This window comes from Schistocerca gregaria, chromosome 1 (genome assembly GCF_023897955.1).
Source record: "Schistocerca gregaria isolate iqSchGreg1 chromosome 1, iqSchGreg1.2, whole genome shotgun sequence".
Classification (NCBI taxonomy): Eukaryota; Metazoa; Arthropoda; class Insecta; order Orthoptera; family Acrididae; genus Schistocerca; species Schistocerca gregaria.
In genome coordinates, this window is record NC_064920.1 from 1,176,212,592 (window position 1) to 1,176,284,680 (window position 72,089).

The window sequence follows — 72,089 nt, forward strand, 5'->3', positions numbered from 1 at the left end:
TTAACAATTCATGAAAGCTCTACATTTAATAAACATACAGTTTTTCCTTCTTTGTTTTGGGTGATTTCATTTCCACATAATGCTACGCTCCACACATTCTGTTTCAGATACTGCTTCCTTATTTCTGTATCAATAATTTAAACCACTTGTTGCTGTCTCGTTCTAGCGGGCAAAGGCAGTCCGACAAGTGGGCCGCCAATTACGAAATTCCAGAAGCCGATCAGGTACTCCAGTACCGCTGCCTCAACATCTAGCAATCCGCATGCTGCCCTCCATCGGGCTGGGCTGCTACACACCTATCCTGGGACAGCGCTTTCTAGGTATTTGTGTGGGCAAGTGGGGCCTTTGGTGTCAACAACTCCGATATATCTGGACCTTAAGTCCAGCGGAATATCACTTGCCTCGAGCCAGGTACTGTCATGAAGTCACACAGGGCTGGAAAAGTTTCCACCATCGGCGCTGAGCTGCGCTTCAGCGTCGGTCCTGACTTGGGCTCCACCCTCAGCACGGACGCAGTGTCCGCGCCAGCCGTCAGTCTCCAGATGCCACACCTGCTACTGCACGCCGTCAAGGTCCTGCTAATGTAAGCTACCCTGACGCTCCCTGACATCGACCTAGGACCACATCGGTGGGGCCGTTCAGTGAGTGCCAGTGCCTATTACTCCATCGTCTCCCGAAACCCACGTGCGACCTTGGCCGCTTCGAGTGCGGGAAGCACTCCAAAGCACTCATTAATGGTCGGTTGTCTTCTGCGATACTGTGTTGGCACATCCTACCTCAACAAGGCGGCCCGGCCGGCTGCTGCCAATATTGACTTCGCTATAAAGAATGTCCTGTCAATAAAAGCTGTTTAAGTTCTGGCTTCGTCATGGTTACGGACCCAACACTACCCAGCACCTGAGATCGCCCATGCTCGACGTCCCGATCAGATGGTCACCCTGACACCTTTGTTTGACTACGTAGCGGTCAACAACCTAGATGTATTTTACGAAAGATGCTTTTCCTCGCCTGTAACAATCTACTAACGTCATCCTTGTTTCCGCTATCCTCTTCAAGTTTCTCCCTATATAAAACGATTCTGCATTTCTTCTGATTCTCTCTTTCTTTATTGGTTTTAAGCAAGTTGTAAGTTCAGCCACTCCACGAATGTAACATGTGCTGCTTCACTATTGGTATTTCTGCAACTGCATCTAAAATATGGATTTCCAATAGTAAAATGATAAGTGATTAGTCATTCGCATTGAAATGAGAACTATACTATCTCATCCAAGGCATCCAGACACCGCCATCTGTTGCGGAATTGACTAATAGATATCAGAGGCCGATAAGTCATTATAAAATGATTCCGGAAATGTTGCGTAGGCAGTAGAGAAGCAGGAACAGCATAAAGGATCAGTCAGGAAATCTCAGTGACTTCGAATTTAGTTTGTGAAATACACAGTTTTCGATGATTGTCATACATTAACATCCTCCGATACCTGCACAGGTTTTAATACCTGACCCTTGGTAATGGACTACCAAAATTTCAATTGTGATAATAAAAGTTTCTGCACTCACTGGTGAATACAGCGTCTTTCAAAAAGTTCTGCATGATGTGTGTGCCCCAGCCATGACAAGGCTCAAACGGCTCTGAGCACTATGGGACTTAACATCTGTGGTCATCAGTTCCCTAGAACTTAGAACTACTTAAACCTAACTAACCTAAGGACATGACACACTTCCATGCCCGAGGCAGGATTCGAACCTGCGAACGCAGCAGACACGCGGTTCCGGACTGAGCGCCTAGAACCGCGAGACCACCGCGGCCGGCATGAGAAGGTAAACGATAAAATTAGTTGTAGTAAAGGTGAGTGACAGCCTGATAACAATCGATGGAAGAGTCCTGAGGAAATATAATTCATGCGTGAAAGTTATCCAGAAATCATTACTCGCTCAATTCGTCTAGAAAGTTTGCTAGGTATGATTAATATGAAAGAAAGAGAAGATCCGAACAAGAGCTGTCGGTGTCGTTTAGTAAGATTCAGAGCCTTTTGAAGATGATCATACAAGTGCTACGATATTGATAAAATTTCGGACTCATAGGTAGACAGCAAACTTAATGTATTCATTCCTTTGACTTGCCAAATTACCATGCCATAAAAAGTTAGGGTCACACTGACAGTAGCTTTAGAAGCTCGGAATACGGAACATAAAAGAAGAATGGTAGTTGTTCCTAAAGAACCTCTCATCACACATGGTGTAATGAGTTTGGGAGTTTATAAACGTAGATAACTACCAGGTAACGCACAACAAAAAACTAAATAAAGTTATTTCATAATGACAATAAATATTTACAAGCGTATATGTCCCGAAACATTCGAAGTACATCATATGTTACTACAACCTTTTTATTTTATATATGTTTGTGTCATATCCTTAAAACTAACACCTCCTCTACGGATCTGCTGTATAGCATTTTGTGATAGATCGAAGTTTGTCCCAATAAACGATTTCATATTCCTTCAAGATGAGGCACCGACCAAAGATTTTATTTTAAATGTAAAAAGGCATTCTGAAATACCTCGAGATATCACTGCATTGCAGACTGCTAATGGCTACATCTAAGTGTTGTCGCTGATACAATTTACTTCCACTTTCACTTTTACATTACAGTGAGACAGAGCTCCACAGTCTCCCTAGGTACAGTTTCACATACATCTGTTACGCCGCGACTTACCACATCTGATTTGGAAATTATTATTGTTAAAAAATACTTTAATAAGAGCTCAGGTCTAAGGGAAACAGACTGTGTCTTTAGACTTACGGTGTTTGTTACGGACATTTGTCTTTGATCTCATTTTAAACATATTGGCAAACATTAAAATAAGGAATTAATTAGAGATTGGTGTTTACATTAACCTGCGATCACTCCCGAATATTCGTGCAGGACGGTCGTAAATAGTGAGATTGCTTCCTGTGACAGGCGTCCGTTTTCGGACCGAAAAAACGTCCAGTTTTGCACAAGTGGTGTGGCATATTATATAGAGAGACAGGCAGTGTGTGACCCCAGCAGCAGCAGCAGCAGGGCAGACAGAGGCGCGACTGCGAGGAAGGGCGTGTCGGCGTGCGATAATACAGACACGCTGCCGGAAATTTAATTTCCGCCCCAGGTCTGAATCACCTCGCTTCTCCTGTCGTTCTCAGCAAATCGGGGCGCAGGAAATACCGTGCCTCACAGAATACTGCTCTTCATGTCAAGAGGCAAGCACGATCTGAAAGGAGAAGCGACGAGGGGAAAAATAAGCTGCAGGGAAGCGGCTACCGATACCCACCTCAACAGGTTACCCGAACAACCACGCGTACTGCCGAACAGGATCAACGTATGTTTTTGACAGCAGAATTTTTCTTATGCGTTTAAATGAAAATAACAATACAGTACATACGGAGTGACCCAGTAACCCCTCCCCCCCCCCCCCCCCCCGCCCCGGTCACTTAACGACCTTAATGACAGTGAAAAATTAAACCGCGTGTACCTACTGGAAATTTGGGAAAATCAATCGTCACCGAAGTTAATCTGTCGGTAAAGAGGGAGTAAAGGTTACATCTAAACGAAAGGAAAAATGCAAATGAAATTGGTGGAAATTAATTTTGAAAAAAGGGTACAGTTAATAAAGAAAGTAAATGTGCGGTCGTTACGTTAACAATTAACTGGCGTTAATTAGATATTTGAGATTTCGGGAAAATTACGGTCGCCAGTCCTAGGGACAACTACTATAACAACTGAAAAAGAAAGGTTAATCCACATATAATTAGCACTAAAAGCGTAGCAGCTGGAGGTTGACACGTGTTGTGTGACAACTGAATGTTGGTCACAAGTAATACATTTCGCTACACTCAGCAAAGGAATTAATAAAACTTGAAAATTGAAAGTTAATTTAGTGATTGAAATTAATAGTGAATTTTGTTTCTGAAGCACTACGAAATTAAATAAAGTAAGGTTAGTCTTGGGCTACCTCAACAATCATCTCAAAAGCTACTCGAATCTATGCAATTTAGAAATAAGAGATTTAACTTTGAACTTGAATTAAATGATTTTGAACAATTAACAATAGTATAATTTAGTACGTACCAAGCTGAGCTGCAGTCACAGGTAAGCTAAAATATGGTAACAAAAGTCGCACTCTTAATTTGTGCTTGTGTAATCTAAATATTGTAGCCAGGTATAAATACTTTAACTAAACTTTGAAATAGTTGTTGTTGTGGTTTTTAGTCCTGAGACTGGTTTGATGCAGCTCTCCATGCTACTCTATCCCGTGCAAGCTTTTTCATCTCCCAGTACCTACTGCAATCTACAGCCTTCTGAATCTGCTTAATGTATTCATCTCTTGGTCTTCCTCTAAGATTTTTACCCTCCACGCTGCCCTCCAATATTAAACTGGTGATCCCTTGATGCCTCAGAACATGTCCTACCAACCGAGTCAAGTTGTGCCACAAACTTCTCTTCTCCCCAATCCTATTCAATACTTCCTCATTAGTTATGTGATCTACCCATCTAATCTTCAGCATTCTTCTGTAGCACCACATTTCGAAAGCTTCTATTCTCTTCTTGTCGAAACTATTTCTCGTCCATGTTTCACTTCCATACATGGCTACACTCCATACAAATACTTTCAGAAACTTCTTCCTGACACTTAACCCTATACTCGATGTTAACAAATTTCTCTTCTTCAGAAATGCTTTCCTTGTCATTGCCAGTCTACATTTTACTTTGAAATTAAAGCTGTGAAATGGAACGATATTACTTTAATGCTGGCGTTTGAATTTCAACGACACCTGCGTTCGTTTCGGAAAAGAAAGGGACCATGCTTGGTAATGCAATTGGGACAATGAGCAACAAAGGTTCAACCTAAGTTGCTGTATTTCAATGGTGCAAATGGAAAAGTTGAGGTCTGCCGTACAGTTCTATAACTTTACGTGCTTTCAGTTTTCCTTGTTGGTTGATTGAAGGTTTGAAGTCGTCGATCGAGGAGGTGGCGACAATCACTTATTGTCGGCCGTCGCTGTTGCAGAAGCTGGATGTTGGCGCGCCTCCTTCTCGACACAATCACCAGGCGAAAGGGGCTCTTGATGTGTGCCAGCTAATGTTTCCCGTCCGCGATACCGTACCAGAAACTATCATAGCAAGTCAAGCAAAGTTACATGCTGCCAAACTCCGAAAGCGCGTCAACTCGCAGGAACGTCAATCAACACACCTGCTCCACAGCCCTACTCCAGCCAGACTCCGCTCTGCCCGCGCTCCATGGGGCAGAGTTAACACTACCAAAGATAGTAAACATTTTGGTTCTCCTCACGACATATAGATGTAATCGATAGCATAGTTTTCCCTAGGCAAGACCCAGCGTAAAAATACAAATAATATTTACAAAACAAACCGATTATACATATTTATAAAGACACATAAACGTCATATCTTCAGGTAACAAAATAAGAAAAAAATTCATAGTACAATAGATGGAAATAGGAGGATATGCATATCATGGAAAAATGTAGGTTGAGAGGTGTAAAGTGACACACAAGCCCGAATTGATGTGGAGTTTTATTTAAACCAAAAATGAGTGCAAATACTGGTTGACATATTGCGTTGGGCATCAACACATCAGTGACACCGCTTGAGAACCGTGTATAAAATGAGGTGTAATGAGCTGTTAGGAGCCATCGATTTTGTGACTCTGAGAGCATTTGCGGTGTTTGCACTTCCAAAAATGTGGGAAGACGACGGTTGATTGTCTAACGTGTTGTGAACCGACCAGCAGATTCAGTGTTCTTCTGGATGAAAGCACACGTTACAACCGAAGTATAGGTGAATTGGTGATGTAAACATCATGTTATCATTATCGGTAAAGCTGTTGTTTAGCGAAACAATAAACACATTGAGCTTGCCAAAAGCGTAGAAGTGATTATTCTTAGTGTTGCAACTCTCTGGGCTGCTCTCGGACAAACGTGGGTGACTCAGTACCTACGCGCGGCCCGACTGCGCCCAGCACAGATCTGTAATGACGTCTGCCTCTCCGTAGTGGTTATTGCACTACTCGGAGCCGTTACTGCCTTCACGCTGATCAACAATATTGATCTGACGTCGGACTTAATGAAAATAAACAGCACATCTGTCAAATAAACTTCCCAAATCCCCGCCCTTACTCTTCGTACATTCATAGTTGAAATGCAGGACAGTGGGACGTCAGCTGGTATAAATTTATATTAAAAAATGAAAAAATTCCTCCAGCTGTATTTAAGATGTCATTTTATTTCGGCAACTAGTTTCAACGTTGTGACAGTGTCATCTTCAGGCCCTATAAAATATACCATACACACAATAACCAATGCGACCTCAGTAATCTATGACTTATTATGTAAACAAATGTATTACAAACATATTACGTAATGGACGGATGCAGTAAAATGAATGACATTTTAGCCGTTTTCTTTAAATGCAATCATTCTGGAAATGAACAATTTACTTGATACTAATAAGTACAAATGAAATTATATATACACGATCGTTTTATTACAGATCAATGTCAAGCGTTAAATGAAATGGGAGCATATTTAAAAAACTTACATGACAAGTTGTTACGCTTACAGATAATAATCAGTGCTAAAGAGAATATGCATTGCTAATCAGACATACGTAGGGTAAGATCCATTATTAAAGAATAGTAAATGGAGGGAAAGGTAGAAATAGAGTTATATTTGCATAACAATGCATTGTCATCATACTAAAGTAACAGTGAAGCAACTTACTTAAACAACATCAATCATAACGTAGCGAAACGAATACTAAGAAACCGGAAAACTAACAAGAAACCTAGTTAATAAAATGTAGCCTGTGGTGTAAAATACATACTGATCAATCTAAAACCTATTCATTCGAATAAAAGTGTAAGTTAACCTGTCGCTGAAAAACCCTACTTCAACATCTTTGTCTCATCGACGGCAGCAACCTTGGTCAGACGTAGTGTAATCCTGGTATGCTTACATGGTTAATAGAACGATCAAGTTCATAGCAATACTCCAAGAGAAGTAATTAGGTATTGACAGTCGAAACAAATCGTCACACCTGTAAAATATTTGCTGTTCCTCTAATAAACACTTATCAGAACGAAGACACACAGTAAAGTATACAGCGTATAACACTCGTATTGTAAATGTGACCTAGTCAAAGGTTGATTGGGTTAATTACACTCAATGGCATGGTTAATCACTACAACCAATATCACCATTACACCATGAGTACTATTCGTTTCACTTATCCATATACATCAGTTCTTGTGTAAAATTAATAGATAAAATATAAGCTATCCACTGATTACGAGAACAAACATGACAGTGGGAAGTAAAATTATTCTGAACACAAGGCCTCTTAACTGATTAAAATGAAACTTATTGGTCCTTGTGAGTCTGTAAGATGTAAATGTTCTTTACAACTGTAGAATCTGCGCTTCCGAAAAGCCTTGATCTGTCCCGGAAATCATTGTATGACGAGTAAGTAACGGTTTGGTGTGGATTTACCATATCAGTCGTTATCGGACTCTTCTACTTCCAGGAAATGAGGGGAGCTGCTTTTCAAACTGTCAGCCAATATATTACAAAATCGCATCGTCCCAAGCGGGTGCTCTAATCCATACAGATGTGAAAGATCTCTTCCACACTTCATTTGATGACGATCGCGAACAAAGCCGCCAATTACGTCATATTTGGCCTCCCATGTCCCCAGACCTCAGTGCGTGTGACTGTTGGTTGAGGGTTAAATCAAGTCGCAAGTCTACCGCGATCATTCGATCTAATTAGGGACCTTAAAATACATCCGACGGCAATATCTCACCGTACCTACTGATATGCTGTACTGTGCTGTTCACAGCATTTTCCCACGACTACACGTATTGTTGATGCATATCGCTTGATGTATTGAGCGTTTGTCATTAAGAATATAGTCTTTTTCTAAAACTCAGTTTCTATGCTAATTATTGCTTTTGTATCGTACAAAGCGCCATCTGTAGGTCATTCTGTGCACTTGTTCTGGTGCAGGTGCAACCCAAAGTCATTGCAAGAAAATGTATCAATTTTTACCTTTTTACCTACAGTATTTCTTGAAATATTGAACTTCAAAGTGTTAATGTACTGTTGTGGCCACCCTCTGTTTTGTCGTACCGCAGAGGCTATTCTTGGTAAAACCGAAACAGAGCAATGAATGAAGAGCTTAATAATAAACTATGTCCGTTGTCTTTTCATAGCGTTGTTATTTTGACAATGTCCATTTGTAAGTCACAGCTTCATCATCGTAGAATTAGAAACTTATAGTGTCTTCACCCAACACTGTGCAAACCACATGTGAAACTTACTTCACTTGATGTCATATTTTGCAGTTGTGATGTGATAACAGCAACAATATATACAGTGCGTCTTTTACAAAATATGCCACATATTCCTGAGGCAGGTAGTACTGGACATAACTAGAAGAAAACCACTATTGCAACAGCAAAGGACTAGCAACTCTATTTATTGTCTATTTAGTTTTCCTTCACAGTTATATGCAACTGTGACGGAAAACGAAATAAATCATAGTAGAAAGGTTTCTATTGTCATACCCATGGAAAACATTACTTCTTGTGGTACAGGCCGATCTGTCCTCTCATTCCAATCTGCCTGTTACGTAGAAATGGAACCATAAGCAACGCTGCATTTGGTTACCCACATCCTTCAGCCCTTCTTCGGAGTCCGTCGCGCATTCTACCTATTACACCAGTTTTCAGATTCCTCGAATTGTGTCAGAGGGCGGCGTTTTGGGTTCCGCTTAATAGATCAGAGACCCATTACTCAGAGGAAGCAGCTACATGTGCAGCGAGAGCTGGATCGAGTGGATTGTTTTAGGTTCGAAGGTGTCAAAAAAGTACAGGGAGGGCTTCAGTCTCAAAGAGTGCAACACAGGACGGGGATAGGCCTAGTAACGGTCGGCACTGTACTAGTTAATTGTTGCAGCTGTGTTGCGAAGGAACCAGAGCTCCAACCGCCGACAGAAAGCAGTGAAGCTCATGTCGTTAATGTGCTGGAAGCTGGCTAAAGCCGGAGAGAAGTTCAGCCGAAATGTTTACAAAGGACTAAACGGGATTCAGAAGGTATAGATTAAAAACAGTGGGTGGCGGTTCATTTGTTGCCGTTACTAGTAGTTTCTCTTGGGATGAAACTGAAATAGATAATTATTATAGGCTAGTAATAGTAGTAAGGGTAGCCTCCCCCAATGAACTATGGACCTTGCCATTGGTGGGGAGGCTTGCGTGCCTCAGCGATACAGATAGCCGTACCGTAGGTGCAATCACAACGGAGGGGTATCTGTTGAGAGGCCAGACAAACGTGTGGTTCCTGAAGAGGGGCAGCAGCCTTTTCAGTAGTTGCAGGGGCAACAGTCTGGATGATTGACTGATCTGGCCTAGTAAAAATAACCAAAACGGCCTTACTGTGCTGGTACTGCGAACGGCTGAAAGCAAGGGGAAACTACGGCCGTAATTTTTCCCGAGGGCATGCATCTTTACTGTATGATTAAATGATGATGCCGTTCTCTTGGTAAAATATTCCGGAGGTAAAATAGACCCCCATTCGGATCTACGGGCGGGGACTACTCAAGATGATGTCGTTATCAGCAGAAAGAAAACTGGCGTTCTACGGATCGGAGCGTGGAATGTCAGATCCCTTAATCGGGCAGGTAGGTTAGAAAATTTAAAAAGGGAAATCTATTGGTTAAAGTTAGATATAGTGGGAAATAGTGGAGTTCGGTGGCATAAGGAACAAGACTTTTGGTCAGGTGAATACAGGGTTATAAATACAAAATCAAATAGGGGTAATGCAGGAGTAGGTTTAATAATGAATACAAAAATAGGAGTGCGGGTAAGCTACTACAAACAGCATAGTGAACGCATTATTGTTGCCAAGATAGATACGAAGCCCACACGTACTACAGTAGAACAAGTTTATTTGCCAACTAGCTCTGCAGATGACGAAGAAATTGAAGAAATGTATGATCAAGTAAAAGAAATTATTCACATACTGAAGGGTGACGAAAATTTAATAGCCATGGGTGACTGGAATTCGGCAGTAGGAAAAGGGAGAGAAGGAAACGTAGTAGGTGAATATGGACTGGGGCAAAGAAAAGAAAGAGGAAGCCGCCTGGTAGAATTTTGCACAGAGCATAACTTAATCATACCTAACACTTGGGTTAAGAATCATGAAAGTAGGTTGTATACATGGAAGAACCCTGGAGATACTAAAAGCTATCAGATAGATTATATAATGTTAAGACACAGATTTAAGAACGAGGTTTTGAATTGTAAGACATTTCCAGGGCAGATGTGGACTCTGACCACAATCAATTGGTTATGAACTGTAGATTAAAACTGAAGAAACTGCAAAAAGGAGGGAACTTAAGGAGATATGACCTGGATAAACTGAAAGATCCAGAGGTTGTACAGAGTTTCAGGGAGAGCGTAAGGGAACAGTTGACAGGAATGGGGGAAAGAAATACAGTAGAAGAAGAATGGGTAGCTTTGAGGGATGAAGTAGTGAAGGCAGCAGATAATCAAGTAGATAAAAAGACGAGGGCTAGTAGAAATCCTTGGGTAACAGAAGAAATATTGAATTTAATTTATAAAAGGAGAAAATTTAAAAATCCAGTAAATGAAGCAGGCAAAAAGGAATACAAACGTCTCAAAAATGAGATCGACAGGAAGTGCAAAATGGCTTAGCAGGGATGGCTAGAGGACAAATGTAAGGATTTAGAGGCCCTTCTCACTAGGGGTAAGATAGATACTGCCTATGTTGTTGTTGTCTTCAGTCCTGAGACTGGTTTGATGCAGCTCTCCATGCTACTCTATCCTGTGCAAGCTGCTTCATCTCCCAGTACCTACTAAAACCTACATCCTTCTGAATCTGCTTAGTGTACTCATCTCTCGGTCTCCCTCTACGATTTTTACCCTCCACACTGCCCTCCAATGCTAAATTTGTGATCCCTTGATGCCTCAAAACATGTCCTACCAACCGATTCCTTCTTCTAGTCAAGGAAAATTAAAGAGACCTTTGGAGATAAGGGAACCACTTGTATGAACATCAAGATCTCAGATGGAAACCCAGTTCTAAGCAAAGAAGGGAGAACAGAAAGGTGGAAGGAGTATATAGAGGGTCTATACAATGGCGATGTACTTGTGTACAATATTACGGAAATGGAAAAGGATGTGGATGAAGATGAAATGGGAGGTAAGATACTGCGTGAAGAGTCTGACAGAGCACTGAAAGACCTGAGTCGAAACAAGGCCCCCAGAGTAGACAACATTCCATTGGAACTACTGACGGCCTTGGGAAAGGCAGTCCTTACAAAACTCTACCATCTGGTGAACAAGATGTATGAAACAGGCGAAATACCCGCAGACTTCATGAAGAACATAATAATTCCAATCCCAAAGAAAGCAGGTGTAGACAGATGTGAAAATTACCGAACAATCAGTTTAATAAGCCACAGGTGCAAAATACTAAGACGAATTCTTTACAGACGAATGGCAAAACTAGTAAAAGCCGACCTCGGGGAAGATCAGTTTGGATTCCGTAGAAATGTTGGAACAGGTGAGGCAATACTGACCTTACGACTTATCTTAGAAGAAAGATTAAGGAAAGGCAAACCTACGTTTCCAGAATTTGTAGACTTACAGAAAGCTTTTGACAATGTTGACTGGAATACTCGCTTTCAAATTCTGAAGGTGGCAGGGGTAAAATACAGGGACCGAAAGGCTATTTACAATTTGTACAGAAACCAGATGGCAGTTATAAGAGTCGAGGGACATGAAAGGGATGCAGTTGTTGGGAAGGGAGTAAGACAGGGTTGTAGCCTCTCCCCGATGTTATTCGATCTGTATATTGAGCAAGCAGTAAAGGAAACAAAAGATAAATTCGGAATAGGTATTAAAATCCATGGAGAAGTAATAAAACTTTGAGGTTCGCCGATGACGTAGTAATTTTCTCAGAGACAGCAAAGGACTTGGAAGAGCAGTTGAACGGAATCTATGGTGTCTTGAAGGGAGGATATAAGATGAAGATCAACAAAAGCAAAACGAGGATAATGGAATGTAGCCGAACTAAGTCGGGTGATGTTGAGGGTATTAGATTAGGAAAAAAGACACTTAAAGTAGTAAAGGAGTTTTGCTATTTGGGGAGCAAAATAAATGATGATGGTCGAAGTAGAGAGGATATAAAATGTAGACTGGCAATGGGAAGGAAAGCGTTTCTGAAGAAGAAAAATTTGTTAACATCGAGTATTGATTTAAGTTTCAGGAAGTCATTTCCGAATGTATTTTTATGGAGTGTAGCCGTGTATGGAAGTGAAACATGGACGAGAAAGAGTTTGGACAAGAAGAGAATAGAAGCTTTCGAAATGTGGTGCTACAGAAGAATACTGAAGATTAGATGGGTAGATCACATAACTAATGAGGAAGTATTGAATAGGATTGGGGTGAAGAGAAGTTTGTGGCACAACTTGACCAGAAGAAGAAATCGGTTGGTAGGACATGTTCTGAGGCATCAAGGGATCACCAATTTAGGATTGGAGGGCAGCGTGGAGGGTAAAAATCGTAGAGAGAGGCCAAGAGATGAATACACTAAGCAGATTCAGAAGGATGCAGGTTGCAGTAGGTACTGGGAGATGATGAAGCTTGCACAGGATAGAGTAGCATGGAGAGCTGCATCAAACCAGTCTCTAGACTGAAGACAACAACAACAACAGTAAGGGTAGAGGTTATAACGCGCTTGACAACCGGAATAAATTAATGATTGGTTTCCTTCGCCGATGCTCTGAATCATTTGATATATTTTCAGAACGGCTTAAGGAAAATTTAAGGTGTTTCAAACAGATACCTCACTCATACAGTTACAGTAGATGGTAACTTCAATCTATAAATATGTTAGCGAAAATTCATCTTGAATGAAACTTCCTGGCAAATTAAAACTGTGTGTTGGACCGAGACTCGAACTCGGGACCTTTGCCTTCAGCGGGCAAGTGCTCTACAAACTGGGCTACAAAAGCACGACTCACGACCCGTCCTCACAGCTTTATTCCGCCAGTACCTCGTCTCCTACCTCACAAACTTCACAGAAGCTCTCCTGCATACCTTGCAGAACTAGCAGTCCTGGAAGAAAGGATATTGCGGAGATATAGCATAGCCACAGCCGGGGGGATGTTTCCAGAATGAGATTTTCACTCTGCAGCGGAGTGTGCACTGATATGAAACTTCCTGGCACATTAAAACTGTGTGCCAGACCGAGACTCGAAGTCGGGACCTTTGCCTAGTTCTGCAAGGTATGCAGGAGAGCTTTTGTGAAGTTTGGAAGGTTGGAAACGAGGTACTGGCGGAATTAAAGCTGTGAGTACGTGTCGTGATTCGTGCCTGGGTAGCTCAGTTCGTAGAACAATTTCCCGCGATAGGTAGAGTTCCCGAGATCGAGTCTCGGTCCGGCACACAGTCTTAATCTGCCAGGAAGTTTCATATCAGCTCACACTCCGCTGCAGAGTGAAAATCTCATTCTGGATGCGTGTTTAATGTCAGTAATAAGCTTAAACAATCGTCCAAAATCGTACTACATGGGCCACTCTAAGCGCAAAATATTGCGAAAACGGAAACGCGACCGTTTACAAACGAGTAATGCCGTGCAAATAGGGAGCATCTCGACGGATACATGAATAAACACCCACGAGATTCCTGTGGTAAGATTCAATACTGCAAGAAAATCTGTTTAGAAAGTGAGATAAAAGTTCGCTTGATGGCTGTCTAAAATACATTCTGCACTAAATCCAAACCAACCATGTAAGCGTAGAACATATGTAGGTTAAATTCAAAGATATAATATCGACGGCAATAGAGATACTAAAAGTAAATAAATTAATAAAAGGTGAAACTAATCCGCCAACACGTCAGATCAGTTGCCGAGGTAACAAAACAAGAGTGCGAAATTTAATAGACCTCAAAATCCTCCCGATTGGTGAATTTTTCCGGAAACCCGAAATTTAGTGCAGGTTTCAGTGCAACTTACCCTCAGTAGCTTCCACAACGAAACTGTTTCCAAATCCGGCCCAAAATCTAAAGAGACTCTGGTCGTTTATAAAATACACCAGCGGCTAAAGGCAATCAATATCTTCACTGCGCAATAGCAACGGCAATGTTACCGATAACAGTGCCAATACAGCGGAATTACTAAAAAGGGTTTTCTGAGATTGCTTCACCGAAGAAGGCGAAGTAATTATTCCATAATTCGAAAAAAGGACAACTGACAACATCAGTAGCTTACGATCTGATATCAACTGGAAACACACTTCATATTGTCTCAAGACACACGTCCAGATTTTGCAGATTTAGGTGGAATGTTTTTTGAAGCTACATCTTGTCCTCCAGATGCTTCCAGTAATATTTGTTCATTCTTATGTTCAGACCAGAAGTCACAAAGTACTAGTTAATTTATCGAAAATAGTTCAAATAGCTGTGAGCACTATGGGACTTAACATCTGTGGTCATCACTCCCCTAGAACATTTTTTTTTTTTTTTTTGTCATCGGTCTACTGACTGGTTTGATGCGGCCCGCCACGAATTCCTTTCCTGCTGTGCTAACCTCTTCATCTCAGAGTAGCACTTGCAACCTACGTCCTCAATTATTTGCTTGACGTATTCCAATCTCTATCTTCCTCTACAGTTTTTGACCTCTACAGCTCCCTCTAGTATCATGGAAGTCATTCCCTCATGTCTTAGCAGATGTCCTATCATCCTATCCCTTCTCCTTATTAGTGTTTTCCACATAAACCTTTCCTCTCCGATTCTGCGTAGAATCTCCTCATTCCTTACCTTATCAGTCCATCTAATTTTCAACATTCGTCTATAGCACCACATCTCAAATGCTTCGATTCTCTTCTGTTCCGGTTTTCCCACAGTCCATGTTTCACTACCATGCAATGCTGTACGCCAGACGTACATCCTCAGAAATTTCTTCCTCAAATTAAGGCCGGTATTTGATATTAGTAGACTTCTCTTAGCCAGAAATGCCTTTTTTACCATAGCGAGTCTGTTATTGATGTCCTCCTTGCTCCGCCCGTCATTGGTTATTTTACTGCCTAGGTAGCAGAATTCGTTAACTTCATTGACTTCGTGACCATCAATCCTGATGTTAAGTTTCTCGCTGTTCTCATTTCTACTACTTCTCATTACCTTCGTCTTTCTCCGATTTAGTCTCAAACCATACTGTGTACTCATTAGACTGTTCATTCAGTTCAGCAGGTCATTTAATTCTTCTTCACTTTCACTCAGGATAGCGATGTCATCAGCGAATCGTATCATTGATATCCGTTCACCTCGTATTTTAATTCCACTATTGAACCTTTCTTTTATTTCCATCATTGCTTCCTCGATGTACAGATTGAAGAGTAGGGGCGAAAGGCTACAGCCCTGTCTTACTCCCTTCTTAAACGAGCACTTCGTTCTTGATCGTCCACTCTCATTATCCCCTCTTGGTTGTTGTACATATTGTATATGACCCGTCTCTCCCTATAGCTTACCCCTACTTTTTTCAGAATCTCGAACAGCTTGCACCATTTTATATTGTCGAACGCTTTTTCCAGGTCGACAAATCCTATGAACGTGTCTTGATTTTTCTTTAGCCTTGCTTCCATTATTAGCCGTAACGTCAGAATTGCCTCTCTCGTGCCTTTACTTTTCCTAAAGCCAAACTGATCGTCACCTAGCGCATTCTCAATTTTCTTCTCCATTCTTCTGTATATTATTCTTGTAAGCAGCTTCGATTCATGAGCTGTTAAGCTGATTGTGCGATAATTCTAGCACTTGTCAGCTCTTTGGAATGGTGTGGATGATGCTTTTCCGAAAGTCAAATGGTATGTCGCCAGACTCATATATCCTACCCACCAACGTGAATAGTCGTTTTGTTGCCACTTCCCCTAGTACTTTGAACTACTTAAACCTAACTAACTTAAGGACAGCACAAACATCCATGCCCGAGGCAGGATTCGAACCTGCGACTGCAGCGGTCACGCAGTTCCAGACTGAAGCGACTAGAACCGCACGGTCACAGCAGCCGGCTATTTATCGAAAAATGCGATTTCAAAACTGACAGAACAACGTCTTTAGATGTTGTTTTGTCACCTCCCGCTCACATTTGCGTCTACGAAGACGTTTATAGGGCACAATTTTTCTATTTCCTTTTCTCATGCTGTCCAGACATTCAACTTTATTCGTGGAAGCATACAACTGTCCGTCCATTGACACAGCAAATCGTACGTGAAGTAGAGTGTTGCACTGTTAACTGACCGCATCGTCGAAATAGTGTTTCTCTCTCGTTTCAGGATAGCGTTCTCTCGGAAGAAAGATCATAGTTGAACAGACTCTGATTGAGACGGTCTGTAATAGATTATAGGGATTGTTTTACTTCTTTCGCACCATGTATCGCTCGCCGCTAAGTGGTGAGTGTTGAGCGCCGTGAGCATGGAGGGTGGAAACACAGACCGTCTGGAGAGAGAGAGCAATATTGGACGGACAAGCGAATGTCACGGTTAGAAGACCGAGTGCCTTTGGTGTGCTCCGCTCGGTAGTTGGTTTATGTACTGCCACTAGGTAGTGAGCAGCGGAAGTGTGCTCCGATGACAACAGCCGAGACCGGGCAATGTGTATGGACGCATACGTAATTACAGCTGTGTTGGCAATGTAATCTTTACAATGTACGAGAAAGTGCAGTTTCCTCAATGTGACTTGTTACACTAACGGCCCTTGAAGTTCCTACACCAAGAAGAAATGCAGATGATAAACGGGTATTCATTGGACAAATGTATTATACTAGAACTGACATGTGATTATATTTTCACGCAATTTGGGTGCATGGATACTGAAAAATCACTACCCAGAACAACCACATCCGACCGTAATAACGCCTCGATACGCCTGGGCATTGAGTCAAACAGAGCTTGGATGGAGTGTACAGGTACAGCTGCCCATGTAGCTGCAACACGATGCCACAGTTTATCAAGAGCAGTGACTGGCGTACTGTGAAGAGCCAGTTGCTTCGCCACCATTGTCCAGACGTTTTCAATTGGTGAGAGATCTGGAGAATGTGCCGGCCAGGGCAGCAGTCGAACATTTTCTGTATCCAGAAAAGCCCGTACAGGCCCTGCGAAACACGGTAGTGCATTATGCTGCTGAAATGTAGGGGTTCACAGGAATCGAATGGAGGGTAGAGCCACGGGTCGTAACACATATGAAATGTAACGTCGACTGTTCAAAGTGCCGTCAATGTCAACAAGAGGTAACCTAGACGTGTAACCAATGGCACTCCATACCATCACGCCCGGTGGTACGCCACTATGGCGGTGACGAATAAACGCTTCCATGCGATGCCGCCAAACACGGATGCGAGCATCATCGATTCACCCGAAAAAATGACGTTTTGCCATTCGTACACCCAGGTTCATTGTTGAGTACACCATCGCAGGCGCTCCTGTTTGTGATGCAGCGCCAGGGGTAACCGCAGCCATGGTCTCCGAGCTGGTAGTCCATGCTGCTGCAAACGTCGTCGAACTGTTCGTGCAGGTCGTTGTTGTCTTGCAAACGTCCCCATCTGTTGACTCAGGGATCGAGACGTGGTTGCACGATCCATTACCGCCATGCGGATAAGATGCGTGTCATATCGACTGCTAGTGATACGAGGCCGTTGGGATCCAGCACGGCGTTCCGTATTACTCTCCTGAACGGACCGATTCCATATTCTGCTAACAGTCACTGGATCTCAGCCAACGCGAGCAACAATGTCGCGATGTGATAAACCGCAATCGCGATAGGCTACAATCCGACCTTTATCAAAGTCGGAAACGTGATGGTGCGCATTTCTCCTCCTTACAACAACGTTTCACCAGGCAACGCCGGTCAACTGCTATTTGTGTATGAGAAATCGGTTGTAAACTTTCCTCATGTCAGCACGTTGTAGGTGTCACCAAGGGCGCCAGCCTTGTGTGAATGCTCTGAAAAGCTAATTATTTGCACATCACGGCATCTTCTTCGTGTCGGTTAATTTTCGCGTCTGTAGCGCGTCATCTTGGTGGTGCAGCAATTTTAATGGCCAGTAGTGTATTTATCCATGTTGCAGGGGGGCGTATTGGAATACGCCCTTCGGTGTGGAAGTAGGCTCCACGTTGCAACGAGTTGTTTCCACCATTGTAACCGCACTGGGCAGTGTATTATTAATGAGAACTATTTACATTTGATGAAGAGCCTGGACATTTGTTAAGTGGAATGAGGCTTGCAACATCAACTGTCCATCGATTACACAGTTTCACTGACAACATTAATACTGTGGCAAAAACATTTAACTGTGAGGGAAATCTGTGTCTGAGCAAAATTAAATTAAATTTTGCCCAACTGATTTTCTTTTAAATAATTGTCTCTAATCTTCGATGCCTTTTGCATTTATTTAACTCAAGTTAAAGTCCTCAGGAAAAGTCTGTTGCGAGATACTGAGTTGCAGAAAAGAAAGGATAACGTTCTACGAGTCGGGGCGTGAAGTGTCACAATCTTGAATGTGGTAGGAAAACGAGATAATCTGAAAACAGAAATGCAAAGGCTCACTCTAGATATGGTAGGGTTCCGTGAGTGAAGTGGAACGAAAACAAGGATTTTTGGTCAGATGAGTATAGGTTAATATCAACAGCAGTAGAAAATGGTATAACAGTAGTAGGGTTCGTTATGAATAGTAAGGGAGGGCAGAGAGTGTGTTACTGTGAAAAGTGCAATGGTAGGGCTATTATCATCAGAATCGACACCAAACCAACACCGACAACTATAGTTCAGGTATACATGCCGACAGGGGACAGAAAGGCAGTTGTAGGGGAAGGAGTAGAAGAGAAAGTAATAGGAGAATATACGCTTGGGACAAGGAATGAGAGATGAGAAAGACTAACTGACTTCTGTTTCAGGTAATATTAGCAAATACTCTGTTTAAGAATCAGAAGAGAAGGAGGTATGCTTGGAAAAGGCCCCATGATACGGGAAGTTTTCAGTTAAATAACATCATGGTTAGACAGCGATTCCGAAATCAGATACTAGATTGTAAGGCGTACTCAGTAGCAGATATAGACTCAGATCGCAATATAGTAGTGATAAAGAGTAGGCTGCAGTTTAGGACATTAGTCAGGAAGAATCAATGCGCAAAAAAATGGGATACGGAAGTGCTAAGGAATGACGAGATACGGTTATAGTTCTCTAAGGCTATAGATACAGCAATAAGGAACAGTTCAGTAGGCAGTACAGTCGGAGAGGAATGGACATATCTAAAAAGGGACGTCACAGGAGTTGGGATGGTAAACACAGGTACAAAGAAGGCAACTGCGAAGAAACCATGGGTAAAAGAAGAAATACTTCAATTGATCGATGAAAGGAGGAAGTACAAAAGTGTTAAGGAAACTCAGGAATATAGAAATAGAAGTCACTGAAGAATGAAATAAATAGGAAGTGCAGGGAAGCTAAGATGATATGGCTTCAGGGAAAATGGGAACACATCGAAAAAGGAATTATTGTCGGAAGGACAGACTCAGCATACAGGAAAACCAAAACAACATTCGGTGAACTTAAAAACAAGGGTAATAACATGAACAGCGCAAGGGGAATTCCACTGTTAAATGCAAAGGAGAGAGCGGATAGGTGGAAAGAATACATTGGAGTGTGGGGAGGGGGGAATTTATCTGATGTGATGGAAGAAGAAACAGGGGTCGATTTAGAAGAGTTACGGAATCCACTATTAGATTCAGAATTTAAAAGATGCTTGGAGGGCTTAAAATAAAATAAGGCAGAAGGAATAATAACATTGCATCAGAATTTCTAAAATCACTGGGGGAAGTGGCAACAAAACGACTATTCACGATGGTGTGTAGAATGTATGAGTTTGGCGACACACCAGCTGACTTTCAGAAAAGCATCATCCACAAAATTTCGAAGACGGCAACAGCTCACAAGTGCAAGAACCACGGCACACTCAGCTTAACAGCTTACAAAAATCATATACAGAAGAATGGAAAAGAAAATTGAGGATGCGCTAGTGACCATCCGTTTGGCTTTAGGAAAGGTAAAGGCACTGGAGAGGCAATTGTGACGTTGCGGTTAATTATGGAAGCAAGACTAACGAAAAATCAAGACACGTTCATAGAATTTATCGACCTCGAAAAAACGTTCGACGATGTAAAATGGTGCAAGATGTTCGAAATTCGGAAAAAAGTAGGGGTAAGCTATAGGGAGAGACGAGTCATATACAATATGTACAACAGCCAAGGGGGAATAATAAGATTGGACGTCCAAGACCGAAGTTCTCGTATTAAAAAGGGTGTAAGACAAGGATGTAGCCTTTCGCCCTGCTATTCACTCTCTACATCGAGGAAGCAATGATGGAAGTAAAAGAAAGTTTCAAGAGTGCAATGAAAACTGAAGGTGAAAGGATATCAATGACACGATTCGCTGATGACCTTGCTATCCTGAATCAGAGTGAAGAATTATACGACTTGCTGAACGGAATGAACAGTCTAATGAATACAGAATAATGACTGAGAGTAAATCGAAGAAAGACGAAGGTAATGAGAAGTAGTAGAAATGACAACAGTGAGAAATTTAACGTCATAATTACTTGTCACGAGGTAGATGACGTTAAGGAATTTTGCTACCTATGCAGTAAAATAACCAATGGCCTAAGGCGAAAGGAGAACACAAAAGCAGACTAGCAATAACAAAGAGGGCATCCCTGGCCAAGAGAAGGAAACTGATAGCAAATATTGGCCTTAATTTGAAGAAGAAATTTCTAACAATGTACGTCTTGAGTACAGCATTGTCTGGTAGTGAAACTTTGACTGTGGGAACAGAAGAGGATCGAAGCATTTGAGATGTGGTGCTATAGACGAATGTTGAAAATGAGGAGGACTGATAAGGTAAGGAATGAGGAGGTTCTGCGCAGAATCAGAGAGGAAAGGAACATGTGGAAAACACTCATAAGGAGAAGGGATATATATATATATATATATATATATATATATATATATATATATTGCTCTGAGCACTATGGGACTTAACATTTGTGGTCATCAGAACTTAGAACTTAGAACTACTTAAATCTAGCTAACCGAAGGACATCACACACATCCATGCCAGAGGCAGGATTCGAAACTGCAACCGTAGCGGTCGAGCGGTTCCAGACTGAAGGGCCTGGAACCGCTCGGTCACCGCGGCCGGCCAGAGAAGGTACATGGTGATAGGACATGAGGCAACGACATGAGGCAATAACTTCCAAGATACTAGAGGGAGCAATGGAGGGCAAAAACTGTAGAGGAAGCAAAGATTGGAATACATCCACCAAATAATAGAGGACGTAGGTTGCAAGTGCTACTCTGAGATGAAGAGGTTGGCACAGGAGAGAAATTCGTGGCGGGCCGCATCAAACCAGTCAGAGGACTGATAAAAAAATAAAAACTAGCACGTCAAATGTTATTGCTGAGGCATGGAGATGTTAAAATGACAGCGTACTATCTTGTTAACAGACAAAATAATTTTGAATATAAAGTAGTTCCTGCCAATAAGATGATCTGCGCCATCACATCATTCTCAATGTTGAAGTCTTTTTCATAGAAGTGGTACTGGGCTAGAATGTGCTGGGACTGAGATTCCAACACGCCTTTATGTAAAACAATGGACGCACACGTAGCGAGGCATTTCAATAAACTCTCACTTTTCAGTTAACATACGCTTTGATCTTCACAATCGTTAATTCACAACAGATACTCCATTCACAGTGCAAACTCTCTAAATATTGCTAAACAATCACGCTTCTCCTAGCACAGTCTCTATTCCCCATATAATTCAAGTTCTTCCTCAGTGAAAATAGAGCTGAAAACTGCACAGTTTCACTGTCTCAGAAAAGTTACCGTATACTCTCGTTTTGTGGTGACGAGTGATTCTTTCGTGTTCTTTCGATGCCCTGATCTCTTACGATTTTACGTCGAACCAACGTCGAATTTTGCAGTCTTCAATCTTCTTGTTGCTGCCTTCTTTCTTGCAGTCTTACACTCTTTGGTTTCATCTCCTTCGTTGATATTCTCAAAACTTGCGTCTCTTCTTACAACTTAAAATTTCTTTCCAACTATAACTTAAAATTCTGCGTATTAAAAGTTCGTTCTGACATAACATAACAGACACTTTCGGCCGCCTCATAATATTGCTTGTAAATATCCTACAGTTTCAATGTCCAACTCTTTGCTTTTAATTAGGAACTTTCTTCATGTAGTTAACGTTTTCGCATTTGGTTTCTTCTTTTAGGAATTATCCCCAGCTTTTCTCACACAAGTACTGGATGACAGAAACTCCTCTTATTTGCAGTGACATAATGGATTTTATGTGGTACAGCCCCATTAAGTTATCCTGCAAAGCTTGATATGAGAACACTGAAAATCTTAATTTTGACACTGTTTTTAAGAAAGCTTTTTAAAGCAACTGATTTGTTTCAGTCTAAATACGACGTCAGATTTCCTCCAATCTAATAACTAGTTTTATTTAAAAGACGAAGTTTTAATTCCTATTACTAAGATATCGAGAAAGATATGTTGATAACTCTTGTAATATTTTTTCAAAAGAAAACACAATTTCCGTTTCTTAATCTTCTGATTAAACGGTATTATATGACATACATCGCAACGAATGATTTTTATTTTTACATTTTTAGTTATTTCTCTTATTGTACCTTTTCACTCCCTCGACCATCTTTCAAGCAGATTAAATCAACATATTATAAACACAATTTTCATGAGAAAAAATATGGCAGATTGTGAGGGACTCAAACTAACACTGAATGCGATGAATTTCTGTATAATTGACCATCAACACCACTAAAAATTACCTGAATCTCTACGTGATTCATAAGACATATAATTCTGCAGTCGGGTTTGTTTGACGATTAGCATATACGCTGCAACAGTTGTGGCAGTTGTGGTGGAAGTCTGGGCATGGTGTCGATGAGCGTGGAAAGGGAATACTTCGACGGTTACAGGTGTGCGTTTCTGTTTCAAGATGGCGTTATATCGTCTTTTCCACAATGAAGGTGGAAACACTTACTTAAGAAGTTACATCTTTTTGTGCAATTTTTTTATTTTCGTAGCCAAATAAGTGAACATTAAGCAAAACCTCTGCAGATGATGAAACCGTGGCAACGTACTCTTATGATAAGTTGAGCATAAGAATGAATTTTTCTCATACTGCACTTAAGGGATCTACAATTTTTTATTTTAACACGATCGATTTCGACTCTTCTGGCCTCATCTTCAGACGTAAATGTACACATTGAAGAATTACATGAAATGATCAAATGTGTGTGAAATCTTGTGGGACCAAACTGCTTAGGTCATCGGTCCCTAGACTTGCACACTACTTAAACTAACTTGTTCTAGGAACAACACACACAGCTCATGCCCGAGGGAGGACTCGAACCTCCGACGGGAGTGAGGGCGCATCTCGTGACATGGCGCCTCTAACCGCGCGGTAATTTTGTTGTAAGTTTGTAATGAGTATAGCCAGATTTGAAGTAAGTCTAGTAATCATGAATCGATCATGTTACACTAAAAAGTTTAAGATCAGAATTGCAGTCTGAGGAAAATTCCTTGTTACCCTAAAATTACACAAAACGTTTGATTGTCTCCAGAATAAATTTTCACGCTTCAGCGGAGGGTTCGCTGAAATGAAACTTCCTGCCAGATTAAAACTGTTTGCCGGCGTGAGGCTCAAACCTGAGACGTTTGCCTTTCGTGTGCAAGTGCTCAACTAACTTTCATCTTTTACTTTTAACAATATTATTAACGCTCATAATGTTTCTTCGTGTTTTTAAAAAAAGGCGCTTCTGATACGGCTATTAAATTGTACATTATTTCTGAGCAAGCGATAAATTAAAATAAAAAACAGGTTTTTAAGAAACTATGATGCAGTATTATTTATCTATGTCTCTATTGGTTAATAAATGTGAAGTTCAGAAATAAAAGAAAAGAAAATGAAAATGACGGTAGCTAGGTCTGAATCAGCGACTGTTATTACAGTTGTAGCGCTTTTTTTATGTAGCATTTTCCTTAAATTTGTGTATTCTTTTGTTTTTTTTTTTCTGGGTGTGCTCAGGAAGGGTAGACTCCTGTAACGTCTTGATGCCCGCAAAGTATGGGGGCGTGACAAGAAAAACAAAGTAAAGAATGAGGAAGAAAAGAGGAAACAGGAATAACTTGGATGAAGATGTGTGTTAATTGACTCCGACCGTACCAGGTCAGATGCCGTTTCTTGCCCTGGGGAAGTGGCTTCCGCTTCTCTTGTTGGATCGCCTGCTACGCTCAAAAGCGGTGTAACCGCAGACATGGCGTGCACATTTCCAGCTCTCCTGCACTGCCGTTGCTGGACCTGAATTATGGAGTCTCCGGAAGCGTCCCTAATTCCTGTCCAGGAGGAAGACCCGCTTCTGCATAAAATGTAAGCCGTTCCTGTATATTCTCTGCGGAGAGACAGGGCGCTGTCGTCCAAATGGAAGCCGTATCTTTACAGGCACTTACACATGCATAACACTGCCATTCTCACCATGCCTGAAGTCATTTAACAGCTATACACAGTATGATATTTCCTTAAAGCTAACGGACACCAATCTCTTTGGCTTGGCTCTGAGCACTATGCGACTTACCTTCTGAGGTCATCAGTCCCCTGGAACTTAGAACTACTTAAACCTAACTAAGCTAAGGACATCACACACATTCATGCCCAAGGCAGGATTCGAACCTGCAACAGTAGCGGTCGCTCGGCTCCAGACTGTAACGCCTAGAACACGTGCGCGGAAGCATAAAATAAAAAGTCTCACACGTTAAAGTTGACTGAGTTTCCTGTACGTCCAGGAAAAAGCATTCTGAAATGGTAGGGAAGATGAAACTGCGAGTGGCAAGCAGAGTAACCCATAGGAAGAGCGACCCTTTTAACAACATTCACTCGCCTAAGTGGCATTTAAAGAACATTGACAAAATGAGCAGTCCAAACCCGGCGTTACAAGATTCAAAACCACTAAAGAGAAATCTTGTGTATATGGGAAAGCCGTTGAGCTTCTGAAGTCATCACTCTAAGATTATACTATTCCACGCTAATCTATCCTGTGAAATACCATCTTCACGTAGCTCCTGCAACCAATATCCATCTATACCTGTCTACTCTATTCAAGCCTAAGCCTCGTCCAACAGTTCGTAACAGTTCTCTGCTTTATGTAAGTCAATATTCCTTGCTCCTTCATAAAGCGGCCTATTAGTCTTGTTACGTCATTTAGGCATGTTGTGCCTATAAAACTCTCTCCCTCCGATTCGAGTCAGTAGCTCTTTATCAGATACCCGATACACCTTGGTAATCTGCAGCATCTTTCTCTAACACACTTGACTAAAACTTCCATTCTCCTTGTGTCTGGACTGTTTGTGGACTATGTTTCACGCCATAAGCGTGTTACTCAAAAAAACTACATTTTGTAATAATTTCCGACCATTAAAATTTATATTTGATGTTAATAAGTTAACCAAGCTATAATTTGAAATTATTTTTGATTCTGCGAGGAGAATTGATGGGGAATAACATATAATAAAACACATTAAACTACTGAGTAATTTCGTGAGCAATGAATAGCGAAACAGGTGATTTTACTTCTGAGAAATGATTATAATGCTGCGAATGACTCGTACGGCGAGAAGGCAGTGTCTGTAACACATTTGATTCACATGGCACACAAATCCTCAGATTTACATGCAGAGAGACAAACAAATAGGCCAGACGAAACAGTTTAGAGATGACTACAAGCGTGAAAAAAGTATTTCACGCTGAAAATTATAAATCAGGGCAGACGCAACGTATTACCTCACAAAGCCAAACAAATCAGCCATAAGGTTATTAGATAAAAAGTAACCTGTATTATTAATAAACAAGATGTGAATGACCTACACGATATTATTACGTATCTGGTTAACAAGTACACGGAGAGCATAGGAATCAGAAACTACAAAGAAAGATGTGGAAATAGGTTACAAATAACATTTTCTAACACAGGAAAATATTAATAAATGATATGTCTAGATTCATGAGTAAAGCTAGATACTTCTACGAACAAACATCACTGATGATGTCTGAAGAAGTTTGTTTCATGAATTATAAGGCATAGACATAAATAAAGATATTTTGTTTCAATACAACGTTAAATTAGAAGGTTCCAAGTTTAATTTCATTTAAAATATTTTTGTTTTGGGAAAAATTGTTTGTCTTCCAACGAAGAAGAACAGTTCGTTCGTTTTGCGTGCTGCGAACTATAAGTGAGATCTATAATGAGGAACAAAAGTCCACAGTCACAGCCGAAACTCAATAGAGAACAGAAATAGGAGAAATGAACAGAAAGAGAAAAAATCCTGTGTGAAAGAAACGGTGTGGGAAAAGCACGACAGAAAGGCGAACTTGACGAGAGAAGAACGAGTAAGGAGGAAGAAGATGGCATCAATGTTTAAAATAAAAATAAAATAACAGGGAGCAAAGCGGCTCAGAATGTAAGGGTGACACTGCAGATATAAAAAATCCATTATTATTGAGTCGCACAATAAGGGTGACATTTCAAGTTATTAAACATTGAACTAAAATTTTAGTGTGGTACATGTAAGTTTTCCATACGATAAACATCGAGACAATCAGTGTCAGCAAATTTTAGACAACGAAATCGCTGACACTTCTAAATACCAATTCAAGAAGCAGCACTAAAAATATTTGGTTACTGATCAGGCGTTGACACCAAGAGGACAGGTGGAGCTTAGCCCAGACATCACACGGTGCCTTCATTTAGCTCAGCTCTAAGACACACAAGCAGGCTAGAATTTAAAACCAACAACAAAAATGATTTACAGATTCCACGGCAAAGAATCTCATAGTGGTATTTCATTCAGCCCCCTTAGATTGTTTGCAGATGACGCTGAAATTTGCCGTCTAGTAAAATCATCAGATGATCAATTCACATTACAATATCATCTAGAGAGAATTTCTGTATGGTGCGAAAAGTGGCAATTGACACTAAACAAAGAAAAGTGCGAGGTTATCCACATGGTTACTAAAAGAAATCCGATAAATTTTGGGTATACGATAAATCGCACAAATCTAAGGGCTGTCAGTTCGACTAAATACCTAGGAACTACAATTACGAGCAATTTAAATTGGAAAGATCATGTAGATAGTACTGTGGGGAGGGCAAAACAAAGACTGCTCTTAGTTGGCAGAACACTTAGAAGGTGCGACAAACCCACTAAAGAGACGGCCTACATTACATTTGTCTGTCCTCTGCTGGAATATTGCTGCGCGGTGTTTCATCCTTACCGGGTAGGATTGACGGAGGAAATCGGAAAAGTGCAAAGAAGTGCAGTTCGTTTCGTGTTATCGCGCAATAGGGGCGAGAGTGTCACTGATATGATACGCGAGTTGGGTTGGCAGTCACTGAAACGAAGGCGGTTTTCTTTTCGGCGAGATCTTTTTACGAAACTTCAGTCACCAACTTTCTCTTCCGAATGCCAAAATATTTTGTTGACAACCACGTACTAAGGGAGAAATGATCACCAAAATAAAATAAGAGAAATAAGAGCTCGAACGGAAAGATTTAGGTGTTCCTTTGTCCTATTCGAGAGTGTAGTGGTAGAGCAGTAGTATGAAAATGGTTCGATGAACCCTCTGCCAGGCGCTTAAGTGTGAATTGCAGAGTAACCATGTAGATGTAGAAGTAGATGTAGAATTGTGACTTAGAATGTTGAAAATGCTTTTGGCTATTTTACACTGCAATATTTAAAAGAGAAAAAAACTATTTTAAAACATTAACTTCCCGTGGCAGCTTTAAAACAGTGACCTGCAAGAGAAAGCATACAATTTAATATTTTACTGAATAATTACAGAAATAAGAACTCCATAAAAGCATTCAACATTAAAATCTACAACTTGTTCGTTCTGTAAAAGTAGGCTTAAAATTAAGCAAGCATGCACTGGTAACTCGGAAAGAGGGTCACTAATCAGAGCTAGAGGGCATTACAGGCGAGGACCTATATCAAATATGTGCAACAAAACTTCGGTTAAGGAACAATGTGTCCGCGAATCACAAACAGTATTTCAGTCACACGGAACAAAAGATGCTCACCGTATATCTTTCTGTTTCGGTCCTTGGATGTCAGCTCAGCATCGACTAGCCTAAGCGGTAAAACAAGGAACATGCCGATTCTGACAAAGGAAGTGCGCGACCACAAAGGCAGAGGAAAGCGGTAATTCTTCAAATGTGGTAGATATGCTTTCCGCAGTTAAGGGTCACCATCCGTAACGGAAAGAACCTGGTCTCTGAGAGCAACCCTGCGAAAAGAGTGCAAACATTCACGTTCAAGAGACCTCGTGTGCAGTTAACTCAGCTTAATGAGTTCACAAATGGTTTAATTCATACTTAACTGGAAGAATGCAGAAGGTTGAAATTAACAGTACAGATAGTCTACAAAAACCAGCAGATTGCTCTAACTGGGGAGGTATCTAGAATGGTGTCCCACAGGGTTCAGTCTCAGGTCCCTTATTGTTCTTAATGTATATTAACGACTTGTCACTCCATATTTATGAAGATGCAAAGTTAGTTATTTTTGTTGATGATACAAGTATAGCAATCACACCCAAGAAGCAAGAATCCAGCTGAGGAAATTGCAAATAATGTCCTCCAGAAAATTATTAAGTGGTTCTCCACAAATGGACTCCCACTAAATTTTGTGAAAACACAGTTTATACAATTCTGTACAGTAAATGGCATAACACCATTGATAAAGATAGACTATGTACGGAAGTCTGTTGCTAAGGTAGAATCCTCAAAATTTCTGGGTGTGTGCGTTGATGAGAAATTGAAATGGAAGAAACAGATCGATGATCTGCTGAAATGGTTAGGTCCAGCTACTTATGCTATTAGTGTTATTGCAAATTTCGGTTCTATACATATCAGTAAATTAACGTACTATCCCAGTTTTCATTCACTGCTTTCATATGGAATCATATTTTGGGGCAATTCGTCATTAAGAGAGAAAGTATTCATTGTACAAAAGCGTGTAATCAGAATAATAGCTGGAGCCCACCCAAGATAAACTTGCAGACATTTATTTAAGGAACTCGGGATATTCACAGTACCTTTGCAATACATATATTCACTTACGAAATTTCTCATTAATAACCCATCCCAATTTAAAAATAACAACGCTGTGCAGAGCTACAACACTAGAAGAAAAGATGATATTCACTATTCTGGATTAAATCTCACAGCACAGAAAGGGGTGAATTATGCTGCCACAAAAATCTTTCGTAATTTGCCAAATAGTATTAAAAATCTGACAGATAGCAAACCAACATTTAAAAGCAAATTAAAAGAAATTCTGAATGACAACTCGTTCTACTGAATAGATGAATTCTTAGATATGAAGTAGCAAGTGTAAGAAAAACTTAATTACTTAATTATTTTGTGTAAATAAAACTTATGTTAAAGTGACAGGTTCCACATCATTACGAAATGTCGTATTCATGATCTATGGAACAAGGAATAATGTATGTATGTACGTATGCTACGCTGCCCCTTGTGGCACGCCAGCGAACCGATCGCTGTGATACAATGGATAGAAACTTTTAATGAACGACAGGTACTGACACTAACGCACGCACAGTTTATAATCGTCATATATCCGTTTCATCACCAGTATTATGTCAGCGTTCAATAAACAGAGAGTGACGGTATCTGGAACAAGGCACAAGAAACACCTGCGTTACTTTGTTTTCTTCGATTAAATTGGTCCGGGAGTGTGAGTAATCTTCCAGTTGTCCACAGACGCAAGTGCAACTCATTGTGTAAGTGGACACCTGCCTAGTGACCGAGAGTACCTTCCCTGGATAGGCTGCACTGCAAGCTGTCAATAACGAAACCATCACACACTGAAGTGACGAAAGGCATGGTATACATCTTAATATCGTGTCGAGCCTCCTTTAGTCCGGCGCAGTGCAGAAACTCAACATGGTGTGGACTCAAACGTCGTTGGAAGTCCCCTGCAAACGTTCTGGGCCATCCTGCTTCTATAGCCGTCCATAATTACGGAAGTGTTGCCTGTGCAAGATTTTGTACATGGACTGACCTCTCAACTGTCCCATAAATGTTCAATGGGATTCATGTCGGTCGATCTCGGTGCTTAATCATTCGCTCGAACAGTCCAGAATGTTCTTCAAACCAATCGCCAACAATTACGGCCTGACAAAATGGTGCAATGTCCTACATAAAAATTCCATCGTTGTTTGGGAACATGAAGTCCAGGAATCGTTGCAGATGGTATCTCTAAGTAGCCGAACGCAACCATTTGTAGTCAATGATAGATTCAGTTGGACCAGATGACTCAGTCCATTCCACACCATTATGGAGCCACCACCAGCTTGGTCAATGACTTCATGGGGCCTGCGCCACACTCGAAGCCTACCATCAACTCTGACAAGGCCACTGTTTTCCAGTCATCTAGTGTCCAAACGGTATGGTCACGATCCCAGGAGCCTAGTACCTGCAGCTGATGTCATGTTGTTAGCAAAGGCACTCCATCACTCATCTACTGCCACACCCCATTAACTGCAAATTCGCCCTACTGTCCCAACGCATACGGTTATTTCAAGCAACGCAGCTGGTCGGTTAGCGCTGACAATTCTACGAAAACGCACCAGCTGTCGGTCGCTAACTGAAGGCCGTCAGCCACAGCGTTGTCTGTGATGAGAGATAATGCCTGAAATTTCTGTCCACTCTTGACACTGGATCTTGGAATCTTTACTTGTCTAATGGTTTCCGCAATGGAATGCCCCACGCTTCTAGTTAAAACTACAAACCCGCTTTCAAAGTCTATTAATTCCCATCGTGCGGCCATAATCACGCCGGAAACATTCTCACATAAACCACCTGAGCACAAATGACAGCTCCGCCAATGCGCTGCCCTTTTATAACTTTTGTACGCCATACTACCGCCATCTGTATATCTGCATATCGGTATACCGCGACATATATCACATCAGGGTAATTCTTTAACTTTTTTATAAAGGAGTTTGATCATTCCTTCAATTTATGTTTTCAGTCAAAATTGGAGCCTCATTCTGGGTCTTACGGTCGTGGAATTTCGATTACTTCGTTTTCGTAAGTCCAGCGCATGAGCCGTAACGTGCGTAATGGCCAGCCCGTAACCAGAAACTACTTCTGCCCCATATGTTTTTCTTTACTTCTTACATTCTTTCTCTGTAGCGTCTTACGTTCATCTAAATATGTCTTTCAATACCATTAATGATTATAATTATTGTAAAACTTTTAATTGCTTGCATTTTGAGTGATACCGTTCGTATTTGGTGATATCTGAGTTTACATTGTCAATGATAGGAAACTTCAATGTTTTATTTCATCTCAATGTAGATTCCTTCGAAATCGTTGTCACTCATTTTAAGTACGTTCTGTATAATCTTTTGTAGTCCTCGGACTACCTTGCCATTTTGACGCTCTCACCTTTATTGGAACAGATTGAGCAACACTACTGTCCATTAAAATTGCCACTCCATGAAGATCACATGCTACAGACGCGCAACTTAGCCGACAGGAAGAAGATGCTGTGATATGCAAATTATTAGCGTTTCAGAGCATTCACACAAGGTTGGCGCCGGTGGCGACACCGGCAGCGTGCTAACATGAGGTACGTTTCCAACCATTTGTCATACACAAACAGTAGTTGACCGGCGTTGCCTGGTGAAACGTTGTTGTGATGCCTGGTGTAAGGAGAAACGCGTACCATCACGTTTCCGACTTTGATAAAGGTCAGATTGTATGCTATCGCGATTGGGGTTTATCGTATTCCGACACTTCTGCTCACCTTGGTCGAGATCCAATGACTGTAAGCAGAATATGGAATCGGTGGGTTCAGGAGGATAGTACGGAACGCCGTGCTGGATCCCAACGGCCTCGTATCACTGTCAGTCGAGATGACAGGCATCTTATCCGTATGGCTGTAACGGATCGTGCAGATACGTTTCGATGGGGACGCTTGCAAGATAACAACCATCTGCACGAACAGTTCGACAACGTTTGCAGCAGCACGGACTATCAGCTCGGAGGCTATGGCTGCTGTTACCCTTGACGCTGCATCACAGACAGGAACGCCTGCGATAGTGTACTCAACGATGAACCTGGGTGCACCAATGGCAAAACGTCCTTTTTTCTAATGAATCCAGGTTGTGTTTACGGCATGATGATGGTCACATCCGTGTTTGGCGACATCGCGGAGAACCCACATTGGAAGCGTGTATTCGTCATCGCCATACTGGCGTATCACCTAGCGTGATGGTATGGGGTGCCATTAGTTACACGTTTTGGTCACCTCTTGTTCGCATTGACGGCACTTTGAACAGTGGACGTTACATTTCAGATGTGTTACGTCCCGTGGCTCTACCCTTCATTCGATCCCTGCGAAACCCTACTTTTCAGCAGGATAATGCACGTCCGCATGCTGCAGGCCCTGTACGGGCCTTTCTGGATACAGAACATGTTCGACTGCTGCCCTGGCCAACACATTCTCCAGATATTTCACCAACTTAAAACGTGTGGTCAATGGTGGCCGAGCAACTGGCTCGTCACTATACGCCAGTCACTACTCTTGATGAACTGTGGTATCGTGTTGAAGCTGCATGGGCAGCTCTACCTGTTCACGCTATCCAAGCTCTGTTTGACTCAATGCCCAGGCGCATCAAGGCCGTTACTTTGGCCAGAGGTGGTTGTTCTGGGTACTGATTTCTCAGGATCTATGCGCCAAAATTGCGGGAAAATATAATCACATGTCAGATTTAGTATCGTGTAGAACACTATGTGAATTCCGGCGTAAAAGTGACCTTCGAATGTAGTATTCTGTCCCAAAGCTTGCCAAAGGTCCATTTTTCATTTGCTAGTAATTCCCGGATTGCATTACTTCATTCGTTTATATATGGGACATTGCTGAGGCAGTGTGTTATTTGCTTATTATGCACTGGCACGCAGTAGTGTTAGTCCGTATATAAGTCTCACTTGCAGTGCATCTACTGATTTGAAATCAATCGGCGTTTGTGAATCTGTTATCGTATGCTTTTACTCTAAGTGTAGTGAAAATCAGTACGGATTCCAAAGATCTGCGTATGTACTGTTGTTATAATTATTTTCATTCATATTATTTACTGTTTTTAATTGGTAATGTCTTTATCCTAGGTCCTTCTAAAGCCAAAATTATGACAGGGAAACGTTTCTATGACCGAAGGAACGGATGTTCTGAAAAATATTACCTAAAAAGATTTGACTTCATTGAAAATTATATATCATCAGATCTTACCTTCCCTGATGATGAAAAGCAAGTTTTGAACATAAACTGTCTTATATTAAGTCACAGTTTAAGTAATGATGGCCTCATTCACACAAAGTTGAAAGTGCTTACTTAAAAAATTGCCACAAATAGCTGCAAAATACCATTTAAATTCCATGTTTGAAAACTCGGGTTGGTAGGCCATCAAATTCGTTCGTAGACTTAAGCGCAAGTTTTTATTTTATTTAGCATATAGCAACGCACATCATTTTATCCTTCTTACAAATGTTTAAACACATATATACATAGAAAACACAATAAAATATGCTATATAAGAAGTAGAAAACATACCGGTAATGGGAAATATAATTAAATACAACTATCAAGATTATATACGGTCAATGCAATTAAATATAAACATTAAGATTATGTGTAGAGTCTTTTTGGCTCCTGTTGCCATCAGAAAATCACTGAACTTGCCACTGTAAGCTCTTCTGTCACACTCTTGGACGATGTGACGGATGGTCTGTCTGTTGGTTCACATTTGGGAATTGGTGTTTTTCTCCATTTGTAAAGAGTATCTGCACAGCTTCCTTAATTTGTGCGTATTCTGTTAAGGAATGACCTTATTTTACGAGGCAGTTCATATCCCGGTGGCCTCTCAGTAATGCAGGGGAGGGCTTGACAATGCTCAGGGCACACCTCTCGTCATTGTTCCCTCCAGGTCTTTATTGCAGTAAAGTTTATACTTTGCAATTCCTTGGCTGTTGTTGTTGGAGGTCTAGACCAAAGTCTGTTTCTTTCCAGGTCAGGCATGACGCAGGGAGCTGGGCATTGTCGATTATCTTCCTATATTCTCGGAGAAGAGCATTCTTCCGACGTAGGTCCGCAGGTGGTATGCAGCTCAGAACTGGCAACAAATGTGTTGGGGTTGATCTCATGGCTCCGCTGACAATTGGCATCGTGCTATTCAGCTGCACGTCGATTTTTTTTTATTTTTATTTTTTGTGTAAACGCTGTTGATCCAGACCGGAGCGCAGTACTCCGTGGGCGAGTAGACCAGTCCGAGTGCCGACGTGTGTAGCGTGTCAGCCGATGAGCCCGAAGCAGCTTCTGGAGAATATTATACCTCGTCTTTAGTCTGGCTGCAGTATTTTTCAGATGTAGTTTATAAGTGAGCGCTCTGTCCAAAGTGACTCTAAGGTACTCTGGATGCTCATTAGTCAGAGCCGGTTTCCCTCGAGAAGAACGTCAAGTTGTTTGATTGCTAATTTATTACTGAGATGTAAACATGTAGTTTCGGTTTTTGTATGATTTGTCTGTAATCTCAGTTTACGAAAGTATGTACTTAATGTCTCCAGGTCAAATGTCAAGCTTGTTTCCATGACCTTAAAGTTTTTGTGTTGTGGTGACAAAAGCCAATCGTCTGCATACCCAAACTTCGTGGAAGATGTGGATGGCATATCGGCAATATACAAGCTGAACACTAGCGGAGCGAACACCGAGCCCTGTGCTAGCCCGTTGTTCAGGGTTCTTTGGACGCTCATCTGTTCTCCTGTTACTACTTGGCATGTTCTGGCAGCAAGCATGGCATCTGTAAGTCTGGTAGTTTCCAGGCAAGGGAATTTTTGCATGCATTTGTACAACAGGCCATGTAAACAGACAGTACTGTAGGCAGCACACAGATATATGAAAACAGCTGATGTTTTTAATTTACTTTGGTACCCAGCCTCTATGCACGTAGATAGTGACATAACTTGGTCTGTACAGCTGCGAGCATGGCGGTACCCGGCTTGCTCTACGGTAACTGAATCCAGAATATTGATAGCAATGCGGTTATAGAGAACTCTTTGCCGGAGTTTATAGACAGAGATAAATAGTGAGACTGGACGGTAGCTCTTTGATTCGTTACTCGGCTTCCCTGGCTTTAGGAGAGAAACGATTTTTGATCGTTTCATTTGCTGAGGTACTATGCCGTGTGTTTTAATATTTGTAAAGAATTCTATTAACCACCTTTTCTCATATTTTCCACAGTTAAGAAGAAACGCCAGATGGACTCGATCAGATCCAGGTGCTTTTCCCGATTTTACGTCTTTGAGAGCCCTTGTTAAGTCTTCTTCCAAGAATGGTCAGGGAAATTCGGTTTGGTGGACGCAGAGAGAGTTTAATGTTATGAGCTCATGCCTTATCTGAGTCTTGTGAACCGTATCTCGCGGAGTTTTAGAGGTTCATGCTATATGCGAGGCAATCCTGTTTGGATGTATCGGTGTTTCTTTGTGGACGCTTTTATTGCTATCATTTCTTTTCCTTAAAACGGGCCATTCTTTTCTACTAGACGTTTTCAAGTCTAGTTCTTGAACGGTTTCCATCCATCGTTTCCGACTAGCCACATCGACTGTGTAGTAGGTCGTCAGCAGTTTCCTGCTCGTTACTGTTGAGGAACGCTAGGTGCTTATTTTCACATTCTTCATTTCATCCTGGGATATATTGTTTAAGGTACCTTCTAGATATTGCCTTTTTTGCGAGCTTATGGTCGCTCCAACGAACCTCTTGTAGTTCTTTAGTTTACGAGGTATCAATCCCAGGTAATTATGCATATTGTTAGACAAATTTCCCAATTTGCTTTCTGGAAACGTAATAAAAGGTGTAAGACACAACTATTGAGAAACAACTTTGGAGCCACAAAATTAACGTAAGCCAGTCAGACGAAGCTACGAGAACCTGAAGTACTGAGGTTTCTAAAGTGCTCAAAGATGTTACCTGATCTCGTGCACGAGGAGAAAATACAGACAAACATTAGATCTGAATCTTACAGGCATGAAAAAATAATAAAGGTAATAAATAGACTTTCAAATATCCACCTTTTTGCAAGCCTCGCTGCCAAGGAAACAGACCGAACATTTGTTAAGGACGTCCCTCAAGAAGCTAAAATGCAATGATACGGTATGACTGAATCGTACCAGGTGACCGCCACATGCGTGGAGATTCAACTTCAAGCCACTCTTAGTCACACATGTGGGTTAAATGATCTTACAAATTATGATAGCCGGCATCTCGTGGTCGTGCGGTAGCGTTCTTGCTTCCCACGCCCGGGTTCCCGGGTTCGATTCCTGGCTGGGTCAGGGATTTTCTCTGCCACGTGATGGCTGGGTGTTGTGTGATGTCCTTAGGTTAGTTAGGTTTAAGTAGTTCTAAGTTCTAGGGGACTGATGACCATAGATGTTAAGTCCCATAGTGCTCAGAGCCATTTGAACCATTTGAAATGATGACATAAGGGAATTGGAACTTATCTATAAATGGGACTGTGACAGTTTACAGCAAATTCAATGTAAACAAAAATTTGGAAACAACCATGATTCTGATGCAAACTTATTTCACTCGTCTTCAGTGCCTCTCCAACTTATTAGTCGCACGAATAAAGACCCAATTGTTTGGAAAAATCCTAAACCGTCATGTACTCGCTATTGCAGACCAACACGATAGATTCAATCATGTTACATGCTGACGTTAGTAATGAATAAATTAGTTACACCAACAGGAAAATCGGAATATTACGAAAGACAAAAATTTCAAAATTAGTGGCTGATTTAATCATAAACGACACGCAGGTGAAGGCACCAGAGAGGTAGTTCTGACGTTGATGTTGATAATGAAAGCAGTACTAGAGAAAAAGCAAGGTGTGTTCGTTGATTTCGTTGATTTGTCGACCAGGAAAGAGCGTTCGACACTGTAAGATGATACAAGATGTTAGAAATTCTGATAAATGTAGGGGTAAGCTATATCGATAAACGAATAACATGCAATGTGTACAAGAGCCAAGAGCGAAGAATAAGGGTGGAAGAAAAAGAGCGGATTAAAAAGACTAAGACTTCCGCCCGTATTGTTCGGCCTATACATCAAAGAACCAATAACGCAAATAAAAGAAAAGTTGAAGAGTGGAATTAAAATTCAAGGTGAAAGGATATCAATGATAAGGTTCACTGATGACAGTGCCATCTTCAGTGACAGTGAAGAAGAATTAAGGATGTGTTAAATGGAATGAACAGTCTCTTTACTACTGAATATGGGCTGAGAATAAAGCTAAGAAAGACGAATGTAATGGGAAGCAGCAGATATGAGAACAACTAGTAACGTAACATCAGGATAGCTGCTGATGAAGCCGACGAAGTTAACGAATTTTGTTAAGCAGCAAAATAACCAGGGGCGGACGGAGCAAGGAGGACATGAAAACTAGAATAGCGCTGGCGAAAAATGGCATTCCTGGCCAAGAGAAGTCTACTAGTGTCAAACATAGGCCTTAGTTTGAGGAAGAAGTATCTGAGAAACTATGTTTGGAGCACAGCATTGTTTGGTAGTGAAACACGAAGAAACAGGATGGTAGGACATCTGTTAAGGATATCGAGGAATAACTTCCACAGTACTAGAGCGAGCCGTAGAGAGTAAAAACTGTAGAGGGAGACAGAGATTGGAAAACACTAGCAAATAATTGAGGACATACCCTGCAAATGCCACCATGAGGTGAAAAGGTGGGCACAGGAGAGGAATTTGTAGCAGGATGCGTCAAACCAATCAGATGACTGATGAAAAGGTAACGAGAAAAAATGAAATAAAAATTTAAAAAATTATTCTATAAAATAAGCATCGAGAACTGGCAAATCCGTTCAAAAGAAGAAATGATACGTCTTCAAGTGAGGAAAAATGTTACAAGAAATTTTTAGGAATTAACTGGGATTGACTTATCTACAAGCAAGGCAATGGAAATAGCAATGGTGGAAATACCAGTAGAAGATTCGTTTGAAACATCAGCAAAAATATCAAGTATAGGTCTGCAACTCAACTAGCGATTTAGTATTATTCTAGAAACTATTGCCAGTGGACACAAGATAGATACAGAATATTTTCCTGTTTATGCTGTTGACACAACAGAAATGTATACTGATTTGTGTCCATGGCATCTCATCTCTCCCAACGTACACACGGTTAGTTGGTGCGTGACCCAACTGTCGAATATGCCCTCATATCCATAGGCAATTTATCACATTAAGTAGCCGGGGTCGGCTATAACCACTTCTATCTGTACATACAAATGTTTGCCAGGAAATTCTCACGAGAAGACTGCATTATGGATATAACAAAACAGGATAACACTGACATCTGATCCATATATAACAGATACATGACCGAAGCCAAAGGAAACCAGCAAACCTTTCTTCAAAGAAACATTGCATTTACTGCCCTCAAGCGAAGGGTGGATTAGGCAGTCCTCTCAAGATGAAAATGATCATGAAGAGGAGTTCTCAATACGAAGACTGGTCAGATAAACAAGATTAGTAGGCTAACGCAGTTCATAAATTTAAAAAAAATGTAATAAAATACCATAATTATGTTTTATTCTATGTTATGATGTATGTAAAACCACTTACCTTACATATATGTTCTCTAGGGTCTCACTGTACAGAAAATAACAAACACTAGTTTTGGTCAGATTTTTGAGTGAAATATCGCTACTTGCTTCGGGCAGAACCGGTTGAGTCTCAAATACATGCGAAATAATGAAAACATTTTCACGGAGGGCTTGTACCGCAATGTTCTAGCGGAAACTAAATTAAAGTGGACACAAGATGTGAAAATTGAACCAGTCAAAGAGGTTAATAGCGGCTCTCTGTGGACTTTGAAAAGAGCATTTTAAGATCATAAATTGGCGGCGGTGGAATGAAAGAGAAGAGGAGAAAAGAAGTAAACAACATTTTTGTATATTTTGCCCAGAGTTTAAGCTGTGGCGCTGACGTCAACATAAAAGAGCGACGTAGGCGAGGTAACTACTACTTCTACGTCCGCATCTCGTGGTCGTGCGGTAGCGTTCTCGCTTCCCGCGCCCGGGTTCTCGGGTTCGATTCCAGGCGGGGCCAGGGATTTTCTCAGCCTCGTGATGACTGTGTGTTGTGTGATGTCCTTAGGTTAGTTATGTTTACGTAGTTCTACGTTCTAGAGGACTAATGAGCATAGATTTTAAGTCCCGTAGTGCTCAGAGATATTTGAACTAGTTTTAACCGTAGAGAATGGATTCCGGCTTCGAGAGACCAGGAGCGGTTTAGCTGTGACGGTGACGTCGTTGCCAATAATCCAACTCATATCCGTGTGGTATCTTAGCGCCATACTGCAGCGTTTTCAGTCAAACGTGTTTGTAGTTTGATGCAAATAGAAAAAAAAGAAAAAAAAACTTACCATAAGACACCGTTGGAGCTGCGCAGTACCTGCTGAGTCAGTGGCCCACTTTTTGTTTCCTTCACAGCTGTATCGCGGTGTCAGCTGGCTAACCAGGGGTAAGTACAGACCATAGTCCATGCCTTAGTGGTCAAATATGGTACAACAGATTAGCGAGCTCTATAAGGTGCCGCAAAGGGAACTCATTCAAAGTGAAACTGAAATATTTCTTGATTGACAAGTGTTTATATTCTTTAAGTGAATATTAATATTATACTAAAATAAATTATTGTATATATATAGTTGTGTATTGTATATATATTGTTGTGTAAAATCTGAATATTTATAATAGGTACGATGTAACACCCAATATTTTGCCTTATTAGGTACAATGGTACATTTGTATCATGTATAAGTAATCACATGTGTATATATAACTGCACCAACCTTGTACAAAAATGTTCTGACTTTTGCAAAAGACACCAGTTGTTGTCCCCATGCAAAAAAGTACAATAAATAAATAAATAAAAATAAAAGTATCACAGACACAGGCAGAAGGAGTGCGGCGCTTAAATAAACGAAAAAGAGAACCTCCGCACACGCCTCAGGCAATCGGTGCAGTTAAAACCACGTTTCTACTACCATAAATTCCTGGAAGACTTAAATTACATGTAAACACTACTTCTACTAATTTATGCCGACACTCATCTGCTATATACACTGAAGAACTAAAGAAACTGGTACACCGGGATAATATCGTTTAGGACCCCTGCGAGCATGCAGAAGAACAGCAACTTGACGTGGCATGGACTCAAATAATGTCACACGTAGTGCGGGAGGAAAATTACACTATGAATGCTGCAGTGCTGTCCATAAATTCGTAAGAGTTCGAGGGGTGGTAATCTCTTCTGAACACCACTTTGCAAGGCATCCCAGATATGCTCAATAATGTTGTTTTCTGGGGAGTTTGGTGGCCAGCGGAAGTGTTTAAACTCGGGATATGAATTGATGCAGGTGACCAGGCAGGATGCTCACGTGCATGTTACCTATCAGAGACTTATCCAGACGTATCAGGGGTCCCAAGTCACTACGGCTGCGCCCGCCCCATACCATTACAGAGCCTCCACCAGCTTGAACTGTCCCCTCCTGACATGCAGGGTCCGAGGATTCATGAGGTAATCTCCATATCCGTACAGGTCCATCCGCTCGATACAATTTGAAACGAGACTTGTCTGACCAGGCAATATGTCTCCGGTCATCAACAGTCGAATGTCGGTGTTGTCGGGCCCAGACGAACGTAAAGCTGTGTGTCGTGCAGTCATCAAAGGTACACGAGCGGGCCTTCGGTTCCGAAAGCCCTTATCGATAACGTTTAGTTGAATGGTTCGCACGCTGATATTTGTTGATGACCCAACACTGAAATCTGCAGCAATCTGCGGAAGGGTTGCCCTTCCCTCACGAACGATTCTGTGCAGTCCTCGTTGGTCCCATTCTTGCTCGATCTTTTCCGGCCGCTGCGATGTTCACAGTAAACTCGTGAAATGGTCGTACGGGAAAATCCCCACTTCATCGCTATCTCTGAGATACAGTGTCCCTACTATAACACCACTTTCGAACTTAGTTAAACCTTGATTATCTCCCACTGTATGTGGCAGCGATAGAAGCTGTAGGACTAACTGTCCACGGCGATCGCGGAGTCAAGAATGGTTACACAGCACTAGCGATCACTTTACCTGCTGCCTTCCGTACTGTACTTTGGTGTCAATGACCCAGGAACCAGTAGTGGATAGTTCGCTAAATAGCAAGCGCTGTGCTGAGACTGTGGTGACTGGCGGCGGACTGAGTCGCCGCTGAGGCAGCAGCCAAACCATGCGGCGGTGTACCGCTGGCGCTCTGTGAGGCTGGCGTGACGTGCCGAGGCTCAACGTCAAAGTCAGGACCCTCTCTTATAGGGAGCACTGCCAGGCAATAGCAGCTATCAGTTCGAAGCCCGGAACCATTATCTGCACCGCGGTGGGCTGACCTCCTCTTTTATAGCTGGTACCATCCCATGCTGCCAAGCAACTGACGACTGCTGCCTCCCGACATACGCCACAGCTCTGCTCATCGTCTAGTGGGTCACTTATGAGTATGAAAATTTGGTATTATATTTTTGTAACCTTATTCTATATCGACTGTTGTATAAAGTGTATAAGCTTCGTAGCTCGTGAAGTACCTCATTGAAATTTTATAAAATTTCAGTGTCACTCTCTGGTCTGAAGACAGTCTGCTATGACGGTAGCTGATCACCAGCAATGAAATAAAACATCACTTGCAATCACGGCTCTCTATTTTCATTAAAAGTTCAGTTTACGTTTTAGTGTATGCCCGTCATTTTGTTATATGAAATACTCGTAATTTCAATTAATGAATATACATATTGCATTTTGGCAACGACCTTGCCGCAGTGGATACACCGGTTCCCGTAAGATCACCGACGTTAAGCGCTGTCGGACTTGGCCGGTACTTGGATGGGTGACCATCCACGCCGCCATGCACTGTTGCCATTTTTCGGGGTGCACACAGCCTCGTTATGCCGATTGAGGAGCTACTCGACCGATTAGTAGCGGCTTCGGTCAAGAATACCATCGTTACGACCGCGAGAGCGGTGGGGTGACCCCACGCCCCTCCTATTCGCATTCTCATCTGAGGATGACACGGCGGTCGGATGGTCCCAATAGGCCACTTGTGGCCTGAAGTAGGAGTGCTTTGAGTGCATGTTGCATTTTAAATATTGGATGTACTATACTGATTGGTCACGGTGCCCTCTACTTGTTACATAGCAAATTATTACGAGATGCCATCTTGCATTGAAAGTGTGGGTTGCCACTGAGCCGGGAGAAGGGCAGATTTTGCTCCCCACACTGGCACAGCTAACGCAGACTACTGGGCCGAGAGAGCCGTGTGCTTGACTAATGCTGCGTGCAATACATTACACAGATACTCTATGAATATGAAGAAGTACTATAAAATATTAATCGATGGTTTTCGTACTGTGGATAACACACCCACACAACCAAATTTCAAATCAGTAACTTCAGTACTTGCGGAGATATAAATTTTTACCTAAAAGACGTAATAACCGTGGTGGGATTGTGAAACTGGGTTAGGGACTGTAATGTATTCATCTATAGTATCACTTGAAACTACAGCCAAGAGGATAGGTACATATAATCTAATTTTCTGGAGTTTTCTTTAATTTAATTATTACAGATTTCTGAAATAATTAAAAATAATACTTTGGGAAATTAGTATTTCACCGTGTTTTGGTCGAGTGATCCTTTTGGAGAGACAGAGTGAATGGAGGACAGAAGTGCAGTGAGAATGTGATATTTTATTAAAACCATGTAAAAGTATGCGTGAGAAAAGTGTTCAGCAATAGGGAAATTTGTGACGTATATCCAAGCGAGCATGATTTTGTAAAAGGCAGATAGAATGGGTGATGAGTATTAAATTTATTTATAATTTATTTTGTGAAAAGCAATCTCATTCCGTTTTCATTAAATTTTATTTAGTTCCGGAATAACAAGATTTCTAGTGCAAATTGCTTATAATAACCTGACTGGCTGCTTAACATAATAACCAACAGGAATTAATTTTCGCTCTCGTTTGTGTAGTTGGTCTTTGTGCTTCAGATCAGTGAGTCAAGATAGTCGCTCAGGAGCCATGTTCTGGTAAACACCTATGTCAAACGGCGCTGACCAGATTCGTACAAAAATGAAGAAATTCACGCACTTTCATTGGTCCTCGTGTCATTGACGAAAAGCGACTACCGTATTGAGTATTTTGTGGACGTTTGAGCTTTGTGAATGGTTGAATTTAGAAGATATTTTTGCTAGTGAACATTTCGTGTCGTACATAAACTCTGCGAGGCATGTTTTGTGCAGATTACGAGACATTATGGCGAGAACATATTTACAAAAATTCTACTGAACCACTGTCTGGGTTAACTCGCAAGTAGCCGTGGGTGGGACTAAATATCTTCTGGCTGCTTTCGGGTGCGAACTCGTAACAGAGAAAGTCAGTAACATTACATACTTGATGTCGAGATATTAAATACGAACTTGATACCCATTTTCCGTGTTTGAAGGAAAATAAACCAACTTATTGGAAACTGTAGACATTTTTTTCAAACGAGTCATGCAACAATCCCGAACGCTCAATAGTTTAATTAACATTCAGCCACGGCCCATCGATAGGAGTTAAGTAGCCGTTGCGTAGTAGGTATTTAGTCGAATTTTCATCATCGCTGCTTTTTCTGGCTAAACCAGTGTAAAGGGACAGACAACTTGAAACCTATCCAGGTAAGTGGACTGATCGTTTAAAGGATAGTGGGAGACCAACACGCCCAGCCGCATACTGCCTCGTATAAATGGAGGACGCTCCAGCCCATCAGCAGCACTTACAATGCGCCGAGGTAAACAGATACTGCAAGTAATACTTACATCAGAATTTCCCGCAGTCGTGGATGTGAGGACCACTTCAGCATCAATGTATGGTCTGGAATAGTTGGAGGCTGTATTTTGTGTCCCTACTTACTACAGAATGGGTACATTTTAAGTATGTATCATTTATTTCTCTCAGGCCAGATGCACTGCAAGAAATTTACTTCATTTCCAGAAGTGTAGAAGGTAGGGATGAAGTACAGGCAGAAGAAACTCTGCCAGGGAACGTCAAGAGTCACGCTTGGATAGCTCAGCAGGTAGAGCACTAGCCGACAAAGTGAAGGCTCCAGTTTCTAATCTCTGTCCGACACATAATTTTAGTCTAACAGGAAGTTCCATTTCAATCCTCTTCGTGTTCAGCAGAGGTTGTGGTTCCAACATGACGGAATTTAAGCAGAGCTATTCCAGAAAATGGATCGGTCGTGGAGATTCAGTTTTATGTCTTCTGCTTTGGCCTGACCTACATCGCCTCTCGGGGTGCTTGGGGGATCACATTTGCTCTATACCGCCAATGAGTGTGGCAGAAGTTGTAGCGCTCGTCCTTGCTGTTCTGGGTGGAGATAAATTGCTAATAATTCGGAAAAGCGTGATCCACCGAGTCGTTATATATTTGCGCATGTGTAATATATGGTTAACGCCTCAATACTGGTAAATGGAGTAGTTATCTCTGTGCTGTGATAAGTAACTTTTCTTCAACTGAATTACCTTCAAGAATATTTCTAATATCTCTGAGTATTGTTATATTCACGAATAGCTACATTTTGCTACGATTTGTCAGAGTAACGTTTTACAAGAACTGAGGTAAAAACAGCGACCAGGAAACACAAACATCGCTCTCACGCCAGTCTTGGTGGTGAGCTAATTAGACAACCGTCTATACTGGCACACTAATATTGACATCGGGTATTGTTCGAACTCTCCTGTTCGAGTGCTGTGTGGTTTCCTTGTCTCCGCTGTACGTAGTACGAGAATTCACTATCTTGTCCTTTACGAAATAGGCTTTGCCCGAGAAGTGATCGTTATTAAAATATACTGGTCACGTTTCTGAGTTTTTGTAATGAAAGTGATGCAATTCAGCCTTTGACGGACGTTTTCCATAAGCAACTCTGTTATATTCTGCATGCAAAAGGAATGAAAATGGTATCCGTGCTGCACTCGACATTTGTGACATTCCTAATGCAATGCTGAAAGAAGTAATGCTTATTCGCCGGACATTCGTAACAGTTTCTTCATAGTCCGCCCTTTATGTTGACGGTCGGCTCCAATTACTCACCAGATAATGGTCGAGTCCGACTTGTTCAAACATGACGTGAATGTTTTTATACAGGAAGAATACACCGAAAGAAAGACGCTGTCAAAATTTTAGCTGTTAAGACGAACTGCAAATATTAAAAACAAATGTTAAAACTTTGCAAATTCTTTGCGCACCAAGCGGCTATAGAAACCTACAGTTCTAACGGAGCTGTATAAGGCTGTGCTCGAACTACAATGCAGATGCATATCCTTCGTTGATGGCGCATCGCTAAACGGATAAACACAACTTGCAACGAGCCTAATTTGCAAAAACAAGATCTTCATTTTTCGTTAACACTTTCTCTGAAGTAATGCAATTACTATTCACTCAAATTTGCAGCTGATTTAGTGTCCGTAATAATTACCAGTTGCTTTTGCAGTAGAATAACAGTTAACAATGGAGTTAAAACTGAATTAATATTCATTCCGTTTAACGCTTACTGTTAAGCAGTGTACAAAACTGGTTTGCTTTGCAAAATCTGAATGTTAACTATGTAGATGGAAGAACAACGTACACAAAGTAATAAATACGCATCAAAATGAAACTCGCCGAACTGGAAAAGAAAAACAATCCGAAAGATTTACTGTACAGGGTGGCTACAAAGTCACGCTGTCCCACGTTAATAGCCGACGTAAACCCCTTTACGTGAATAAATGACATGGGCAATAGTTCTTTAGTGTTCTTGAGATATGAACCATGTAGCGCTGCTCACGATGGAGAGATCTACATACTTGGTTCTCTGAATCGCATTGAGATGAACACTGCTGATTTCAAGTCCTCTTAGACCAGGTAAAACAGATTCAAGAAATCATACAGTATACGAAGTCGCAAAAACAACGAATTTCACTTCAAGCAAAAATGTAGAGGAGACTCTAATGATTCGTAGCTTACGTCAAGACGAAGGTTGCTGTTTTCCCCACATTTGCTGTGTCTAACACCGATCAGTCAGATTTCGTGAAAGAACTGCAAGCAAACCGCACTTCGTCATTTAGAGGCCCAAAAAGACAGAACCTCTAGTGCAAACGATTAATGCTACGGCGCATTCATACACAACAATGGTTGTGGTACATATGGGTGGCTTCCTGTTTCCGAGGCTTTATATCCGTCTTCAGGAACCTCAACGTATATTACGAGCAAAAGTAAAAAAAGAACTGTTTAGTGGCATAAATCTTATAACAGTCCTGTCAAAACTCTGAAAAAATAGGAAGGAATTATTTTACACATTTCATTTAGAAATGCTTCTAACCAGCTGCAGAAATTAAATTATGGGACTCTGGGGCTGGACATGACGATTTCGCTGGCTTTCAGGTGGAGGAAGAAAAAACTTGATATAATTCAGATTCTACTCAGTCCAGGTAATGTGAAGCTCAATAAAGAATTTCCTAGACTCAGGGAAGTATTTTTAAGGAAATTGTCAGTCAATATAATGTCAGACAGCGCCATCTGATTTGAGGTTTATCAGAAGGGCAGTATTCTTAAATATCAGTCATCTGTGCATTATCTGTTTGCTTTGGCACATTTTACAAATTGTTTTAAGTATGCTAAGTAAGCAGTGCAATAAGCAGGGCAACGGCTAGGGGTATTTCTTACTTCACAGCAATTATGTCTACATAAAACAACTAACTACCCTGACGTCTCTGAAAGCATTAATTTTTCTTTTGTCGGGTGTGCCTAGTGTGAGGAAAATGTTTGTTTCCATCGTTCATATGACACTTCGGTCTATGGGGACGACTATGGGGAATAAACAAGGAAATGTTTCTGTTGTGTACATAGTTCCGCGTAGTCACTACGTGCACAGCTATCCCACTAGAGCGCAACCCGCGAAGCACAACAGCGCAGGCGCAGCGCTCGTCCGTCTCCGCACTACGAGATGGCGCTGCCACAGAGACAGACCAAATTCTGCTTCTTCAGATCCGCCTATTAATATGTAACGCAGCCAATGAGATTGCTGCTAACGTAGAACCTTTTCCCCTCGCGGACCACACTCACGCAGTGATACCTGAACGCATGTGGTATTATAACGAGTGTACAGACCTCTGATTAGTCAATCTGCATTTGTCTACATCAGTTTGTACCAGTCTGCATTTGTCTACATTTGTCTGTACCAGTCTATAGTCAAGTTTCAGTCTGCACCTAATAAGATTACCATATTCCTGTACATAGCCATGAAGATAAATGTATAGACACTTTTGTCAAGTATCAGAGAGATATGTGAGAATAAGATTAACGTACCAATACCAAAGGAACTTCAGATTGTCAATTGCAAATAGCATCCAGAACCAAGTGAAGTAATTTTTATGCTTGTTATTATTCTAATGAATGTGTGTGAAAATTAATCAACTTCTAAAGTTAGTCACCGTCAATCTGTTACTGTAAGCGTGCAAGTGGCATTTCTATCGTCTGACCAAACGGCAGAAGATAAACACGCCACGATAAGACCACGAGACATTTTGCTGACACTCGCCTACTTCGTTAGAGCGCCAAGTCAAATAATCTGCTGGTGTCTGCACTGAAGGTCTTACAGTAAGCACACCACAGTTTCATTTTTATTAAAACACACTTTATTCAAAAATTATGAGTACTCGGCGACAAGAATTATTATACACTACTGGCCATTAAAATTGCTACACCATGAAGATGACGTGCTACAGATGCGAAACTGAACCAACAGGAAGAAGATGCTGTGATATGCAAATTATTAGCTTTTCAGAGCCAGTGGCGACACCTACTACGTGCTGACATGAGGAAATTTTCCAACCGATTTCTCATACACAAACGGCAGTTGATAGGCGTTGCCTGGTGAAACGTTGTTGTGATGCCTCGTGTAAGGAGGAGAAATGCGTACCATCACGTTTCGGACTTTGGTAAAGGTCGGATTGCAGTGTATCGGGATTGCGGTTTATCGTATCGCGACATTGCTGCTCGCGTAGTTCGAGATCCAATCACTATTAGCAAAATATGGAATCGGTGGGTTCAGGAGGGTAATACGGAACGCCATTCTGGATCTCAACGGCCTCGTATCACTAGCAGTCGAGATGACAGGCATCTTATCCGCATGGCTGTAACGGATCGTGCAGCCACGTCCGGATCATTGAGTCAACAGATGGGGACGTTTGCAAGACAACAACCATCTGCACGAAGAGTTCGACGACGCTTGCAGCAGCATGGACTATCTGCTCGGAGACCGTGGCTGCGGTTGCCTTTGACGCTGCATCACAGACAGGAGCACCTGCGATGGTGTACTCAAAGACGAAGCTGGGTGCACGAATGGCAAAATGTCATTTTTTCGGATGAATCCAGGTTCTGTTTACAGCATTCTGATGGTCGGAGCCATGTTTGGCGATATTGCGGTGAACGCACATTGGAAGCGCGTATTCGTCATCGCCGTACTGGCGTATCGCCCGGCGTGATGGTATGGGGTGCCATTGGCTACACGTCTCGGTCACCTTTTGTTCGCATTGACTGCACTTTGAACAGTGGACGTTACTTTTCAGATGTGTTACGACCCGTGGCTCTACCCGTCATTCGATCCATGCCAAACTCCACATTTCAGCAGGATAATGCACGACCGCATGTTGCTGGTCGTGTACGGACCTTTCTGGGTACAGAAAATGTTCGACTGCTGTCCTGGCCAATTGTAAACGCCTGATCAATGGTGGCCGAGCAACTGGCTCATTACAATTCACCAGTCACTAATCTTGAGGAAGTGTGGTATCGCGTTGAAGGTGCATGGGCAGCTGTACTTGTACACGCCATGCAAGCTCTGTTTGACTCAATGCCCAGTCGTATCAAGGCCGTTATTACGGCCAGAGGTGGTTGTTCTGGTTACTGATTTCTCAGGATCTATGCACCCAAATTGCGTGAAAATGTAATCACGTATCAGTTATAGTATAATATAATTGTCTAATGAATCCCGTTTGTCATCTTCATTTCTTCTTGGTGTAGAAGTTGTAATGGCCAGTAGTGTAACTAGATATATATGTAATAAATATTTCATTTCCATAGATTAAAGTCAAGATTGATGTTAGTAATCTATAACGTAACATCAAACAATGCCTCGAATTATTTTCGTCTCCTAGTCACCTTCGTAAAAATACGTGCACAACAGTTTAGCTGTCGACAGGAACTGTTTCTTATTCAAAACAGTGATACGTGACATTTTTTTGTGGTTTAGTGGCGCCAAATTCCTTTGCGTCACTCCGGATGTGAGCACTACGCCGTGCTACGCCCCCTCGTCAAGGCCGATGTCGCGCCCAGGAACGGCTGCACAACCAATGACGTAAGCAGTTTTTCGTGTAACAGAAACGAGTTACTTCAACTGTTAAATGTACTTGCTGTGCCTCTTAGCAGCTAAAATTTTGACACCGCACTACTTTCGATAGATCCCTTCTGCATAAAACTTTCAGGGTGGGTTGCGCCATATGGGACTGAACCATTCTCTTGTCATTCTAGAGGTACCAAAATACTTTCACACTTACATCCTGCAATCAAAAGGTGTATAATGCACATCGATGCATATCGCCAGTACTCGCCTATCTCAACCTTTCGTTGTCGCTGATGGTTTTACTTATGACTTCCGAATACTATAAACGAAATTACTCTTACAGTGTTTGTGGGGAGAGCGCCGCGTTGGGGCTAATACGATGGGACCTTGCTGATACTGGGATTCGCTAAAACGATGTGAATGGATTACTAGCAATTATATCAATAGAAAGAGAATTACCTGAAAAGTTAACAGAGAATGTCGGTCGTAAATATGGTGAATGTATCAGCCATCAGGCTGATGTAGCGCCCCATATTTCTAACTTTTCGCTAGCATTTACCTTGACCAGTGTTTGAACCCTTAGTGTTTCTCCTAGAGCTTTGCTCACCACTCATGCCTTACCCACCACTAATAATGTGTAGTATACAGAAATGACTATTGCGAATGGCTTCACTCGAAATTAACGGCATCTTCCGTTTGTTTGAACGTAATAGATAACTAAATAAATCCTTCTTTGTCTTTCTAACAACTTTCTCATCGAGCTAAAAAGAAAACCCTCAGAGAGAAAATGAAAAACAAATGAAAGCATTCTTGTTCTCAGAAGACTGACGCTGTTGGGAACTAACAGTCAACTACCATTAAGCTATCTGAGCATATCTGCTAGCCTGATTTAAACTTGAGTTATCAGTGATGTGTCCATTTTTGTCCTTTGAGCACTACAACCAGAGGTTTTCCGATTGAGTATGTGGATCTAGCAGCACTGGGAGAAAATTGTGTTGGACGGTTTCGGCTTACGAAAGGAATGTAAATCATTCGTCTCGACGTATACATTATATTGCAGATACAGAATCCCTCTCCGGTTTCAACTAGTATTGTTTTATACTACTACACTGGTTTGATTCCCTACAAATCATTCAGTTAATTTCAGTCAATCTAATTCAAGACACATTATAAAACAATGTTTCATAAAGGGTGTACAGTAATGGATTACCGACTTTTGGACTACTATAAGAAAGCCACATCCCCGCCCGCTTCTGGAGGTTTCTGCTAGATTTATGGCAGAAGGAACTCGTTCTTGACGCCTGCACTCCATCAAGAGCCGGGCGCTACAGGCCGGCTCTCACCTCCCCTTCGTACCGCTGCCTCCCCTTCTCGGCTTTTATATCGGACGTCAGATGTTCCGCTTCCCGCTGACCTCTTGGAGGTGCAGGAGATCAATGGAGACGGATGGGCACAGGCTTCGCCAGGGAGGCAGAGATCGGCTGCGCAGGAAATATGAAATATTCCTGCAGGAAATATGAAATAAAAGCAGGCGATATTCATTCATCTGACCTGCCTTACAGAATGGTGGGCGAGATGTAGATTACAGACATACTGAAGCACAATATATTTGCACACAAAGCCATATGTCAACAGTTGTCAGTTAGTAGCGATCTTTATGCCTCCTTACAACATTTTACAAAATTTTTTGTAGCGCTATTAGTCCAAAGAGTTGTCACTTTCCCTCCGGCAGCGAGTAAGTTTACCAAATGTTGCCTACTCCATTTTCTTCTCTTTTCTTACGAAAGGAAAGGAATGTAAATCATTAGTCTCTACGTATTCAGTACATTTTAAATTAAGAATTCCTGACCGGTTTCCATTAGTATTGTTTTATACGATTTCATCCCCTACGGCATTCGGTCACTAGATAAATATTCGAAGTAACCATCACGCACCATGTAAGCGTATTGTCGCCTCGCTGGTTTAGTTGTGGTGTATCTTTGCGGGCGGCCGGGTCTGTAGAGTCGCCCACGGGACACAGAACTGTTATGTTGTGTAGTGTGTAGCTCTTCATGGGAGAGGCATTGTTAGTATGGAAACTGAAGTGTTACTACAAGTGCTATTACAGTAAAGTGATAAAAGAAGCAAATGATTCAGACGAAAGAGCGTCAAGAAGTGATTTAAAAATGAGCAGTGCCGCCGATAACGTATTTGTGTATCCTCTCGTTGCGTGTCGTACCGTACAGCATCAATCATCCGCGCCGTGTTCGGTCTCCCAGAATGAACTAATGTAACCAGAAAAAAATTTGTTGCCACAAAAGAGAGCAGTCAAGTGCCAGTGTCTTTTTGCCAGCGTGAGAACGTGTGTTCAGCCATCGCGTTATGCATTATCAATTATCAGCCGCGCCGCGGCGGTTACGCGCACGCTGGTACAAGTGAGAACTGAGAACTGAGAAATTAACTTTACGAACAGCGTTATATCATTACTAGTGGCAAGGAGGACTGATACCAAATATCTGTGTATGCGTGACGAGCGTAAGAAGTTCCGTGCGGTCATTCGGCTTCTGCATCATCGACAATCACCCGAGTCGTGTCGGTTACGCGTACGCTCGTCTGAGTGATATTGTGGAGAGATAATCATCAAGATTGTTAATTGGGATAAACATTTACGACTTAGAATGCAAACAGTGCAACTTCCGTTTTTCTATTATCGTCGCGGAATATAGTTGTTCATACCAGACGTCGAACAGTGTTGTGTTTTGACGTTGAGTGGCTTCCCTAAACCCGCTTGCATAATTCGACAGGTATTTCAGTCAAGCCAGCAGCAGTATGGAGCAGAACAGCACCACCGCCGCGGGATTATCAGGTACGTAGTGTGGACAGGGCGTACGGTCAAGAAAAGCAGAAGTGGAGAAAACAGTTCAAGGTACCCCAGCCATTTGTACCCCCGGGCGTGTAACAATCAGTTTCTTAGAATATATTCTGGTGAAACCATCGTCTAGGAGAAGATATGCAATTAAGTGTGGAAACGATGAAAATGAAAAATTTCGAAAACTTGTTTCCTACTCTGTAGTTCTGTAACAAATGCCACGTAGCAGGTGAAAATAGGAAAATATGTTGCGGACATTGAAGCTCGGTAGACTTAAAAATTGTAAAATAAGTGTTTTCCTATGTTGTGTGACGTGAATTGTATACAAAGACCAATACATTTATTGGAAATAGCTGAAAAAAATTTAACTGACTTAATGCATTTTTAGTAAATACAGAACCTACAATAAAAGTTAGAATAAGTAAGCAGTCTCATAAAACAGGAAACTAAGCGTTATCAGCCGTATGGAAGATGCTCTTATTAGGTACTCATAGTATATTGACACATATGTAACGTATTTAATTTAATTCAGATCATCTACAGCGTCAAATAAACCCGGGCAGAGCAACTTCCTAGATGAAACAAAAACTGCTCAAGGATTGGGCCTTCGGCTTCTTCCGAGTGGCAGATTGCCGCGTACAAAGCGGAACGGGGGCGATCTACGATCAGCATGCCGCTAATCCCTCCAGCTGTTATTGCCAGCAGATGAATCCTGATGACGCCACTGCTTCTCTGTTCAGACACTCGTCATTTGGCCTCACAAGGCTGAGAGATAGCCAGTTCCAGAGCTCCCTTTGTCGGGAGATGTTCCGAGGAGACTCCCGGAATCGAACCCGGCTCCTTCAGCACTGAAAACAGCAAAGCAATACGATTTCTATTCTTTTTTCTATTTGTTTTTCTTCGTCACTTTCCTACAACAGCTCTGTGCGTATGGCCCGTGACATCCCTTAAATTCCATTGATGAGAACTTCACTCAGCTCTTTTTTTTGTAACAGAGTGGCCAGTCCCCTGCGCGAACACGATGAGCTACCGTCTCTGAATGAACTCGGTTAAGGAGGAATCAATAAACTTTCTAAGCGATGTGTCATTAGTTTGTATGTTGTGCGTGATATATTATTAACCTTTATCTTTACGTAAGAATACCATTGTGTAGATCGCATCATTTTAAAACATTGACGAAAACGGAACCATGTTTTCGCTCATTAATGTAAATCCTCAAATATTTGCTGGATGTATTCCAACATCCCTCATCATTCTACAGTTTTTACCCTGTACAGCACCCTCTAGTATCATGCTAGTTATTCCCTGATCCTTTTACAGATGTCCTACCATCCTATCTCTTCTTCTTGTCAGTATTTTCCGTGTATTCTTTTCCTCCCTGATTATGAGGAGAATCTCTTCATTCCTTATTTTATCAGTCCTCCTAATTTTCAATATTCTGCTGTAGCACCACATCTCAAATTCTTCGATTTTCGTCTGTTGCGATTTTTTCCACGATTCATGTTTCACTGCCCTACAAAGTTGTGCTTCAGAGGTACATTCTCAGAAATTTCTTCCTCGCATTAAGACTTAAGTTTGACACTAGTACAGTTCTCTTCTCCAGCAATGCCCTTTTTGCCAGTGCTAGTCTTATTTTAGTGTCCTCTTTGCCCCGTCCTTCAAGAGTTGTTTTGCAGCCTTGGTGACAGGATTCTTTGACTTCTTCTATTTCATGATCCCAGTTCTGATACGTTTCTCGCAGTTATCTTTTATGCTACTTGTCATTATTTCGTCTTTCCTCGATTTACCGTCCATCCACGTTCTACACTCATTACACTCTTCATTCCATTCCACAGCTCCAGTAAGTCTTGTTCAGTGTCAGTCGTGATAGCAACGTCATCGGCGGATTTTATCATTTATATTCTTTAAAACTTAATTTTAATTTCACTCCTGAACCTTTTTTTTTTTAGTTCCACCACTGCTGCTTCGATGAACAGATTGAACAGCAGGAGCGACAGACTACTCATTGTCTTACACGCTATTTAATCCAAGTATTTCATTCTTGGCCGTCTTAGTATTCCTTCTAGATTCTTGTACATGTTGTATATTACCCTAAAGCTTACCCTTATTTTTCTCAGAATTTCGAACGCCTTGTACCATTTTCCATTGGCGAACGCTTTTTCCAGGTCCGCAAATCCTATGAACGTGTCTTGATTTATCTTCAGTCTTGCTATCATTATCAGTCTCAATGTGTACATTTGTGTACACAGTTGTGTACATTTGTTTATAACCATAAAATGTCACACTACATTACGAATATACGATTATGCACGTAAAAATGATAGTCAGTTGAAAACAGCTTATCTTTGATTACGGTATAAACAACAATGATTATGAAACAGCCAGGGTGGGAAATGGTGTTGTGTGGCATTGAATAAACGTTTTCAGCAAATAAGAGGGACAAATGGAGTAAATGAATTTAGTTATTTGAACAGTGACTGCAGCACACAAGAACTGTTTCCAGTGGAACAGTTTATGTAGCTTAGCATCTCCTACCCACTGAAAATGACAAATACCAAAGTGTCTGCAACCACATGGAGATCATTGACAGAGTAGACTAGTGGAGGATTTACCATGGAATTACAAGGTGGCTCACAGAGTAGAAAGGTAGATATAAGTCAATAACGTCTCCCGAATTAATCTCCGTCAAAATGTGAGAGCACAGCCATACGAAGATAAGTGAGACACTAACCAAGAAGCAGTAGTCGTCGTACGTTTACGAGCAAGCAATGTTGGCAGTATGGGAGACACAGTATTACTTATACTTGCTCCCACAGGCGAACGATCGTGCTTGTCCGCATAGACTATACATTGCTGACGGCACCAATGGTGAAGCTCTGAAGGTTTTGCTAACTTGACGTTATCAGTAACTGTGTCGTTCATATTGGATTGCAAAGGAGACACTAAAGGCAACACGTAAGGAATCGCTGTGTACAAATGCATACCCAATACAGTTAGGTGACGAAAGTGATGGATAGCGATATGCACACACAAATATGGCCGCAGTATCGAATAAGCAAGGTATAAAAGTGCAGTGATTTGGCTGCGCTGTTCATCCTTGACCGTCGCCTCTCCTGGACCTCCCCATCCCCGGACAACCCAAGCCAAGGCACACTCCCGACACAGACTCCTCAAGCTCCTTTCTGGGCACACATGGGGTCTGGACCCCTCCACCATCCTCCACACCTGTAAATCTCTCATACGCCCTATCCTCTGCTACGCCCATCCTGCCTGGAACTCCTCTCCCCCTACCTTTTACAAATCCCTTCAAATCCTAGAACGACATGCTCTCCACCTCGCCTATCACATCCGTCTCCCTCCCCCCCCCCCCATGCGGATCTTGTATGACTTTTTCCATTCCCACAACTCCTACTTTTCCTCGAACGGATACGAATCCTCTACACCTCCCTTAAACTTGACCCCCTCACACACTCCCGCTTGTCTCTCCCATGCTCTCCCAACCTGTCCGCTGCCGTACCTTTATTCCTACATCCCACCTGCTCTCCATCTCTCCACTGTCCATACCCAAGGAGGCTTCCACCAACTCCACCTCCCGGATGATGCCCTCGGACCCTGCATCTACCCCTCCTACCAACTTTGATCCTCCCCTTCCACAATTTGTATTTTTTCCTGAGGGCACCCTTTCTCCCTCCTCACTTCCTCCCCCCTCCTCCCCCGGGCTTCCCCTACCCCCCAGTGCCTTCTTTTCTCCTCCTACCATCTCCTCTGCCACTGGCATCTACAATCTCCCCTCTCCCTCCTCCCCCACCTCCCACCTTTTCCCCTTTTGGCAGGTCCCCGAACTCGCACACATCAAGTGAACATTCGCGCGCCGGAGATCCTCGCCATCGGTTCTGTGTGTGTGCCGTCGTGTTAATGCTTCAGTGTTTCCACCGCCCACGCTCCATCGTTTACATGTGTCATCTCAGTGATCAGTGTTCACGTACAGTGCTGACCGTTTTTTACTTTTATACACCTGTGAACGGCTCCATGTTTTTTACTCATGTGTCTACTGTTTTTTGTCCACCATTATGTTATCTTTTTCTGTGTCTTCCTTGATTCTGTTTGTACTGCTATAGCCGAAGAGCGACGTAATATAGCCGCTGCCAGCCGACCTTGTGTGTATGGTGTTGAAATAACAATAAAGAAAAAAACTGAGCGTCTTCTGTACTCCGTTGATTAATGTGGAAAGGTTTCCTACCTGATTACGGCCGCACGACGTGAATTGACAGACTTTGAACGCGGAATGATAGTTGCAGCTTGAGGCATAGGGCATTCCATTTCAGAAATCGTCAGAGAATTCAATATTCCGAGATCCACAGTGTCAAGAGAGTGCCGACAATACCAGATTTTAGGCATTATCTCTCATGCGGCCTTAACTTAAAGACCGAGAGCAGCGGTGTTTGTGTAGGGTTGTTAGAACTAACAGACATGTGAGACTACGTGAAATAACCGCAGAAATCTATGTTGGACGTACGGTGAGCGTATCCGTAGAGACAGAGAGGCGAAATTTGGCGTTCATGAACTACGTCAGCAGACAATCGACACGAGTACGTTTGCTAACAACATGACAAGGCCTTCACTCGGCTCTTGGCCACATCGGTTGGACCTCAGAATACTGCAACGAAGCCATGGACCCAGGTTATCAACAGGGGACTGTGCACGCTAGTGTTGGCTACATAATGATGTTTTCTGTGTTTACATGGGATGAAATGGATTCTATGCTCCAACTCTCCAACTGAAAAGATCAAATAAGGTTCACAATGGAAACTGAAAAGGGGGGATGCCATCCATTCTTGGGTGTTCTGATTCGGCGCAGAGAGGATGGCACTTTGGGACACTAAGTGTATCGGAAGCCGACGCACATGGATTTGTATTTACGTGCAAACAGCTGCCACCACCCTGCCCAGACGATGCGTGTTCTCCGAACTTTGACCCACAGAGCGCATATTATTTCTGACGAAAGCAGTCTGCAAGATAAACTTTCCCACTTACAAAGAGAGGTTGAAGACAATGGGTACTCCCCATAGCAAGTACAGAAGGCACTGAAAATGAAACCAAAAGAGGGCACAAAGAAAGCAGAAGAAGACGAAGAAACTTTTAACTCGATGGCTTTCCTGCCATATGTGGATAGTCTCTCATCAAAAATAGGACGGATTCTTAGCAGACACAAAGTAAAAGTGATTTGTCGTCCTCTACCCAAAATAGCTACACTCGTGGGCTCCGTCAAAAATGATTTGCTGCTCCGAAAACCTGGAGTTTACAAAATTCCATGTGAATGTGATCTTTCTTACATTAGACAAAGAACTCACACTTGCCAAGGACGATGTACAGAACACTAGAGGTACACTCGACTTTAACAACCTAACAAGTCGGCAGTGACAGAGCACTGTATTGATACTGGTCACAGTATGTTGTTTGACAACGTCGAAATTTTGGCAACTGCATTATCTTTTTGGGACTTGATAGTCATGGAGGCAATAGAAATTCGTTTGACGCCTATTTAATTAATAGAAAGAGTGGTTTCAACCTTCATAAATCATGGAATCCTCCACTTGCTGTAATAAACTCACAAAGCCACCGTCACAGTGCTACTCTCAATGATATATCCACATCGCAACACAGATCGACTGCGGAGTCAAAGATGTAACTCGCTCATTGTACACGTCTCTGCCGCCGACCAAAGTTTCTGGCGCATTTGCATCTGTGGTCGCAGGGGCAGTTGCGCGGTACAGGAGTATAAAGGGAGAAAGCGAGCACTGAAGCGGCAGTCTTGCGGCTCACTCTGAAGATGGCTGAACGATATACGGCCGAAATATTAGAAGAAGAAGAAAGAGAATTCTTGCGGCTGCACACGCGAAACTTAATGGAACAATCTTTGCGCCACCAAAACCAGAAGATTCACACGAAAACATCATTGACTTGATATGGTTATGAGCCTTGTCACCGGACCACAAGAATCACTTTCTGCAGGTTTCGCCACCCAGATCGCCCGACATGAGTCCCATCGAATATTTATGGAACGTAATCGAGAGGTCAGTTACTGTACAAAATGAAGCAATGGCAACATTTCGCAGTTATGGGCAGCAACAGAGACAGTTTGGCTGAATATTTATGCAGGGGCTTTCTGACAGCTTGTTGAGTCCATGCCACGTCGAGTTGCCGCACTAAGCCGGGCAAAAGGTGGCTCCAGACGATGTTACAAGGCAGCTCATGACTTTTGTCACCCCAGCGTATGTTTCGTGATGCAAAACTAAATGAAGCGCCTGCGCTACCAGGACAGAGCGGATTACGTTGTGGAAAGGGGCCAAAATGAGTTGCTGTCAGTTGCACTCAACACACTATTACAACAAGGATGCAAAACACTTAAAACTTTAATCGACTTCCCTTGATTAACATTAGATCGGCTGTAGGCCACACTCAAAATCCAAGACAAGACCTAAGCAATAAATTGAAATACAAAGTTCTTCAGGAGGTTTCACCCTTTTATATTTTCTACATCTTCAATCTAAACAGGCTGAAGGCTTTAGTAATTTAGTTTTAATGAAACTTGGCTGGGGGCCGCATATTAAGCAATAAGAGGAGTTACAATCAAAAGGCAGAAGGCCTTATCTTAAAACATTTCATGCCAAAGGGCAAGACAAGAACATCAGTTTAAGAGAAACTAAAACTCGGCTGAATGCCACACATCAACACAATAATTCAACGGCTTAAGGCCTTAAAAGATTTGATGTAAAATTCGGCTGAAAGCCGCATACAAGGAATAACAATCTTTTGCCTAAAGCGCAAGACAGGAACATTAATTCAGGACACATAAAAACTCGGCTCCAGGCCACACATCAACCAAATAACTAAAACTCAAACAGGGAAGGTACTATGTAACAGACACGGAACGGTGCTCAGAAGGTTTAAAGTGTTGGCATTGGAATTGTAACACTAAAGCCCGTTTAGGCGAGACAGGCAGCCTAACCAACAATCTCTAAATCGGAAGGTAACTGATAGACAGCCGACGGACCTACCAACTACCTGATTTCGGTCACCAAACCCAAAACACTACAACCAAATTGCTAGCGAGGTGAAGAGACCAGTGACACTCATCTTTAAACATTGGTGTGTTGATAAGCCAAGGCACAGTAACTACTGACGTACATGAAGATCGCAACGGCTGTGGAACTACACGCCGTAGCGGACAGCATTATCACGGTAAGAAAACACTCACTCGCCTGCTCTGTCGCAACCGACCAACTGGCTACTCCAGTACGCAGACAGCATTGCAGCGTTTAAAGTATTGCCCAGTCGAACTGACAGAGGGTACACAGTGTTGCACAAAACACTGCCACATGAAACTCCAACACTCGTAAAACGAATCACTGATGAACAACCAGAACAATTCACAGGCGGACACACACACCAAACCGAAAGACGGTAAGTGACGAAACATGCGTCGTCTGACCAGACGCCCGACCAACAACCAACGAAGGTCGCTGCCACTCAAACCGTGTGTGTCAGCAACGGTCGGGCGAGGCTTGACTATCCGGAGCTCACTGCGGCTCCAACCCGACTCACCCCGATGTCCGCCCGGAACTGGGAGACACGCCGATCCGGACACACTGACTCGGACGCAGTCGTGCAGAGGTACCTCTTGCCCATTGGCCACGACGTCTTCGCACTAGAAGGAACCGAGCCACGTCCAGCTAGATGATCCAGTGACGGGGCCCAGAAGCGGCCAAAAGACCAAAACGCACGTCGCCCAAAGAGGCGACCAATTGAACGACCTACCAACGGTCGACCCATCTCCGTCCGTCGGACAGTTCATCCTGTGTCGCGAGCGGTCGGCGATTACTGGCTGTCCTCGCCTCCCTAGCGCTCCCTCCCCGACTGCTGCTACGTCCCGACTGCACTTCTGCCGCGGCCCAACTCAAGGACTCCAGGTCCGATCTCCAACTGACAGCCAGAGACACGACGATCCTGAAATACTATCGGTCACCCAGAGATAGTACGACAGTGCACATATCGATACGTGCTGCTGCTGCCGCTCACGGGCAGACCAGACAGTCAGTGACACCAGTAATTGAAATTAAAATGACGAGGCGGTCGTACGATAAAGACGAGATGTTAAATAAAGATGGCACGAACATGACTATCCATTATAATTATCCGGGCTGTTATGCCGTGGCCGGTTGATGAATTCTGTGTCGATTCCTGACGTTTCGTGTCCGACTGCGGGAGACATCTTCAAGGGGGTCCGTAACTCGATGGAAGGTCCAACACACCCACTGGATCGCTACTAACTGCCGCTAAGTTCCGTGTCCGCGCGCTCCCGCGCCGCGGCGTGACGTCACGTGTTTTGAAAACGCCGGTGCAATTGGCCGCTGTCCGTCGCCGTCGATTGCCGTTCCCATCACCCAGTAGTGGACGGGTGGTACACATCTTCTTTAACACCGGCATCTATATACCGTTTAATTTCACGCCCTCCTCCTTTCGGTTGAAATTATTTGGGTGTTTAGCGATTTCGATTGCCTCCCTGTAGAGAATCGTAATATCCGCTTGCGACCGTACGAGGTGGCGCAGTGGTTAGCACACTGGACTCGCATTCGGGAGGACGACGGTTCAATCCCGTCTCCGGCCATCCTGATTTAGGTTTTCGGTGATTTCCCTAAATCGCTTCAGGCAAATGCCGGGATGGTTCCTTTGAAAGGGCACGGCCGATTTTCTTCCCCATCCTTCCCTAACCCGAGCTTGCACTCCGTCTCTAATGACCTCGTTGTCGACGGGACGTTAAACACTAAGATCCTCCTCCTCCTCCTATCCGCTTGTGGTCGCTAGTACTTGCGTCTCCCCGCAACAAACATTGTGGTTCCCTGGCTGGAAAGCATGCTCCGCAACAGCTGATCGTTCCGTTTCTGCTCTTCTACAATTTCGCTTGCGCTCAAACGTGTAGAAACAGTTCTTTTAGTGGTACCCACATAAACAACTCCACAGCTCCATGGGATCCTATACACTCCAGCTTTTTCCTATGGTTTCCGAGCGTCCTTGGCAGGCTTAAGGTGTTCCTGTATCTTCCTGGTGGGTCTGTAAATTACGGTAATATTCCGTTTCGTCAAGATCCTCCCTATTCTTTCCGTTACATTTTTAACAAACGGCAGGAAAACCTTTGATTTTGCCATATCCTGTACGTCAGTATGATTTCTGCGTGGCTGCCTCAACGCACGTTTTATTTCGGCAGGCGAATATCCGTTCTTCATTAGTGCATTGTGGAGATGTACCATCTCAGAGTCGAGCAACTCCGGTTCACGGCCAATTGCAACGACGTTTTCAAAACACGTGACGTCACGCCGCGGCGCGGAAGAGCGCGAACTCGTAATTTAGCGGCAGTCAGTAGCGAGCCAGGGGGTGTGTTGGACCATCCGTCGAGCTACGGACCCCCTTGAAGGTGTCTCCCGCAGTCGGAGACGAAACGTTGGGAATCGACACAGAATTCATCAACCGACCACGGCATAATAGCCCGGATAATTATAATGGACAGTTATTTCCGGCCGTGAGAGTCTACATTTTAGTACGAACATGAGTCACGCACGGCTCACTAAAATTTTAAATTGTTTCTCTCAATAAAAACAGCACGGCAACCCTGATACGTTCCTTCTAGTCATACGGGAGGTAAGGGCAGGAAACGTAGCGCCTGAGAGCCCAACGTAAGCTCAGCTGGTGACGTTTGTTTCTGAGGAGTTGAAGGGCTGCACGCCTCAGAGTCGGTCTGAATAAGTGCCTCCGGGATTTCAGTGAAAAGACACTGTGCGTGCCCTCAAAGGGGTCGACGCCTGTGTAAGCTCTCAGAGGCTCCAGCGCGCCCTCAATTACTGCGAGGAATGAGGCCCGGCCCGGGCGGTGGTGAGTGGCGGAGGGAGGGTCTGCAGCGCCCGGGCCGCAGCTGTGGCGGACGCAGCGCAGCGCAGACTGGTATGCTAATGCGCTCTTTGTAAGGGCCCGCAGCGATTAGCCCCGGGCTCACAGTGCCTCCTGGGAGATGAACGCTTCGGGAAGAAAAGCCGTTCTGGCGGCAGGGAATCGGCCCTGTAAATGTTAATGAAGCTCTGTGACTCCTCTTACAGGATTACTGTTGCCTTCTCGTCGCGCATAATTTGCTCTTCTTCCGAAACATTTGTAGATATGCGGCGGTTGCTGTAGACGTAGCAATGCGACAGTTTCTGTAAATGCAGCAATACACTTCTTTTAAGCAGTTATTTGAGACAAAATTCCATTCTCAGACGACGTTTTAAGGAAGTTGATGTAGATGAATAAATTACGCAAACATAATTCTGTATCGGTTTAACGTTATGATTCCTCTACTTAGAAAGTCGATGTCTGGCTACCACGCGGTGGACTTGTGTTCGACTCTCGGCAGAGGAACTGGCTTGTGTGACGTCAGTTTTCGGTAGAGAACGATCTACTTCAAACAGCAATAACGCAAGCAGTAGCGGGCGAGACAATGTTTGCTAACTACTTGCTCCTCCTTCTGCTCATTCGTATGATGACTCGGAAGGAGAGATAAATGCTACAGCATTGTACCCTGGGTCTCCCTCCGACCTATTTCTGTTTTACAACGGTATCGGTTCATCTGTTCCGCTCTGTACATTTACTACAGAAGAAATTTCATAAACTTTTGATGGGTCATTTAATGAAACGCTTCAGAATAGCGGAAAAAAAGAAACAGCGGAAGTGTTCTGTCGTATTCTCTAAAAGCAGAGAAATCAACACAAAATGATGCAATGAGGAGTTATGAATGTAGGTGTATGCAGTACAAAGGCTCCAAACTAAAGAAGAAATTTCATAAACTTTTGATGGGTCATTTAATGAAACGCTTCACAATAGCGGAAAAAAAGAAACAGCGGAAGTGTTCTGTCGTATTCTCTAAAAGCAGAGAAATCAACACAAAATGATGCAATGAGGAGTTATGAATGTAGGTGTATGCAGTACAAAGGCTCCAAACTAAATTAATATAAATATTAGAGTCTATAGGACTTTCTCTTCTAAAGTAGTTGGTACAATTGATGGCCCAAGTGGAAAGAAAAACAGGAAGATGAGGTCCATGTCCAACTGTTGCTGGCACCTGTAGTTAACATTTCGTAGGAAAACCGATATGAGTGGTCGGTGTGGCCGTGCAGTTCTAGGCGCCTCAGTCTGGAACCGCGCAACCGCTACGATCGCAGGTTCGAATCCTGCCTCGGACATGGATTTGTGTGATGTCCTCAGGTTAGTTAGGTTTCAGTAGTTCTACGTTGTAGGGCACTGATGATCTCAGATGTTAAGCCCCATAGTACTCAGAGCCATTTCAAAGATTTGAAAACTGATATGACACACTTTATATCACAGATTTTAAATCATTCAGTGAATCTGTCACCATTTTACTGCAGTTTCAAATTCAAATATTCCAAGTTATCGTCACCTTAAGCTCAACAGAAAATTGAATACTATAAAACAGAAGTAGCTGAAGAGTGATTGGAGTGTACTTCAACTACATACGTTCTCCGAAAGCCAGTATACGGTGCGTGACGCAGGCAGCCTACACCACTAGTACTCCTTTGCTTTCCTGCACAACTGGCAGAGAGACAGAGGGACAAACAACTGTATATATGCCTTCGAAGGAGCCCTAATTTCTCATATGTTATTCACGTTGTCCTTACGCGAAATGTATGTTAACAGCAATAGGACGCTCCTGCGGTCAACTTCAATCAGGTCAAAATGTTCAAATGTGTGTGAAGTCTTATGGGACTTAACTGCTAAGGTCATCAGTCCCTAAGCTTAGACACTACGTAACCTAAATTATCCTAAGGACAAACACACACATATGCCCGAGGGAGGACTCAAATCTCCGCCGGAACCAGCAGCACAGTACATGACTGCAGGGCCTTAGATCGCTCGGCTACTTCAATCACGGTTCTCTAAATTTTTGTCAAAGATGTTCCACGTAAGGAACTTTGTCTTCTCTCCAGGGACTCCCATTTAAGTTCCCGAAGTATCTCCGTCATATTTGCATATTGTTCGAATCTACCTCTAATAAATCTTGCCGGCCGCTGTGGCCGAGCGGTTCTAGGCGCTTCAGTAAGGAACCGCGCTGCTGCTACAGTCGCAGGTTCGAATCTGGCCTCAGGCATAGCTGTGTGTGATCTTCTTAGGTTAGTTAGGTTTCAGTAGTCTAGGGGCCTGATGGCCTCAGATTTTAAATCCCTTAGTGGTCAGAGCCATTTGAATTATTTGAAACAAATCTAGCAGCCCGTCTTTCACTTGCTTTAATGTCTTCCTGCCGTCCGACCTGGTGCGGATCCCAAACACTCAAGAATAGTTCCCACTAGCCTCCCATGTGAGCTCTCCTTTACAGATTAACCACAGTTTCCTAAAATTTTCACAATAAGTCTAAGTTCATCACTCACCTTCACTAGCACAGTCCTCACTTGCTCATTCCGTTTCATATCGCTTTGCAAGACTTACTCCGATATTTAAATGACGTGACTGTGTCAAGTAGGACACTATCAATACTGTATCGGAACATTACGTGTTTGTTTATGCTACTCATCCGCATTAACTTATATTGTTCTACATTTAAAGCCAGCTGTCATTCTGTACTCCAACAAGAAATTTTGTCTCAGTAATCTTGTGCGTTCTTACAGTCACACTTTCCCGTACACCGCAGCATAAGCAACAAACAACTGCAGATTGCTTCCCACCCTGTCCACCAGACAATTTTCATATATAAACAATAAAAGTGGGCCTATCACACTTCCCCAGTGCGCTGCTGACGATGCCCTTGTCTATGTTGAAAATTCGTTGTCGATGACAACATATTTTGTTCCACTACTTAAGACGTCTAGGAACCTTTCGCATATCTGGATACCTATTCCTTATGCTTCGTTAACAGTCTGTACTGGGTTACCGTGTCAAATGCTTTTCAGAAATCTAGAAATATGGAGTCTGCCTTTTGCTCTTCTTTGCAAACTGAGTTTCACACGAGCGATGCTTTCTAAAACGGTGCTGGCTTATGGGCATGAGATTTTCGGTCTCTAGAAACATTTATTATATTCTAACTCATATTATGTTTTAGAATTCCGCAGCAAACCTATGTTAAGGGTATTAGTCTGCAATTTTGCAAGTCCGTTCTTTTACCGTTCTTATATACAGAAGCCACTTGAGCTTTTTCCAGTCAACTGGGATATTGCACTGGGCGACAGATTCGCGGTAAATGCGCGGTAGGTAAGGGGAAAATGCTATAGAGTAACCGTTGTAAAACCGAACTCGGATTACACCTGCAACTAGTGACTTACTTGTTTTCAACTCTTTCAGTTGTTCCTCTACGCGAAGGATGCTTATTGCTATGTTGTTCATATGGGAGTGTGTTAGATTGACAAATGGCGGTATGTTTATAAGATTCTCCTGCACAATGATTTCTGAAGGGTGTAATTCCAAAATTCGTCTTCCGTTTTGTTGTCTTCAATTGCCGCAACAGACCGGTCAGCGAGTGACTGGATAGAATCCTGAGACTCAGTTAGTGATTTTACTCATAACTAGAATTTTCTCGGATTCTCTGCCAGAATTTTTGCTAAGGCGTGACGGTGGTAGTTTTTGTATGTTTCGCTCATAGTTCTTTTCACAGACGCACGAATCTCTACTAACTGTTGCCGGTCGTCATTTGCACATTCTCTCTTGAACCGAGATTGCAGAGGCTTTTGCTTCCTCAACTTTTTCGAATTTCGTTATTAAACAACTGTGGGACTTTTTCGTCCTTAATCTACTTACTACGCAGACACTTGTTCAGAGCACATTTACAGTCTCTTTAAACTCTGCGCATAATTCCTCTATGTCCATCGTATTGTCTACGAGGGATGACAACAACTGCTTATCTGCTCTTCCTAGCATAAGTACTCTCCAAGCCTTCTTTACTGATTTATGAACTTCAGTAACAACCATCACCAAGACGAAATCATGATCAGTGGTTCCGGTCTATATAATGACGTCATCCATAAGGTCCGGCATGTTCGTAGCTATAAGGTCTAAGATATTTCAATATCATGTGGTCTGCAAAACTGGCTGCTCAAGTCGGATTTCGAAAACGTGTTCAAAAGTTCTTCACAAGACTGTATGTGTATATACTTTGCAGTGAATCCGTACACGTCCCATCCGGTAGCTCAAAGCCGCCTCCAGTTAACAATGACTGATCTGGCCATCTACGCGCTGCCGACAGTTGACTTTCTTTGAATGACAGTGGAACTGTCACGCCGAATCTGCTGGATGGTAAAAACATCTTACAATTAACTTGGTTTCACCTACACCTGTTATACGCTATCAGGTAACTTCACTGCGACGCTTAATATCAACTTCAACAAAGATAATATTTTTGTCGTCTGCAATTAACACTCCCGCTCCATTATACCTTAAATCTGTTCCACCACTCGATAAATATCACAAAGCTTTCTACCTCGGGTTTTAGACAGCTCTTGGTGTTATTAATAATTTGAGTATGAAGACTTTCCTGGAGCGAATTTCATTACTGATAAAATTTCCACATTCTAAGTGTCTTTACCCTGAATTCTTCTGATGTCTCGATCAGTAAATCGACGGGTCAATGTACATCAGAGTACCTCAGACTACTGCCTACTCTACAAGGCTCCTAGGTGCACTCTACAAGTACTTTGCTACCCGAGTAGCTGCTTCGTTTATGTAGTGCACCACTGAGCTATCAAAGAGAGTCTTAGAATTGCCCGTCCAATAACTCAGGTCTAGAAATCTGCAGGCAAGTCCGTCAAAAAGTCGACAAAGCATTTGGTTGAGACCCTCCACTCGTCTGCAAAAAACCGAAGGACCCCAGTCAACTCTGGGAAAAATTCTGCTGATTGCAATCTCTGCTTGCACCCTGCGTGTGAGGCCAACAGCTTGCACCATCTACGCCAGCCGCCCATATGGGATGGCCTCAGAGCCCATTCGACACGCTCGTTGTTGCCGACGTGAGCTTTAACTCGCAGATGACCGCGACCTGCGTGCTGGGTAGCCACATGCGAGGCCCTCTCTACGTCTCGGATGAGGCCCCATCCCAACAGAGAAGCACACTGCCCATTTCTAGCCCTGGAAATTATGTTCCTAAGGCCTCCATAACGTATTTAGCGTTGGAGCTCTCGATAACTAATAAGCCCCTGGCCACGTGTGGCTGCTCGGACCCTTATGAAGGAACAGACACCCACAGGCCTAACAGGCGAGACTCGATGCTCAGCCTTCACATTCGCCCTCCGCCACTCACCCAGATGTGAGGGTGGGTACTGTAGGAGTTGGGTCAGCAGTAGAGACCGTGGACGAAACAAAAGACTCCTGAGGCGCCCCCCGCGACGCGCCAGATCCAACGCCACCGCCACAACCCGAGGCAGCAGCCTCAAGGTGGCTGGCCATTGCCAGAACCACATTCAACTGCTTGTGAACTGCGGCCAACTCGTCTTGCGACCACACACATATCTCAGAAGGATCTTCTAGCTATTGGCGATTAATCTGAAGGCCAATAATGGTATTCTGTTTTAACGTTTGTTTTCTCCATTTTCCGATATCATTTACCTGACAAATCAAACGCACCTTATACAATGATATGCACCTAGCGATCAACAGCCGAATTCAAAAACGTCAGCTAACTTTAACAGATTATTAACAGCGTAGTTTTCGTATCGCGTAACAAACAAAAATACAGATAAGCAAAATTGTGAGATGTATTTAACTTTAGTTGACGTCAATAAATACCGCTGTGAGCTAATTAAAGTTGGTCGTTTATCACAAGGGCAACCCAGGTAAATAGCACGGCCACTGATAATTTGGAGGATGTGAGTGGAGCAATGCTTCATTGTTTGCCTTCCAGTACTGACAACTCGAGAAAATGCACAACTTGTGCCGACCAGCTGCTGTTGTATAAATTTTGGCACGGAAGTAATCGTATTCGTGAACGAGTATTTTAGGGACTATTATCTTAAAATTAGGTATGTACTTCGGGAAGAATTAAATTAAAGTTGTTGTAGTGAGTAGAAAAAAAAAATGACGTTCAAATTATTTAATACACATTCGTGATCCTGTCTCGTATTGCATGATGAATTAAAATATAAGTGCTGCTATTGTTATTAATCAATTATTCTTTCACACAGACGACATTTCAGCACTTCGTCAGGTAGTTATCGTGTCACAACATTGGGGTCACAGAGGGTGTTACCAATCTGAAACGGAGTACATTCGACAGGAAGTGTTCCGAATGGTGTCAACTCGTAACGACCAGTAGTTGGAGGTCTGTGGTAGAAAGTAAAGCTACTTACGAGGATCTCTTACCATGATTTGGTGTCATATTCAGTTACGGTTTTAGAATGCAATTCTAGAAGTCAAAAATTTTACATAAGCCTAAAAGATTAGTATTTTAATTATAATGTTGACGGTCATCAGTTTAACTGAAATCCTTTTCATAATGAAATTAAAGTTGATTAGGAAATTTATCCTATTGTTAAAATTGTGACTGTTACAGGAAGAATATTGGTTTTTGAGGTTTGATTTTTATTGGTCAATACCTTTCAATGTAAGATATAATAAGTGCTGAAAATTTAACTCGTGTGTAATACTAAAGTGTAATGATAGCTCTAACGTCTCGCGCCTTTGCTACAGATAATCTGTTGGGGGCTCACAACATACGGTACCAACGCATGTAGCTCACCCATTAAAAACAAGCTCCGTAGATATGCGGCTGTAGGTGAGCCCTAGGACGTCAGTGTGTGTGTGTGTGTGTGTGTGTGTGTGTGTGTGTGTGTGTATGAGTGTGGAATAGAGAAAGCGAGAGAGAGAGAGAGAGACAGAGAGGGAGAGAGAGAGAGAGAGAGAGGTACTAGAGCTGTCTGGTAACATGCTCACGCAGTTGCTACGAGAGATGACGCATGCAGCTCTGCTAATGTTATGTCAGATTCCATCTCTCTTTCTCTCTCCCTCTTATAAATTGCAAGCAATAGCTCAGGAGCTAATTGAAAATGATCGATTTTTTAAAAATGGTACTCAGATTTCAGATAAAATAAATCTGTTAACACCAATTTTGGTATGAGGATTTAATTTCACATTATATTTGTGGGATTAGTTGCACAGTACATAGTTTTTTAGTTTTTGTGTGAATCAGATAAAGTGAAGAATATAAATCTGCAATCGTTTAAAAGGAAAAACCCCTCTTGCATGGTGCACATTAATTTCGTAAGTTATTTAGCACGCAAAAGGAATCTTTTAAACTACTGCAATTGAAATACGAGTGCTGCGAAAGGACCACCGCAAAAAAAACTTGTTGAGTACAAATATTTTCTCTATATATGAAGGAAAAAACTTTAAAAAGGACTCTAGGCAAGGAAGGAATTTTATTATAAAACATGATATTCGTCTAAAGCGAATGTTCCTTCTTATGCTTGAGTGTTTGCCTAATAATTTCGTCTTCATCCACATCGTCATTAACAACTTCATCTTCTACAAATTCAATAACTGTAAAGAAAGGAAAATTATCAGATGATGCATTTTTCAATCACAAACTTAATTTTAAAGAACAATGCCAATCCTTATAAATTTGAATAAAAATGAATTCATCTTCGTTGTTTCTCCTCTCACAACAACACATATTACATCATTCTATCTCTTCTTTGTCCTCCTCCTCCTCCTCCTTCTTTCGTCTTCTTTTCCATCAGTAACTATAAGGAAAAAGGAATTAATCCACTTTCATATCCAAAATGGGAGAATAACACATTAAGAAATGCGGTATTCCAGAAAATACTTATCAGTTAGGTAGATCTGGTAACTAGCGCAAGGAGACAGCATCCAGTTGTAGACAAAAAAGCTTTTTGCGTAATATAGCTAATGAGATGATAGGGCACTGTCTGAGACATCAAGGAATAGGAAGGTAATTTGATTATGGAGTGAAGTGTTAAGGGAAAAAACTTTTAGGCTGATCCCGAGGCACGAATGCAGTAAACAAACACAAATGCACGACAGTTCATGTAATCATACGGAGATGACGAGACTGAAGTAACAATACCCGTAGTGAATATCAATATGCGAACTGTACTGCGTGCTTTTTATGTTATTGTACAATGTCTGTGTTGAAATTTACAGCATGCATGTCAGAAGGATCAGATACTGTGTACAGATCCACAGCTGCTCACTTAATGTTATAAAATTTGATCTGCACATCGTCAATATATAATAAATGGTCTTATGTTCTTTTGTTTTTCAGCGACAATTCAAAATTTGTGCTGGATCGAGACTCGAATCCAGATTGTCACCTTGACGAGAACTGACGCCACAGCAACGTCGATATCAGAGATCGCCTCCAGGACCTACCAAAACCTACGTTTGTCACACTATCCACAACGCCTACCACTCAAACACACACTATATAATTTGTGACAGAGAGGGACATTCAATGTGATCATCTTTTTCAGCTTTCGAGGTATATAATACTTATTTTGTTCTACAACTACTGTGCGGACAATTCACGTTATACGATGTTCCTCCATATATGCAAGCATGGCGGTGTCAATCTCTGCGAGTAGCTTCTAATTGTCGCTTCTTCGCTTTTTCTTCTGTGGACGTGAAATCTATGTATGACATGCAAAACGTAATACTCCTGCTACTGGAATTTATATCTTGCTCATCAATTACTTATTGTAATACAAGACAGCAGGGATATTTGTGCTTGCATGTTGAAACACCTGGGCCATACCTAGAGCACAATATGCACTGACAGATGTCAGCATTAGAGGAGTGCCAGTGCCTTCCGATACAGAACGAGGGATGAGTCAACACAAAATTTGATTTGTCTGAAGGAATACAGAACATATCTGTCATAATGATGCTAGATTATCAGAGAGTGTGAACATTACTTCCTCAATAGTGGGAGCACCGTGTGAATGATATATCTCGGAAGAATGAAAAAAGATAAGGAGAGCTGATTTCGAAAATAGAATATAAAGTATTTATTTCAGAAGTACCTAGTATAAAAATTGAGAGTATGAAAATGCCAGTTCTTACTCATAAAGTATGACACAAGATAAATATAAGTTTCTTCTAAAAAAGACTATTGTGACTTCATGCTTAATTTGCAAAAGTGTTGAGATCTCATACCTAAAATCATTGGTTTCGTTAGTTTTTTCAGAGGTGAATGTCAAAACAATATGATCACTTAAATTGTAGTGCTTTATATATATATATATATATATATATATATATATATATATATATATATATATATATATATATATATATATATATATATATACTGAATACCTTTTGAAGTATATGATAAGTATGAATGTATTTATTACACAGAATGTTTCTGTTTCAGCACGACAGACAGGTAAATTGTTATAGTCGGGTATGTTATTCATACTAAATACAATTTGCTCATAAAGTGCAGTTCAGTGCCATTTTGATTT